The sequence below is a fragment of the Anomaloglossus baeobatrachus genome, chromosome 4 (genome assembly GCF_048569485.1).
Source record: "Anomaloglossus baeobatrachus isolate aAnoBae1 chromosome 4, aAnoBae1.hap1, whole genome shotgun sequence".
In the NCBI taxonomy this organism is placed as follows: domain Eukaryota; kingdom Metazoa; phylum Chordata; class Amphibia; order Anura; family Aromobatidae; genus Anomaloglossus; species Anomaloglossus baeobatrachus.
The window spans coordinates 553937712-554009800 of NC_134356.1; positions in this window are offsets into that span (position 1 = coordinate 553937712).

Sequence of the window (72089 nt, forward strand, 5' to 3'; positions counted from 1 at the left end):
CGCTCGAGCGTCTTCTCGAGTAGCAGAGGCGCGAAGGCCAAAACCTCTCCCCAATAGAGGAGGGGCCGGAAAGAAGCTAAGGGGGACGCGATGGCGGCTGGCTGCATGTGAACGCGGCTATAAAAGCAGGGACGCCAGGACTCTGCAGTCACCCTGTTCCTGGAAGAAGTCACCAGCAGAATGTGGATGCCGTCCCGTAGCACCGTAGCCCCCGCGCCGGGAACCGCGGCGTGGGTGGAGATCCGGACCGCGCAGCTCTATCAAAGGCTGCAGGTCAAAATGCAGCTCCTCATGGAGGAGTGGGAGGCCGACATGGCGGACGTGATAGCGACCGTGCGGAGACGCGAGGAGGAAGCCGAGGAAGGGAGGGTGAGTGACCCACGCCCCGATGCCCTTGAAGGGCCGGTCATCGCGGCTGCGGGACCCGGTCCAAGCCCTCTCGCTCTGTTGCCTCCCTCGCCACCCGTCTCGGAAGCTGTGACCCCGCCACTAGACCCGCTGCCACCGCAACCGGTAGCGATACCCAGCATGCCCGCCCCGGCGGGCCGACCAGTAGCCGGAGCCCATAGTAAATCGGAGGTGCTGCCATGGAAGGCCCCGAAGTCTGCACCGGAGGCGTCCCCTGAGAAGTCCCCCGAGCCGGAGCTGATAACCCGTTCCGAGCCGAAGGCCCAGCCACAGAAAGCCCCTGTGCCCATCCCCCACACCTCGGCTGAGGTGGCGCCGGGTTGTCGCTGCAAGGCGGCGCCCAAGGCCAAGACACCGCGGGACCTGCCGCCCAGATCCCTGACAGTGGGCAACGTCCAGAATGTCCCGCGGGGCCCGACCCGTGTGCCGGAGCTCGCAGCAGCACCGTATTGGGACAGGGAGCCGGTACCGCTGGGTCCGGAGATCGGTGAAAGAGAAAAGAAGAAAGCGGAATTGGTGGCCCGTGCAATCCGGGAGAAGGAGAACCTCCGCCAGGCGACGTTCAGTGTCCGGGGACCGCTGTATGAAGGACAGGTGAGGCGGTTTGATGTCCGCCGGGGCTATGGGTTTATCTATGAACCGGGCCTGGAGGCCGAAGTGTTTATAGCCCGGCGGGATGTGAATGCCCACCTGCCCGAGGAGCACCCCGGCCGTAATCTGATGCCGGGTGACATTGTACAGTATACCCGGCACTGTGGAGAGAGGGGGTGGTTCACCTAGATGCAAAACTGAGGGGCAGCCAGGAGAGCCGAGTGAGTTCTGCACCCCCTCCCTCGGATGAAGCTGAATATCCGGAGTAATGGCAGCGGAGCACCGTTGTCCAGTCCCCGTTGGGACCACCACTGAGTTTTGTTTGCAAGTTTAAAGTGATGATAACAAATGAAACCGAACAGTCATCTGATTAACCGTGATTGGAAAAACCGTCCGTTGCCGGCACCGTTGTCCCCGTGGGGACCGTTTAAAAAGTTTTGCATGGAGAACTTTCCATGGATAAGCCCGTGAACTTGCAGGGCAACCACAAACATTAGTGGCATGTAAATAAGTTGTTTTACCGTTACCGTTTCTGCAGTTGCCGCCTCCGGAGAGGCAGGTTGGAGGGAGGGCACTCAGCAGAGCAGGCTGGGGCCCAGCCACCACAGGAACCGGTGGCTACCCTCTGGAGGGGAAGGACAGATCCCACTCGGGTAACTTGTGCTGGACTGGGGTCAAGGGGTGCTGCCTGGGCTTTAGGGGCAGCATCAGGGCCAGGTTACTTGGGTGGGAGAGAGCGGAGACCGTAACCGTAAACCGTTTGCAACGTTTAAGAACTGAACCTCCCGATGTGGGATGATGTCATAAATTGTTATGTTTACCGTTTTACCCTTTTTATATATTTTCAGAAAATAAAACCGGTGTTGGACGGGCAGCCCGCGGATGGTCTGCATTTTGCTAAGGGGGAATGTGACGCCCTGGGCAAGCCAGGGGTCACAGGTCATAACACCACCACACCCTACACCCCAGTTAGGAACACCTAGGCTAACCAAAAATCCTTGTTGCCTTCCTCCAGGGGCTGATGTTCACGCCAGGGGGTGGGCCAGGCGGTTGGCTCCACCCACCGAGGAGTTCACAGCCCTGGAGGCGGGAGGAACCAGGCAGTTAAGTGAGGGAAGTGAAAGCAGAAGGAAGTGAAGTGGTAGAGGAGCCAAGGAGAGGAGCTTGAGTGAAGGAGTAAAAGTGACAGTTAAGAAAGCCTGAAGCTGGTCCGGGTGTGTGCCCCGGACAGTGACAGCAAGGTCAGCAGACGGCGGTGATAGTCTGCAGGGGGACTGCTCGGAGGTTGCTGGAAGGACCGCGGACGGGTGGTGACCCGGCGGTCTGGAGCAGTATACGAAGAACAGTCAGCACCAGGGCAGGGGCCTTTCGGATCCCGGCAAGGCTACCGTTACGGAGAGACACCGCCACCGCCAGGGCACCAGTTTCTCAGGGCCAGCGCCTGCGGGCAAAGTAGGGCTCCTCCGGCCCATATCCAAGCCGGGGAGCGGGTTACCGGTGGGAACCCATCGCAACCATCATCATCTTAGGTGCAGGAAAAAGGGACCGTCACCTACTGGGGAAAGCAAGTGCAGCCGTCCGTGGGAACCGTCTTTCCAGCCGTGTGTTTTACCGAGAACTGTGTCATCGTCTCAGGCTGAGTGAGTACCACAGTGCCGCAAGGCACAGCGCTGCCCCCGCGTCCCTGCACCCCACCAAGCCCTGCATCACCCACCTCATCACTGGGCCCCGGGAGCACAACAACCCCTACCCACGGAGGGCACATCAACAACTGGCTGCTCCATACCATCACTCCCGGGCTCCCCATACGGAGCAGCGGTGGTGTTAGCAAATCACCACAACCGTGGGTGGCGTCACGGACAATAAACTTTCCCAAATCCCAATCCCCTTTCACTCACGGGCGAGGAGCGCCGCTCGAGTCCCCGGCATCCGGCCCATCGCTCGAGCCACCGAGCAGCGGCAGCAGCAGGCCCCAGCAGCCGCAGCGGCAGCCGGACCCGAGCAGTGGGAGAGCGCGGCGTCCCCTCCTCCGCCCGCGACATCAGCACCCATGAGCAATTATTCTCTCGGCCCCAATCGGACCGAGAAACAATCGCAGCATGCTGCGATTGTAATGCAAGACTCTTTCTCTCGCATCCATTCAAGTCTATGGGGCGAGAGAAAGATCGCACTGCACTCGCAGTACACCGATGTACCGCGAGTGCAGGACGAGAATGGCAATAGTCGGCTACAAAGGCGAGAGGGAGAGAAATCCCTCCCTCTCCTCCTCCGTGCTGGCCCACCCCTCCTCAGCACTGGCCCGCCCCTCCTCAGTGCTGGCCCGCCAACCGCAGCTGTGATCACATGATCGAACCTCAGTCGCAGTGACACTCGCATGACACTCAGGTCCTGCTGTGCTGCCAGCGCGAGCCGCGTGTCATGCAAGGATCGCATTAGTCCTCATGTGGCCACGGCCTAATTTGCTATTTCAATGTAGCCATTATACTGTAGACATAGTAGTAGGTCTCACTGGCGGACACAGACAAAAAAGGGCAACTGTGCAAAAAAATATATGGGCCCTTTTCAGTCTAATAACTCAACAAAATGCACAATTCCACCTGTTTTGGAGTGGGTAATGGCCCCTTAACCTCTTGGGCCCCATGTGCAGCACAATGATATGTCCGCCCTTGGTAGGTCTGAACATGCAGCTAATCATGCCACAAAATTTAAAGAGAACCTGTTGTCACGGGGTCTTACTCTGATACTATACAATCAACAGAGCGAGAGAGGCATGAACAATCCAAATAACATTTATTCCAAGCAAATCAGAAGGTCCACAAAATAATCCACCACACAGAGGGTAAAATAGTCCATGTCACAGGGATAAATGTCCCAGGGGATGAGTCACAATCCTCCAGCAGTCCTTTTCCAGGGAAATCAGGGTTTCTCCAAGACTCTATGGGGTGCTAACCATCAGCTTCTCCCTCAGAGGATGAATCTTGCTCCTTCTCCCTTGTCCTTTTCAGCTAGAATGCATAATCTCCCAGGTAAGCAGAGAGGTTGGGTGGATTCCAAGCCCCCCTCCCCCAGACCTAGGGACAGAAGCACTGCAGGGGGATGATTAACCTGCAGATAGGACAATGTACACACATGGCAACACTCCCAACATCTGAACATGCACAACCCACCATCACAACCTCTCCTCTTTCTGAATGAGTATGCCATGAGTTCTACAGAGAACTCTGGCCGCCTCACTTAATCCCATGTTGCTCAGCTGTGGACAGTCCCTTATATGGCTGTAGGGTTGTAAGGACAAGCTCCAGTCTTGTGTGCTTGTCTGTTAGACATCTGGGTGGAGGGAAGGGTTAGGCTTGAACCCACCAGTAGATCAATTAAGGCCTCTTTAGTCAGTCCCTAGTAATTCAGGCCCAGATCTCTGTCTCTCTCCTGTAGATTGGATGCAGTCCAGTTTCTGTACTCACTCTGTGGGTGGTTATCCATTGGCTGTGCTCTGTTGATCCCACTACTGCCACCAGTTGTCACGGGGTCCTACTCCAATATCACGCAATCAACATAGCAAGAGGGGAGTGAACAATCCAAAGAACATTTATTCCAAGCAAATCAGAAGGTCCACAAATGTCCCAGGGGATGAGTCACAATCCTCCAGCAGTCCTTTATAAGCGAAATCAGGGTTTTTATAAGTCTCTCTAGGGTGCTAACCATCAGCTTCTCCCTCCGATGAAAAATCTTGCTCCTTCTCCCTTGTCCTTCTAAGCCAGAATGAATAATCCCCCAGGTAAGCAGAGAGGTTGGATGGATTCCAGGTCCCCCCTCCCCCAGACTTAGGGAGAGAATTACTGCAGGGGGTGATTAACCTGCAGACAGGACGATGTACATACAAGGCAAAAATCCCAAAATCTGAACATACACAACCCACTCTATCCCACCATCACACCTATCATCATATTTTTCTTAAAAAAGATATAAATACTTTCCAGTTGCATTTAAAAGCCCTTCTGCAACCTCTTCATTAGAGCTCAACCTCCTTGCGTACCTAGGAAGATAACTTTAAGAATTCCATGAAACTTCATGCTAATCAGCACTATCCAGTCGTGGTAATCCCACAATGACCCTCCTCCTGCATTGATTGACGTGGCTGACTTCTCCTTAAATCAACACTCCAGCAATTTTTTTGAGGGGGGGGTTCCAGTGCTGGAGTGGTGCTTTTTACCTTAAATCCGATCTTCTAGTAATAAAATTACCCTTTGGTGTGTTCATCTTTTGTCGCCATTGCTCTGGTTCTGTAGTACAATCTTATGACCACAACTTCTAACTGGCTGCTGGCTGGAAGTCAGCAGTTACATCACAAACTCTCTATGCAAGTCGGTGAGAGTCAGATTGAGGCTCACATAGTGTGGCAATGAAGAGTGACCTCCGGTTTGCTTCATGAAACACTGGATCTGCCAGCAGGTTACAAATCCCCATAGACTGACCGGAGAAGCGGTGGACAGAACGTTGTGATTAGCATACAACAAAGAAGAATTTTAAAAGTTACTTTCTTAGAATTGTAGGTCAGCTGTATTCTTAAAAGGAAGTTGCAGGAGTGCTCCTAAATCTTAAATACAACTGAAAGTTGGAGACTAAAGCTGAAATTTAAATACCTGGCTGGAGCATAGATACGCACTTAGCATGCATGTGCCAAAGAGACATGATAAAGCCCAATGCAAGCGAAGCATGCCTCTGTGGTCCTGCCATTCAGCTGCTGTCAGGAGAAGAAATAAGAGGGAAGCACAGAGAGATTCCCCGAAAAAGCCGAAGAGAATTGCGCAGGGGCAGGATTATATGTGAGATTGCTGGACCAGTCACAGCAATCACTCACAATGTGGTGGGCATGCATAGTTTGAAGAGGACTGTGACTGAACTGAAAAAATGTGCCACCAACTATGACTGAAATAACAGGTCTTCAATGCATTCTAATGTGAAAAAGAAAACATTTTCAGCCTACCTGAAGTGGGTGCCACAGAACTTCAGAGACGGTGCATGAAAAAAAACTCCAGACCTCTCTAGAATCCGCCCCTTTCTCACAATGGAAACGAGAAAAACCCTCACTGTGGCCCTGATCCACTCTCGCCTTGACTACTGTAACTCTCTATTAATTGGTCTCCCCCTAACTAGACTCTCTCCTCTACAGTCCATCCTTAATGCAGCAGCCAGGGTCACCTATCTGGCCAACCGCTACTCGGATGCCTCTGCTCTGTGCCAGTCATTGCACTGGCTGCCCATATATCACAGGATCCAATTCAAACTGCTTGTTCTCACCTTCAAAGCTCTCCACAATGCAGCACCCCTCTACATCTCCACCCTCCTCTCTGTCTATCACCCCACCCGTTCTCTACGCTCTGCAAATGATTTTCGACTAACATCCACACTAATTCGAACCTCCCCCTCCCGAATCCAAGACTTCTTCCGAGCTGCACCAAACCTCTGGAACGCTCTACCCCAAGAAGTTAGGACGAATCACAACTTACTCCTATGCAGACGCACCCTAAAAACGCATCTTTTTAGGGTGGCCTATCACAATCCCTAGCCAAACTAATTTCACCTAATCCCTCCAACTTCTCAGAAACTTACCCCACGTCAAACTCCATGGCACCCAAATGCATCTCAAGGCTCTGGCCAACTGGTCCAGGAAGCCATTATCTATCCCCCATTTTCTTGAGATGGCTGGATTGTCATTGTAAATAAGCACTTGTACCTTGTCCCCCCCCCATCTCATTGTAGATTGTAAGCTCTCACGAGCAGGGTTGTCTTTTTTCCCTTTAAATATTGTATCTTCTATAATTGTTACATGCTTGTATATGATCCTCCTGAATTGTAAAGCGCTGCGGAATATGTTGGCGCTATAGAAATAAAGATTTTTATTATTATTATTCCAGACCAGCCAGGTCTGGTATAGCAATTGAGCAGGAGGAAAAGAGGAAAAATGGATCCAGCAGCAAACGATTATGTAAAAAAAAAGAATTTTTTTTTTGTTAATGAATTACTTTTTAAAAATGCGGCATTTCATAATAAAACGACATCAGGCATACAAGACACCTTACGTGTTTCAGACAAACACATTAAAAACGTCCTTAGTGACTAAGTACGTTTTTAATGTGTTTGTCCGATACATGTAAGGTGTCTTGTATGCCTGATGTCCTTATAATATGAAACGTTGCGTTTTTAAGAATTAGTAAAAAAAAAAGTTTTCTATTTTTATACATAATTGCTTGGTGCTGGATCCATTTTTTCTCTTTTCCTCCTCTTCAATGCATTTTCCTGACCATAAAGAGTGGTTTTTTTATTATAAATTCAGAGAAATATTGTTTGACAAAGCCATGTAAAGAGGGCTTTACACGCTACAACATATCTAACGATGTGTCGGCGGGGGTCACGTCGTAAGTGACGCACATCCGGCATCGTTACTGACATAGTTGCGTGTGACAGCTACGTGCAATTGCGATTGAACGTAAAACCGTTCATCGCACACACTTTATTCATTTGCTAAAAATTGCACGCCGGGTTTTTCAATGTTCCCGAGGCAGCACACATCGCAGTGTGTGACACCCCAGGAATGATGAACAGATCTTACCTGCGTCCAGCCTGCAATGCGGAAGGAAGGAGGTGGGCGGGATGTTTACGTCCCGCTCATCTCCGACCCTCCGCTTCAATTGGCCGGCCGCAATGTCATGTCGCTGTGACGCCAAACGTCCCTCCCACTCCAGGAAGTGGATGTTCGCCACCCACATCGAGGTCGTATGGAAAGGTAAGTACGAGTGATGGCAAATAATCGTTTGTGCGATATGGTCAACAAATTGAACGTGTCGCACATATGATGGAAGCGTGTCACATCGCATACGATATCGTATGCTTAATTGTAAGGTGTAAAGCAAGCTTTAGTGTTGCACATTGCATCACAAACCAGACATTGAGGCAGTTTAATATCGAAAAAGGACGTCACATGTTCACTTTAAGGCTATGTGCCCACAGGGAAAGTGTCCTGTGGATATATCCACAAGGCAATCCACAGGAGCTCCCAGAAAACTGCAGCACAACTTTGTCTGTTTTAATGCTGCGGTTTTACTGCGGATATGCTGCTGTCATTCTGCATTGAGGATACAGTACCATGGCTTTGGCACTGCATCCTCAATGCAGAACAAGTGCTGAGTGATCGGGGAGTTCATACTTACCTCCATCACACAGCACTTCATTTTCTTGCCATGTCTGTCTGCACTTTGCAGGAGAAGGTGGGCGGGCCTGAACTAGCTCCGGCTGTCACATGACTGGAGCTCATGCAGGCCCCACCCACCTCCTACTACCCGCTCCTGGCTCCACTGCACCGGAGGAATTGACTCCAGTGTCTTCTATCAAGGCAGGTAAGTAAAGGATCGCGTGGAAAAATCCGCAGGAATAATTGACATGCTGTAGATTTTTCCGCAGGGAAATCCGCATTATTTCCACTGCGGAAAAAACTGCAGCATGGGCACAGCAGTTCCAAAATGCAATAGAAATGGCTGGGGCCTCGCTGTAGTGCGGATTTTTGAGAAATCCGCAGAATTTCAGAAAAAAAGTTGCGGCACATTCCTTAAATTTTCCGCACCATGGGCACATAGCCTTAAGGATGCTTTATGTGACGCCCTGGGCAAGCCAGGGGTCACAGGTCATGACACTACCACACACCCCACATTCCCTGCAGGCACACCAAGGTCAGAACACAAAATCCTCATTGCCTTCCTCCAGGGGCTTATGTCCACACCAGGGGGTGGGCCAGGCGGTTGGCTCCGCCCACCGAGGAGTTCACAGTCCTAGAGGCGGGAAAACCAGGCAGATGAGTTTGAGAGTTGAAGGAAGTGAGAGGGAAGTGGTAGAGGAGCAAGTGAAAGGAGTTGAAGTGAAGGAGAAGGTGACAGCAACAGAGCCTGAAGTTAGTCGGGGTGTGTGCCCCGGACTGAGACAGCAAGGTTGGCAGACGGCGGTGACCGTCTGCAGGAGTGGCCTATTGGAGTCTACCGCAAGGACCATGGACGGGTGGTGGCCCGGCGGTACCGGACCGGTACACAAAGAGAAGCCAGCACCATTGGCAGGGGCCTTTCGGATCCCGGCAAGGCTTGGAATCGCCATACAATTTGCCAAATCCGTCAGTGAAGGGGACCTCCGGGTCTCCCAACAGCCAAAGTCCCGATTGAAGGCAACCGTCCAACCATATTGGAGAGACACCGCGACCGCCAAGGCACCAGTTTCTCAGGGCCAGCGCCTGCGGGCAAAAGAGGGGCTCCTCCGGCTCATATCCAAGCTGGGGAGCGGGTTACCGGTGGGAATCCATCGCTACCAACAACCGTATTTAGGTGCAGGGAAGAGACAGTCACCGCTAGCTTGCAGGGAACATCAACACCGCAGCCGTCCGAGGGATCCGTCCAACCAGCCGCTTGTTTACCGTGAACTGTGCCATCATCCTTGGGCTGAGTGAGTACCTCCGTGCTGTGCGGCACAGCGCTGCCCCTGCGTGCCTGCACCTCCACAGACCGCATAACTCGCCTGTTAACCATCCTAACTCCCCATCATCGGGCCCCGGGACCACCAACCCCCTACCCACGGAGGGGAGGGCCATCATCTAGCTGCTCCATACCACCACTCCCGGGATCCCCATACAGAGCAGCGGTGGTGTCCACACAATCACCACAACCGTGGGTGGCGTCACGGACAATAAATCCCCAAAACCAATCCCCTTTTCACTCATGAGCGAGGAGTGCCGCTCGAGTCCCCGGGATCCGGCCCATCGCTCGAGCCACCGAGCAGCAGAGGCCGCGGCAGCCGGACTCGAGCAGTGGGGGAGTGCGGCGTCCCCTCCTCCGCCCGCGACAACTTGGCGTCACGAACAGGATCTTACCGCTCTGCCGTCTGGTAGAGGTGCGCCTTGTTACCGCCGGAGGTGTCCGGCCGGAAAATTTCAGAAGCCGCCATCTTTGGCGTGAAAAGTTCCCGCTCGAGCGTCTTCTCGAGTAGTGGAGGCGCGAAGGCCAAAACCCCGCCCTGATAGAGGAGGAGCCGGAAAAAGGCGAAGGGGGACGCGGATGGAGGAATGGCGGCGTCCTCGAATTGGAGCGCGGGAATACCTGCTACCGGGGCATCCAAGCTCTGGGGAAAAAGAGGAGGAGTAGCCTTTGAAGACTGCGGCCCGGGTGAGCTCCCCGCTGGGACGGCTGAGTGGCTGGAGCGGGAATTGGGTCGGTTCTGCTTGAAGGTGAGGGCACAGAGCCTGCAGCAGTTGATGGACTGGAAGGCGGAGATGCGCAGAATGGTTGCCGTAGTGGGGGCCCGTGAGCAAGGGGCCGCTGTGGCCGTGCCGCATCATGATCAGTCCACCCAAACCCCAGAACCGGCCCTGATTGAGTGGGAGACGGACATCAGCGCCGCGGCCGGGGGTCCGGAGAGAATGCCGCTGATGGAGGAAGAGGTCCCAAGTATGCTGCCTCCGCCGCCGTTCCTAACGGCTGTCAGTGGTTCGGGGTTGAATTGCCGATGGAAGGAGAACCCCATGTACCGTTCGGTCCCTGAGTGGGCCGACCCCCTGCGGTGGTAGCCGCCTCAAGGTCAGCGGAGGCCCGCTGCAGTTATCCCCGTTGGGACCAACATGTGTGTTTAAAGTTTTGAGAGTTTTTGAAAAAGAGAAATGATTAACCGAAAAGTCATCTGATTGTCTGCACTTGATTGAAACCGGTCGTTGCCGGCACCGTTGTCCCCGTGGGGACCATCCACATTTTATGCATAGGGAACTCTCTATGAACTAGCCCGTAAACTTGCAGGGCAACCACAAACATTAGTGGCTTGTAAATAAAATGTTTGTTACAGCTGCCACCGTACCACCTCCGGAGAGGCAGATTGGAGGGAGGGCCCGCAGTGGAGCAGGCTGGGGCCCAGCCACCACCGGAACTGGTGGCTACCCTCTGGAGGGGAAGGACAGATCCCGCTCAGGTAACTTGGTTCAGGACTGGGGTCAAGGGGTGCTGCCTGTTTCTTAGGGGCAGCATCAGGGCCAGGTTACTTGGGTGGGAGAGAGCGGCAGCCGCAACCGTTACCGTAACGTTTAAGAAAAGTGCCTCCCGTTGTGGGATGATGTTACTATAATTGTATGTGTTACCGTTTTTCTTATCTTTTCAGAAAAAAAAAAAAGGAAAATAAAACCGGTGTTGGACGGGCAGCCCAAGGACGGTCTGCGTTTTGCTAAGGGGGAATGTGACGCCCTGGGCAAGCCAGGGGTCACAGGTCATGACACCACCACACACCCCACATTCCCTGCAGGCACACCAAGGTCAGAACACAAAATCCTCGTTGCCTTCCTCCAGGGGCTGATGTCCACACCAGGGGGTGGGCCAGGCGGTTGGCTCCGCCCACCGAGGAGTTCACAGTCCTAGAGGCGGGAAAACCAGGCAGATGAGTTTGAGAGTTGAAGGAAGTGAGAGGGAAGTGGTAGAGGAGCAAGTGAAAGGAGTTGAAGTGAAGGAGAAGGTGACACCAACAGAGCCTGAAGTTGGTCCGGGTGTGTGCCCCGGACTGAGACAGCAAGGTTGGCAGATGGCGGTGACTGTCTGCAAGAGTGGCCTATTGGAGTCTACCGTAAGGACCGTGGACGGGTGGTGGCCCGGCGGTACCGGACCGGTACACAAAGAGAAGCCAGCACCATTGGCAGGGGCCTTTCGGATCCCGGCAAGGCTTGTAGTCGTCGTACAATTTGCCAAATCCGTCAGTGAAGGGGACCTCTGGGTCTCCCAACAGCCAAAGTCCCGATTGAAGGCAACCGTCCAACCATATTGGAGAGACACCGCCACCGCCAAGGCACCAGTTTCTCAGGGCCAGCGCCTGCGGGCAAAAGAGGGGCTCCTCCGGCTCATATCCAAGCTGGGGAGCGGGTTACCGGTGGGAATCCATCGCTACCAACAACCGTATTTAGGTGCAGGGAAGAGACAGTCACCGCTAACTTGCAGGGAACATCAACACCGCAGCCATCCGAGGGACCCGTCCAACCAGCCGCTTGTTTACCGTGAACTGTGTCATCATCCTTGGGCTGAGTGAGTACCTCCGTGCCGTGCGGCACAGCGCTGCCCCTGCGTCCCTGCACCTCCACAAGCCCCATAACCCGCCTGTCAACCATCCTAACTCCCCATCATCGGGCCCCGGGACCACCAACCCCCTACCCACGGAGGGGAGGGCCAACATCTAGCTGCTCCATACCACCACTCCCGGGATCCCCATACAGAGCAGCGGTGGTGTCCACACAATCACCACAACCGTGGGTGGCGTCACGGACAATAAATCCCCAAAACAAATCCCCTTTTCACTCAAGGGCGAGGAGCGCCGCTCGAGTCCCCGGGATCCGGCCCATCGCTTGAGCCACCGAGCAGCAAAGGCCGCGGCAGCAGCGGCAGCCGGACCCGAGCAGTGGGGGAGCGCGGCGTCCCCTCCTCCGCCCGCGACACTTTACACGCTGCGACATCGCTAACGATATATCGTCAGAGTCACGGTGTTTTTGATGCACATCCGGCGCCATTAGCGACATTGCAGCGTTTGACACCTATGAGCGACCTTAAACGATCACAAAATAGGCAAAAATCATTGGTCTGTGACACGTCATTCATTTACCAAAAATCGTTGTCTGGTCAGTTGCGAGGTTGTTTGTCGTTCCTGCGGCAGCACACATCGCCATATGTGACACCGCAGGAATGACGAACAACCTCGTACCTGCGGCCGCCCTCAATGAGGAAGGAAGGAGGTGGGCGGCATGTTCCGGCCGCTCATCTCCGTCCCTCCTCTGCTATTGGGCGGCCGCTTAGTGACACTGCAGTGACATCGCTATGACGCCGAACGCACCTCCCCCTTGAAGGAGGGATTGTTCGGCGGTCACAGCGACGTCGCTGAAAAGGTATGTGCGTGTGAGGCTGCTGTAGCGATAAAGTTCGCTACGGCAGCGATCACCAAAAGTTGCACGAACGACGGGGGCAGGTGCTATCGCTCACGACAACGCTAGCTATCGCTAGTGATGTCGCAGCGTGTAAAGCACCCTTTAGTGTTGTTTGACAGACAGAACTGCAACAGAGAGAAAATCCAAGTCATTGTCTCTACTACTTGAAAAGGTTCATTATTAGCAACGGACAGTGAGAAAGTAGGACAGAAGTGAGATACCCAGTGCACTGACGGACACAGACAGAAAGGGGGCCCCTGTGCAAGAACAATATATGGACCTTCTGCAGCCCAAGAGATCATCAAAATGCACAATTCCACCTGGAATTCTTGGGACCCTGTGCAGCTGCACCAATGATATATTCACATTATCTATTAAGCTATTATTATTATTATTATTATTATTATTATTATTATTATACCACTTCCCATGATGCAAAAATCTGGAAGATATTCACCAGAATGAATTGACATTCCAGTTGGTGCACCTGCTTGTGACTTATCATTTCATGTAACCTGTATTTCATGTGGCAATACAGCTGTCGGTTAGGGTGACTTATTTAAATGCCTCCAAATGGCTGTCAGTGTGGCAACCAGCTGAATACATAAAACAGGCTCTCCAAACCCTTTATGGTCTAGGGTCAAAGTAAATGGAATAATAAAATCCAAATGCTTTTGTCTCATTTTCCATCATCCAAACCTTTTGCATAAATCTGCAGCTTTGCACTGACCTTAGTGTTTAGGAGAGGAATGGGGCCACAGGTTTGAGGTACATTTGGTCTGCCACTTGGGTCGTTAAAAGCTTTTTTCAATTAATTTTAACTGGCATCCATAAGGATCAAGCGCTCCTTCTTCCCCCTTCTTTTTTCATTTTACAATCCAAGGAGCAGGAACGTCTGGATTAAACCAACAGGTATCAAAGTAACCAAGGAAATTCAGTGAAAAAAAGGAAACTTCATGTGTAAGGGAAGATATATTTGATTTGAAGATCATCTTCTAACCTGTGATGATGAGGAAGATGATTGAATATTATTAATAAGATTACTATATTTGGTTTATCTATTTTTCATAAAAAATATAGAAATACAATTTTATTTTGGGTTTTTGGAAAAAAAAATGATCTAATAATAAATCATATATAAAAATCAGCTTATGCTTTGTGAGCAGGAAAGTATAACGTAAACATGTCTGTATATGCCCCTTATGTATTGCTAAAATGTATCAGTTTGAGATGTAATTAGGCAAACGGAATGGCATATTGTACAGATACCCTCTGAAGACCCTGCTATTTATCGGGCGCCATCCATCAGTTCTATTGACTTCATGTAGACCAGGGCTGGTATCATGCTTCTCTAATGCTCCACATCATGGATGCCCAAATCAAGTAGTGGAAATTGTTATAATATAGCTAAGTCGTGTACATTAGTCGTGCAGTGACTGAGGGCAAAGCTGGGGGCAGACAGACAACGCAACTCCCCTGTGGGGGGAATGGTTTTTGGGCTTGATTTTCTCTAGCATATCCATACATGCATCTTCTAATTGTTAATTGACAAAGAGGTCTTAAAAGGTTGGTGCAAAACTAAAATTTTGTTTAATCCTAAAAGTCTCTTTAATTTCATAATCTATTTTTTTTTCTAATATACCTTAATTAAACAGTCCCTACTCTAACCGCTTTATTATTTTTTCCTACTTCTTCAATGACTCTTCATTTGAGAATCCCAGTGAATGTGATCATTGCTGCAGCCTCTGCCTTCTGTCTGAAATGAAGAGTCATCAATGTCATCTGTTTCAGAGACTGATGAGCTAGTCCCTGCTCTATTGAGCATGCCTCGGTTGTCAATGCCATCGGATGCTCCGTAGATTCTTGTACCTGTCCAGTGAGGGTGCGCTCGCTCAACGACTTTGATCAGAATTAATGAGCCAGCAAGTGAGCGCTCGGTAAGTGCACATTGTAAGGCCTCCTTCACATGTCCGTGCAAAACAATAATATTTTCCACAGTCTATGGTGAAGGTATGTATGTGTGTGCCCATGTGTGTTTTTTAGATGTGCTATCCCTGTACTATCCATGTGACATCCGAATAGCACACAGACAGCTTGAGCTGGTATACTTATCTGTCTCCTGCTCTGCTGCTACTTCCGGGTCCATGGTGAGTGCAGTGAATATGCATCAGCATAGTGAGAGAGCCTGGAAGTAACAGCAGTGCTGGAAACAGGGAAGTATAAAAATTCTTTATTTCTACAGTACAGACCAAAAGTTTGGACACACCTTCTCATTCAGACAGATTTCTTTATTTTCATGACTCTGAAAATTGTAGATTCACATTGAAGGCATCAAAACTATGAATTAACACATAATGAATGAAATACTTAACAAAAAAGTCTGAAAATATGTCTTATATTCTAGGTTCTTCAAAGTAGTCACCTTTTGCTTTGATTACTGCTTTGCACATGTACTGCCCTGAGAGGGGCCCGGCCGCTTCCTCCGCTTGCTCGTGCACCTCTGGATGTTTGTGTTTTGGCCCCCCTGCCTAAGCAGTGGTAGCCTGCTCCCCGGCGTTGAGCTGCCGGAGGAGCCCTCGGTTGCCCGCAGGCGCTGGCTCGTCGGGTGTTTGGCCCTTCGCGGTGGCGCTCACCCGGTCTCGGTGGGCTTTTGCCTTCTTTCGGGACTTTGGTTGTGGATAAACCCCTGAGGTCCAGCCAGCAATCAGTCAATTTGCCTATACTCAGTGGCTTCTAAGCTAGGACGGGGTCTGAGTACCCTTCTGTTGGTGCTCCGGTACACGATTGACTCCCCGGTTCGGGACCGGCGGGCTCCAATCCAAGCCCGGTCCGTACGGTTCCGCCGGTTGCTGTACCGGTACTCCTGCAGACGGCCACCACCGCCTGCCTGACTTTTCCAAGGGGCCAAGGCTCCTACCCGGGTCCCTGACAGTCTCTCTCCTTCTTCCACCTCCTGTCACTGTCAACTCTAAACTTCTTCTGTTTTAACTTCCTGCCCCAGGACAGTAGTCTCCTCGGTGGGCGTGTCTTTCCACCTGACTCCGCCCACCTGGTATGCTCTACTTGCCCTGGGGGAGGCATCAGGTCTCGCAATCGGGTGACATGTGTGTGACCTCACGGGGGATGGGGGTGTGTGTTTATGTGGCTGATGTAATTACCTGTGACTCCTGGGGTCCAGGGCGTCACACACACGCTTGGCATTCTCTTGATGAGCTTCAAGAGGTAGTCACCGGAAATGGTTCTCGCTTCACAGATGTGTCCTGTCAGGTTTAATAAGTGGGATTTCTTGCCTTATAAATGGGGTTGGGACCATCAGTTGTGATGTGCAGAAGTCTGGTAGTCCTACTGAATAGACTGTTAAAATTTGCATTATGGCAAGAAAAAAGCAGCTAAGTAAAGAAAAATGAGTGGCCATCATTACTTTAAGAAATGAAGGTCAGTCAGTCTGAAAAATTGGGAAAACTTTGAAAGTGTCCCCAAGTGCAGTGGCAAAAACCATCAAACACTACAAAGAAATTGGCTCACATGAGGAGCGCCCCAGGAAAGGAAGACCAAGAGTCACCTCTGCTGTGGAGGATAAGTTTATCCGAGTCACCAGCCTCAGAAATCGCAAGTTAACAGCAGCTCAGATTAGAGACCAGGTCAATGCCACACAGAGTTCTAGCAGCAGACACATCTCTAGAAAAACTGTTAAGAGGAGACTTTGTGCAGCAGGCCTTCATGGTAAAATATCTGCTAGGAAACCACTGCTAAGGACAGGCAACAAGCAAAAGAGACTTGTTTGGGCTAAAGAACACAAGGAATGGACATTAGACCAGTGGAAATCTGTGCTTTGGTCTGAGGAGTCCTAATTTGAGATCTTTGGATCCAACCACTGTGTCTTTGTGCAATGCAGAAAAGGTGAACGGATGGACTCTACATGCCTGGTTCCCACCATGAAGCATGGAGGAGGAGGTGTGATGGTGTGGGGGTGCTTTGCTGGTGACACTGTTGGGGATTTATTCAAAATTGAAGACATACTGAACCAGCATGGCTACCACAGCATCTTGCAGAGGCATGCTAGTCCATCTGTTTTGCGTTTAATTAGACCATCATTAATTTTTCAACAGGACAATGACCCCAAACACACCTCCAGGCTGTGTAAGGGCTATTTGACTAAGAAGGAGAGTAATGGGGTGCTACGCCAGATGACCTGGCCTCCACAGTCACTAGACCTTAACCCAATCGAGATGGTTTGGGGTGAGCTGGACCGCAGAGTGAAGGAAAAAAAGCCAACAAGTGCTAAGCATCTCTGGGAACTCCTTCAAGACTGTTGGAAGACCATTTGCGGTGACTACCTCTTGAAGCTCATCAAGAGAATGCCAAGAGTGTGCAAAGCAGTAATCAAAGCAAAAGATGGCTACTTTGAAGAACCTAGAATATAAGACATATTTTCAGTTGCTTCACACTTTTTTGTTAAGTATTTCTTTACACATGTGTTAATTCATAGTTTTGATGCCTTCAATGTGAATCTACAATTTTCTGAGTCATGAAAATAAAGAAAACTCATTGAATGAGAAGGTGTATCTAAAATTTTGGTCTGTACTATATGTCACCTGTGTTTTCTCCAATGCATGTCATACTGATGTTACGCGGATCACATAAGTATGCGGTCCGTGTGATGCTCGTGCTGTTGGCAGAAAACAGACATATTGCTGTGTTGAGCACATGGACATGCGTATGCTCCTCACAGACACGACGTCCATGTCAAAACACGGACGTGTGCGCTGACAAATTGATTTTAATGTGTCTTCATGTGTCCATGTCTCCAGTTCGTTTCAAAATGGACGTCACACATCCGTGAGACACGGATGTGTGAAAAGGGCCTAACAAGAATAGCCGGGATGCAGGAAAGGGGGTGACAGAAAACTTAAATAAGTAAAATGAACAGCAAAAAACATGGTAGGTAAATTACATTACATACACATACAGTATAATACAATAAACTTTGGCTGACTTAATCTAATATCTGGGACTTTTAAAAAAATGTGTTGAATCACTAACAAGCAGGTAGTTATTACCTACCTGCCTGTTGTGCCCAATGTTGTTGTTCACCGGCACAGAGTGGTCACAGACTGCTCCTGCTGGAGATTCAGCTGCTTCCGCTGAAATAGCGTCAACAGAGTGGCGGCTTCACTGCTCTGTAGACAGCACAGGACTGCCAACATCATGCTGATTGACAGCAGTTCAGCAATGTCGGCTGTCCTGCCCCATCTACAAAGAAGCCTCCGCTCTACTGATGAAGCCACTGTATTGCCGGCAGGAGTGGTCTGCGGTCTGTAACCTTTCTGTGCCGGCAAAGAACAGTGCTGTGCACAACAGGCAGATAAGAGGCAACTACCTTTCTATCAGCGTTTGGGCACATTTTTTTGGTGTTTAAAGTCCGAATATACCCGTTACGCTTTTTAAAACTATGTAGTTGGATAAAGTTAATTATTTCTTTTTTAAATTTTATCTCTTTTGTTTGAAATTTCATTTGTGCTGGACAGAGGCGAGTAAAGTAATAGACTTTAATATTTTCCCCACAAGGGAATTATAAGAAATTCTTGTCAGGCTTGGCGAGTGAGGGAGCTGAATAAGTTGCTAGTATCAAGAAACGGTATCTTGGCATATTAGCTATAGACGTTGCCTTCTCTGTTCTGACCTTTATATTAATGTTAATAGCTTTGGAGAAATAAAATGTAAATTTCCCTCTAAATGGATCAGTGCAAGCTGGGGACCTAAGTGTTGCTTGAAGCATTTGTGTTAAAATTAAAACATTTATGTTTCACCACTTAATTTTATTAGTTTCTCTCTGGAGTTGGCTGAATAGATACTACAATATGTTTCTCAAGTAAATTTTCACAGTCATGAGATTGAATCTATAGAAAACCCTATTGTATTAATCTAACAACCTTATAATTCTATCACCCAAACTTGCAATAAACAGGAAACACTATTTTATGTTGTCTAAGTGGATAAATCTTATAACAGGTATTTAATTTTATGACATGATAAAGATGTGTACCTTTTTACAGCCCATGCTGAGAATTCCTAATAGCAATCTAACCACCTATTCTTTGAAGTGATAGTTATTGTAATAAGCTAACTGATAGGCAACTAAGTACGTAATATTGATTTAGTTGGCTGCTACCAATCTAAAATGAGATGAGATATACTGGCCAAAGACATACTTAGTGCCAAATTGTTTTTTTGGCACCTGGCCAGTCTCTAACTTTCTTTTTTAGATTACAATTCAGATATGTGTCATTTATAGATAAGCAACCTTTACAGGTGTTATAAAGTGGAGCCTTCTGCCAAAGGAAAATGTGGGGATGAAGTATTTTCTGTAACATATTAAGAGTGCATGGAAAGACTTACACTCTGAATAGAAATGAGATAGTTAACACGCTTACTTTATGCTTGCTTCTAGTTGGGTATGTTCTCAGCCCTAGAGTGAGCATGAAAAAAATGAGAGTTGATAGATATAAGGGTTTGCCAACCATCTAAGATTGACAAAAGACTGACGGTACATGCCATAACCGAACATGACATACAATGACAAAATAAGAAAGTTGCACTCTGAAATGCTAAAGCATGCAAACCATCAATGCAAAAATATAAACATGCATTACTGCTAAAGGAAATCTAAGAAAAAATTGAAATATTTAGCATACAAAAATGGCCTCTTCTATATCTGCCCAGTAGCCACGTCAAGGCAATCTCAAATGACTAGGTACCTACTCTGACCTGAAGCCTCTCTCTCGGTCTTCCATGTGTATGGGCATATAGGAACCTGCTACTAAAGAATAAAATCACCTGTGGCTAATGTGGGAGGGGTGCACAGGTGATTTTATTTTATATCATGTTCTGTTATGCACCTGTTTACACTGCATGTTAGGGAGTGCCGTCAGTCTTTTTGTCTAGATTATGGGATCATACCTTCTAACTGTACACTCCTCCCTCATTAGCCACAGGTGATTTTATTCTTTAGTAGCAGGTTCCTACTTGCCCATACACAGGAGGTTTTTAAATCCAGAGAAAGGCTTCAGTTCAGAGTAGGTATCCAGTAATATAATATTGCCTTGATGTGTTTACTAGGCAGGTATAGAAATGGCCATTTTTGTAATATTTCAGTAATGCATGGCTATATTCTTACATTTTTGGTTTGCATGTAACCATCTAAGGCCCATTTCACACATCAGTGAAAAACACAGACATTCTTCACTGACGTGTAAAACACGCACATGTCCCTCCGTGTTCCGTGATTCACGGCACACGTGGGTTGTCTATGTGCAATCCGTGATCCGTGATCTGTGATTGCATATGGACATTACTCACCTGCCTTCGCTCCTGCTGTCCATGGTGCTGAACTCCTCAGCTCTGCAGCGTCCGCCCACCGCTCTCAGCAGCTACTTCCTGGTCGGGTTTTCCTGCTCTCATGAATTTTCATGAGCCAGGCAGGAGCTGCCGAGAGCGGAGGCTCCAGAGCGAATCGCAGGCAAGGTAAGTTGAAAATTTTTAATATTTAATATGTCCGTGATTTTCTGGTACGTGTTTCACTGATCACACATGGATCACACCATAGTGTCGTCCGTGGGTCATCAGTGATGACAGAAAAAAACTGATTTGTCTCCGTGCAGAACCACGGCCACGCATGCACGCTGCATGGAGACATGTTCAGTGAAAAATCACTGTTGTGTGAGCAGACCCATTGATTATAATGGGTCTGCGTATGTCAGTGATTCTGGTACGTTTTAAAAAAAGTACAAACGTACCAGAATCACTGACGTGTGAAAGGGGCCTAAGATTGATATAAAATGTCATGTATACAGTAATCTGTCCCCACATATTTCTTCGAATCAATCACATGCTACTACAGTTTATACGAATAGATTCACAGGACCCAGTAGATCAGCCTTATCACTAATCTGTGGTCGCTGGACAGGAGCAATGAGAACCACCTCTTACCTGAAGATATCGCTGGTTCTGTAGCTCCTCTGAGAACCTCAGGGTATTACAGGGAATTGCATCCTCTTGGGGATGCAGGACCTACCCGCTGGCAATAGGAGTACCACTGCCGATTCCACCAACACAGATCTAAATCCTAGGTCTCCTCTCCACACTGGGCATAGTGGGTTAACCATCTAAGGGATGGTCGCCATGGGAACAGGTCCCTGGGAATAGCCAGCCTTGCCATGGGAACGAGTCCTTGGGTATAGCCAGCTTGAGAGTCAGTCTAAGTCAGAGGAGAGTGAAGCACACAGGAGAGGTGTGCGGACGTGCCTGAGCTGGGTCCATGTAACGGTGACCCGAGGGCACAGGTGAGAGGTCGCCAGGACGGGTACCGAGATACCGCTGGGGCCGCAGCACACGCAGGGCACAGGGCCCTAGGTCAAGTGCAAGTTTTAGACTGTTTGGCAAATACCTGCATGGTGAGGACACCTTCACGGACTTCATCAAACCAAATAATCCGGGGGCATCAGCAGTGAACTAGTATCAGGGTTCGGACACTTACCTCCCCGCAGGGTCCGCACTGCCCGCCGTACGGAGAAGGAGACTGTACCCCAAAAGGGACAGTCGGGGTTCCAAAACGCTCCACGCTACAGGGATTCAATCTACACAGAATGCCGAGGACAGAGAAACCTGGGCCACTATATTGGCACTGGTCCTCCTGGGACCTGAACCAGCAATCCGAGGGTCCATGTGAGTAGAGACTGTTAAAGTTAACCTGGTGTGGTCTCCATCATTATACACCATACATCTCCCAGGCACAGCCCTTCCTGCGGAGGGCCTACCATCACAGCTGCCACTACCACCATCCCTGGGAGTACCCACGTTGAGCTGCTGTGGTTCCCCATTCTTAACCACAACCCGCAGGTAGCGTCACGAACATTAACTCTATTATCCCGTGTAAATACCCCATTTCATTAAGCGTCCTCAGGGCATGGGACAGGCCAACGGCCACCCGAATTGACATTCCTGTTTGCAACCGCCCGGGACTGAGTACCCCCTTCCCTGGGCGACTCAGTTTAAATTAGGATTTAGGACTACAAAGGATTAATTAATTTAGGATTAATTTAGGATACAGACAAGGCCCATTAACACGGGTGACGTGTGCCTTAAGAACTGTATTTAATGGACTGTTTGTGTAAAGACTGTTGCCATCTTAAATGCTGAAAAAGTTTCTGCGCCATCACTGTGCCCAAGAGAGCGCGAAAAGCCGACCCTGCCCCCTGGGAGTGGTAACATGCAAAAGTGAAACTGGCTGCAAGAGGCTGGAAGGGGGCCTTGCCTGGGCGACTAAGTTCTACTTTTGATAATCCACATCAGCTAATCAAAAAAAAAGCTGCTTATCAGGCTTATCAAGGGGCTGTTCTCCCGTCCAGCAACCACAAATTACTGATCTAGCTGATGTATTAGGCTAAGGCGGGCTTTGCACGTTGCGACATCGCAAGCCGATGCTGCGATGTCGCACGCGATAGTCCCCGCCCCCGTCGCAGGTACAATATCTTGTGAAAGCTGGCGTAGCGAAAATTATCGCTACGCCAGCTTCACATGCACTCATGTGCCCTGCGACCGTCGCTCTGGCTGGCGACCCGCCTCCTTATTAAGGGGGCGGGTCGTGCGGCGTCACTGCGGCGTCACACGGCAGGCGACCAATAGGAGCGGAGGGGCGGAGATGAGCAGGATGTAAACATCCCGCCCACCTCCTTCCTTCCGCATAACCTACGGAAGCCGCGGTGACGCTGGTAGGAGATGTTCCTCGCTCCTGCGACTTCACACACAGTGATGTGTGCTGCCGCAGGAGCGAGGAACAACATCGGACCGTCGCGTCAGCGTAATTATGGATTACGCCGACGCTGCACCGATGATACGATTATGACGCTTTTGCACTCGTTAATTGTATCATCTAGGCTTTACACACTGCGATGTCGCATGCGATGCCGGATGTGCGTCACTTTCAATTTGACCCCACCGACATCGCACCTGCGATGTCGTAGTGTGCAAAGCCCGCCTAATTCTCAGCAGTTGATCAGTTGCTCTCCTTGTTGCCTCCTACTTGTATTCTCAGATCCTAACAAGATCCCCATCTTTGTTCTCCTCTTGTCTGTTCATCACACAATCATCTCCAGGATATCACAAATTCACGCAATACTTTGGAACTTATCTCAGCGCATAAGATTGTCCTCCACAACTCAAACTGTACCAGTCTGTCATCATTAGCTAAGGTTAATTGTATTTGGTTTATTTCATGTGTGCAAACCCTTAAACATGTACCACAAGCAGGAATTATTGCCACTTTTAAACAATTATTATTATTATTATTATTATTATTATTATTATTTTCTACTTCCTATAAGCAGCTGGAGGATGTGTTTTTGTTTTCTGTAATTTAAAGGACTTATTACTTGAAAATATGGCTTCTTCCTCTAGGACATTATAATATAATTATGAGTGATGTGTCCTATAAAGTAGCAGAAGGTTTGTTCTTTGAGAGTATAGTTCTTGACTTCAAAGAAGTGTCCACATCTCTTCTTTTTAAAGTGAACTTTTCAGGTGCAATATGCACTCAGAACCACGGGCTGTTCTGGGTGGATATTGCTAATCCCTGCCTAACTGTCCCTGTATGTAGTAGCATAAAGAGATCTTTAGAAAAAGTATTTGTAAACATTTTTTATCATATCCTAATGAGCACGGGGACTAGTCACAAGGGCATTAGTTCCCCCGACTAGTCCACCTTCTTAACATGGTAGCACGCCCACAGGGGAGTACTAACATGCTATTCAATGCAGCATCACCAGTGGTGACGAATGTGATGCCCTGGCCTATCAAGTCGTCACAGGGTATTGTGCAATCTGGCCTTCTGCACAGTATCCACTCCTCCTTGGTTACGGATCCCGGTCCTTTGGTGTTGCTAACAGCTTAGCCAGTCAAAATCCTAGAAACACTTTACACCGAACCCACCAGACACACCATTGGGGGCCTGAAGGGAATAGGGCCGCCCATATGGGGGGTTGGTAGGGGAAAGTGGAAAAAGTAACAGAGAAGTGAAACAGGAGTGAAAGGAGTAGAAGGTGGAAAGTGACTCTCCGAGAGGGAGAGGTCACTGGTCCGGAGCAGGGCTTCTGGAGTTACTAGGTGGCAGACGTTGGTCTGGGCCTGGTAGGAGCTGGAACCCCGGTCGCAGGGGATTGCGTCAAGGGGCACGGACTGCCGAGGAGGGCAGCCGACGGCCTTGAGCCATCACCGGGCAGGGGCCAGGGCACGACGGGTTACGTGGACCCCAGGCCGGGAAGTAGCTTCACGCGTTCCGGCAATTTACCAGACGGGGGTGAAGACTTCACGATTCATCCCCAACCCGCTCCAAAATCGGGGTACTAGCGCACCGATGGAATAGGACTTTCCCACATACAGTCCAAAGAAATCCTATCCGTGAACCCTGAGAGCAAGCTCACTCCGTTACTCATTTCGGTAAGCGGGACCCGAAAAGTTTCAAGCTTGAGGGTCCAACTAGTGAGAAAGTGCCACGGAAAAGGCCACAGGCTAACAGCAACACCAGAGGCACGGATCTTAGCGTGCTCCCTCCAGGCTGCAGTGGTGCTCAGAATTCTGGTTTACAAGCTGTCAGTGTCATTATTCCTGGACTGAGTGAGTACAGTGGAAGCCCCTTTTCCACTTCCCAATGGCACCGCAAACACCATCACCTAACAGGCCCCGGGGCACAAACCCTCTACCCACGGAGGGGTTAAAAATCCTGCTGCTATACCATCACCACCATCGCCACCGGGCCCCCTCAACAGCAGCGGTGGTCTCCCACATTACCACACACTGTGAGTGGAGTCACGAACTTTAAACCACCTTGCAAATATCCCCCTCTTTTTCTGAGTGGCCGCACGACCCCCGGGTCCGGAGATCCCTTGAGCCACCGCGGATCCGGATCCGAGCAACCAAGATGCTGGCATGGGGGTAGCACATGTGCATACCTGTTTCCGCTGTGACTGCTATTCAGATGTCCATGGCACTTCCGGTCATGCGCACTAGAGAAGGCAGACTAGTCAGGGGAAGTAATGCCCTTGAAACTAGTCTTTGATGTGGTCTGTGGTCATAAGTAAACTGAAGGAGCTCAGAAAAAGAGCTTCAAACTTTCCTGCCAGACCATCAAAATGAACTGACTGATTCTCAGTTATCTCATTCGGCAGCCAGAAACTGACAGTACAGCAAAGAAGCTATAGAAAGTGAGCTCTATAAAATCTTTAATAAAGCACAATTGCAAAAATTATTTTAACCCCAATTGCATGCACTTGTTTAAGTGGATTTGCTTATTTGTGGGTTTAGATGAGTAGCTCACACCAGAGACATTTATGCAGGCAGCAGAGATGGCAAGCCAGGCGGCATATCAAATAGTGTGGACCAGAAGGGCTGCATATGATGGATGGGATGAGGATCAGTAGAGCTGGAAATATGGGCATGCATTATGGAACAGTCAAATGTGATGACAGCATCTTGGATCATTAGAGAGGAGTAAGCAGGCAGGTACCTTGGAGTGGCAGAGCAGAGCATGTGGATTGCACCTACTGACAGCAGAGCAGAGATGGCAGTCAAGCACCTAAAACTACCATGTTTTTCCAAAAATAAGACCTCCCCCAAAAATAAGCCCTAGTAGGGATTTTCAGCATTTTCGGAGCAAGGCTTAAATATAAGCCCTCCCCTGAAATTAAGCCCTAGCCGCAGTTCAATAATGAAGTGTCCACGCAGACAAATAAGTGCAGGACACTTTATTATAGAAAGCGGGCACCCCGCAATCACACTCACCAGATGCCAAGCAAAGGACCTGCAGTGATCGCACCCCCTCACCCAGCAGATGTCACACACAAAAATCAGATCACACACACTCAAACATCGGATCACACGCACAATCAGATCACACACACACACCACAACTAAAAACACCGATTTCTTCTCACCAATAGAATCCTGAGAGGCAGTGCAGTGGAGCGCAAGGACCTGCAAGTGCAATGCATTCTTACAGGACCTGCGACACATGACTTCCTCCCATCATTCTCTGCAGCCGGAGGGATTCTTTACCGCTGGATGTGGTGAGTGTGGTGAGTGTGTGTGTGTGTGTGTGTGTGTGTGTGTGTGTGATCTGACGTTTGTGATCTGATGTGTGTGGTCTGTGTGTGTGTGATATGATGTATGAGTGTTGGCCAGAAGCAGGGGTGGACAGCGTGCCGCACAGCTGCAGGGAGGACAAGCCAGACATCACAGGAGGACCTGGGAGCCATACAGCTATTCGGGGTCTGATAAGTATGAGTCTTCTGGGAAGGGGGAGTCTGCTTTTTTGGGGGAAAACTTTCCCTCAACCATGTTTCTCCAAGAATAAGACCTACTCCAAAAATTAACCCTAGCGCATTTTTGGGGGGCAAAACAAGTACAAGACAGTGTATTTTTTTTGGAAAAACACCGTAGCAGAAGTAAATTTGTGAGCAGCACGAGAAACAGCAGAGCATAGTCAGCAGTCAGGCACTTTAAACTAATGTAAATGAGTGTGCAGACAGCATGCAGGAACAGCAGAGCTGAGTTAGCAGTCAGGTATCTTGGAGTAGTAAATCTAAATATGCAGTCTGCCGCAGGAACAGCAGAGCTGATGTGGCAGTCAAGCACCCGGATGTAGCAGAGCTTTAACATGAGAGCTAAGACAACCATCAGGTATTTAGTTATAGCAGATCTGGATGTGTACACAGAGCTTAAAACAAGAGAGCCGAGACAGCAGTTAGGCACCTGGTTGTGACAGATTTGGATTTGGGTACATCACATTGAGAAGAAGAACTGAGCTGACAGTAAAGCATACATGGATGAAGTAAAGGAATGTTTGTCAGGAGGCATCTTTTATAGCTGCAGGAGAGCACAGCAATAGAGCAATAACAGATCTGGGTTAGATAGGTGACAAACTACCTGGAAGAATATGGCAATGTCATGTGCATACACTACCTTAGTACTCAGGTGGTGGGAACTTACAAAAGTAGTCCTTAAGTGACCAAGAAAGATAACATCAGAGGTGCCTTGCAAGATTATTATAGCAACGTGATGTTCTTAAGACCAGTGGCAAAGGTAAAATGCAATGGCAGGTACTGGAAAGGTAAAAGGTGAGTAATATACAGTATAGACACCATAAGTGTAAATAAAAGCCCCCATACACAAAATAAAAGCGTACCTATCCAAACAATTTTGGTGAGACTCAGCAATTATTTATCTTTGTGAGGGGTCCATACCAATTCTCCCTAGACAGATGATGTTAGAAGAGAGAAGGATTAGGCAGATTGAATTTGAACACTGGATCCTTTTACTTCCCCCCTAGAATTGCTACCTTTCTATTATTATTATTATTATTATTATTATTATTTATTATTATAACACCATTTATTCCATGGCGCTTTACAAGTGAGAGAGGGTATATGTACAACAATCATTAACACTACAAGACAGACTGGTATAGGAGGAGAGAGGACCCTGCCCGCGAGGGCTCACAGTCTACAGGGAATGGGTGATGGTACAATAGGTCAGGACAGAGCTGGTTGTGCAGTGGTGTACTGGACTGAGGGCTATTGTAGGTTGTAGGCTTGTTGGAAGAGGTGGGTCTTGAGGTTCCTCTTGAAGCTTTCCACGGTAGTGGAGAGTCAGATGTGCTGAGGTAGAGCGTTCCAGAGTATGGGGGAGGCACGGGAGAAATCTTGTACGCGATTGTGGGAAGAGGAGATAAGAGAGGAGCAGAGAAGGAGATCTTGTGAGGATCTGAGGTTGCGTGCAGGTAGGTACCGGGAGACTAGGTCACAGATGTAGGGAGGAGACAGGTTGTGCATGGCTTTGTATGTCATGGTTAATGTTTTGAACTGGAGTCGTTGGGCGATGGGAAGCCAGTGAAGGGATTGGCAGAGTGGTGAGGCTGGGGAATAGTGAGGGGAGAGGTGGATTAAGCGGGCCGCAGAGTTTAGGATAGATTGGAGGGGTGCAAGAGTGTTGGAAGGGAGGCCAGAGAGCAGGAGGTTGCAGTAGTCGAGGCGAGTCGAGGCTTTCATTGAAAATACATACTGCTCAGCTAATTTCAGTTAGGACTAATTGGAAAAGCTGGTTATATCTTTAAGCATGGGTCCCTAATTCCAGTTCTCAAGGGCCGCCAACAGTGCATGTTTTCAGGATTTCCTTAGTATTGCACATGTGATAATTTAATCACCTGCACAGTTGATGATTCCAACACCCATGCAATGCTAAGGAAATCCTGAAAACATGCACTGTTGGCGGCCCTCGAGGACTGGAGTTGGGGAACCCTGTCTTAAAGGGTTATTCCTATCTTTATGAATGAGTATTGCTTGGAAATCCAAATAATTGTGCAATTTGCTACTCATTAAAACTGTTATCCATTCTTCAGATATTAACTTTTGTTTACAGGTCGTTGCCTTGGAGACTGACCACTGCTGCTACAACATGTGTAATGTTTACCAGCTTTTTTCTATTGCACTTGTAAGCACTGCATTGAAGCTGGTCAGGATCACAGGAGCACACTATTACATTCTTATCTCAAACACTTTCAGCGCAGTGTTTAGAACTTAGCATGATAGCGGCAATGATCATACTCATAGGCAACGAGCTATAAACAAAGCAAAAGTGTTATCTGAAGAACACTTAAAAATTCTGTTATGTAGGGAAATAATAGAAGGAACTGGGCCCACCAAGCTGACCCTACGTCTGCAGACCCTGCGCTGTCCCTTATCCTGATGGTAGACATGGAAGTAGTCAAGGTCAAGCCACCAGCATAGCCCTATCTCCTGTCCAGGCCCTAACAACTAAGTCCCCACCACCAAGAGAATTGACCCAGACAAGGCCCAACAATCCACCAACAAACAAAGGGGGGTAAACCAAAACCTATACACACCAATAAACTGCACCAGCGAACACCAAGGAGTAAGGGTAAGGTAAGGGTATAACAAAAAGGAGGTAGAAGAAACCACTTACTACAATAACAGAATAACAGCAACAGAAAAAGAAATGTCTACTCTGCTCCCTGGCTAGGATCCAAATGAATGAATAACCAGCAACTAGTCCAGGAAGCAAAGGGCTTATATCCTGGTCGGCAAGTGCTTAACTGCCGCCAGCTGAAGCAATCTGCTGCTGCAAAGGAAGGTGCATTAACCCCACCTGTGCCAAAAGGAAAAAGTACATTTAAAGAGCATGGTCTAGGTGGTAAGGTGACAACTGGCCCTGAATCTGTTCCCTATGCATGTGACAAATTCTAATAAGCAGAACATTGGAAAAATATTGTGTCTTTAAAAGAACTCTCCAATAATATCCATCTATGAAGATGGGAATAATAACCCTTTAAGGGTTGAGGATAGACTAAAGCTAATATTAGTGAGACAATGAGAATCCATGGAGCTGACCTTCCTTACCATTCCGCTTTCCTTAAGATAATTTGAGATGAATGTACATGGTAACATGATATCTACCTTTGAATATTAAATATTTGTACATTTTTTTATCACACTATAAAGCTATCTAAATAGAAATTATATTTCTACATTTTAAGCTAAAATATACAATATATTATATATTTCTTTCTGAAGTGGACAAATTTACTAAATATATATATACTCATGCGGAAAATATCTGTTACTCTGGCATATGAAATGGTCCAGAGTGGAAGTTTATGGTCTAGAAAATACAGGTATTTACTTTTTAATATATATACCTGGTTTTAATAAACACAAGGGAATGGGAAGTGTTTTCTCCTCCATTTGTGGCACTCTTGATAAACGACCAAGGCAATACTTACATAAATGCTTTTTACATTGACAAATAATCCAGACTTGAAAAATGTATGAAAGAAAATGAAAGAGAAAATACCCTGAACCTATTAATAAACTGCAGAAAAAAAGACCTGTTTGGAGTAAGACATATTAAGTGCTTGTTAGAACTTATTTCCCGCAGAAGGCACATCGATGTATGAATAAGCGATGCATTAGCACCTATAGATGTGATTGTTATTGATAACACAAGATTGTGCCGGTGATAGGAAAAAAAGAGAGGAGGAAATCGGGAAAGGAAGCGGCCGTGTGGCTATTTACAGAACCACATTAGTCAAAGTATTGCATTTTAAAACCCCTTAAGTTGCTATGCATCATCATATAAGTCAACGAGAAATAGAAAGCAGAAATTCTTAAGAATTATGTTGACGTGTAAATTGTCAGCAGAACTGGTTAGAAAATTTACATGTTGCCATAGATCTGCCGTCACATCCCCGGCATAAAATTAACATATTATAACTCTAATATTTTAACGTAATGCCTTCCTCATGAGAATGCCATATTTATCTGATTAATATCATCTGCGTAAAAACTGTTCAATTACAGTATCAGTCGGTGTGTGATTAATATGGCTGCTTAGCGTACAAATCTGCTATAAAGGCAACTTTAGGAATAATGTTTAAATTAGAACCATACCCATGAGTGTCAGAATACCAGCAAGAGACTGTAAATAATTGGGAGTTGTAAATATTCAGCCTTTTGTGTGAGAACACAGTGAAGAATTTCATTGTCATATCTTCGTGCTTGGCAGGAGAGTACATCAATTTTTTTTTTCATATGTGTCCATTTATTTCTGTTAATATTGTATAATTCATACAAATTGTTTTTATAAGATCTTTCCGAGACATGACCCTATTATTCTAACATGTAAGGGGATGTGAGCTTTACTTCAATACTTTACATCTATGGAAGAAACACGATTCTGTTCATGTTTTCAAACTTTTAGGAATGATATTCTAGCAAAATGAACATAAGGAATTGAAAAATTCACAAATTGAATGGTTGATTCAATGTAAGCTTAATTTTACTAGATCCAGGAAGCTGTGATTTAGGATACTGTTTGATAGGATGCTTGTGAGTGTAGAATGGGTAGAAATGGGATATTGGGGTTAACTATAGTCACAACTGATTGGGAAGACTTCTGAAGATTTTTAACTAACTGACCTAATGTTAACTACAAGGTTAAAGTTACAGGGAACCTGTCAGGTGCAATATACACCCAGAACCACGAGCAGTTCTGGGTGCAGATTGCTAATCCTTGCCTAACTGTCCCTGTATCTAGTAGCATACAGAAGAGATCTTTAGAAAAATCATTTCTAAAAATCCTTTATTATATGATAATGAGGCCAGCGAATAGTCGCAAGGGCGTTACTTCCGTTACTCCCTTGGCTAGTCAGCCCCCTTAGCATGTAAGCCCGACCTTTATTGCCCCATGATGTAACTGACAACATTTCGGTCCAAACAGAACCTTTTTCAAGCAGTGAATGTATGTGAGCAGGAAGTATATATAGTGAACCAATCTCATTATACAATTCATATACAATTAGTACAAATATTAATTTATAAGATACAGTGCAAACATGCTAATATATTGTAATAGTTATGCAACACATTTGCATTACTGCATATAATATATGACCCAATAAAGAGTACAGTGCAAGACTGCCCTTGGAAGAAGCTGAAGTGAAACGTAAGTCGGGCATTTGATAAGGTACTATATGGTGTCATAGCATTACATTTCATTTTGGTTTTTTAATCCTTTTTTCTGATTTACATTCACTTTTTCAGTAATAGGATTAAGTTACCTGCTTTACACTATGAACACCATTATTATTTAATCTCATATGAGGGTTTCATCTAGTTACTGCTGTTTCTACTGCAGTGTATATTTTACACTTATTTAAATATTCACACCATATTATGTCACACATTTTTATTTAATGTGTAGTGGTCAAATATGCTTATGGTTTCAACATAGGAAAAAAAAAAATTGAGGATTTTTTTTCCTATTCACAATTTATTTTATGTTGATCATGTTGTATAATATACTGTTTAGTGCATTCAGTCTTTTTGTCTTCATCCATTCCCTTTTTATTGTTTACATGAAATTGTGTATCATTTTTTATGTTTGAATAAAGACTCTGTGATACTGAGATGTTTGGGTATTACATTTGGCTAGTTTTTGACCACTAAGTTCACTACTGTTCTCGTCTGGCCCCTATGGTTTGCCACCATAAATATATAGGTTTATACTTTTTAAAAAGTTGCAAGTATAGAATCAGGTAAAAACATCGCTAGACTGTCCGCAAAACATGAAAAAAAGAAAAAAAATGATTACATATCACATAGATTTAAAGGGTGAAAATAGAATAATTGAAATAAAACTAAAAAAAAGCACAAAACTAGACGAAAAACAGGTGTAAAGGCAGTGATGTATCTGTGTCTATGTATCCTATAAACAATATGCATCTGCTAATCTAAACCAATAAAATAACGTGTAATGTAGTCATTTAAAGAATTATTAAAATTGTATATGCAGTTTGAGTAAAATTAAATCACTAAAATGAAACAGCAGGGTATTATTTAAAAGGCTTGTGGTAGAAACGTACGTTGCTTACAAGTGTGCTCAGCAGACATAAGGAGGTCATAAATACAGCCTGCATAAGTCTCCAGGTCAGATACAAAACCAATTGCTGAAAGCTGGTGAAAAACTCAGGCTGCTAAAAGGCAAAGAGGAAATGAGAGAAGCTGTCAGTAAGCAGAGTGAGATAACTTGCATGTGGACACAATATAGCCAGGTCTAGAAAGCAATTTAATAAACGTCTTGAAAGGTTCCATTTGTGATTTTTTAAGGTGGACTTGTGAAATTCCAGATTTTGAACTAGTTAAACCTCCTCAGTTAAACTAAGCTGGTTTACTTGAAGTTTGATCTGAGCCAATTTCCTGTAGTGGCTTCCCAATATTATTTTACAATCGCTATATTTTATGGCTTTGAGAGATTAAGGGTATTAAGCTTCTGTGTGCCAGGAACAGAATAATCAGCATCTAGTTAATGGCAAATATAAAAGAAAAATCTCATAACAGAGTACTACAAAATAATTTATTTTAGAGCTGGTCATCACATGCCACACTGTTTAGAGGCAATCTGTCAGCAGGTTTTTGCTATTTAATCTGAGAGCACCAGAGACAGGGACCAGAGTCCCTGATTACAGCAATGTGTCATTTTTGCCATTTCAATACTTTAAGTGTTTTATTAGCAGGATATGATCACAACAGGACAACTGGCCTAGTACCTCCTAGTCCAATCTCACCGCAGCACTGATTAGCAGCTCTCAGTCACTATACAGTGTACAAAGAAAGCGGTGAAAGTGGTGTAGGCAAGGATATACAGAGATCAACAATTGAGCTCTGCTCAATATTCAGCTAAGAAAACTGTGACTCTATTGCAACGGCTGCACCCAGTAAACTAAGTGATATATATCAGGAATCAGATTATCTACCTCTTTGTGCTGTCAGGTTACATAGCAAAAACCTGCTGATAGATTCCCTTTAAGATATGTCAAGCTAAGATAAAAAGTAAGGTAGAACACATCTGTATTTAGTTACAATTGTGCATATCAACACTGTTAAATAATAGTGATGAGCGAGTACAAAAGTGCTTGGGTGCTTGATACTTGAATAGAACAAGTCAAAATGCTTGAGTGCTCAACTCAACTACCTAGCACAGTAGGAGTCAATGGGGAACTTGAGTATATTTTTTTTTAATTGAGTCCCCCATTCTCTTACCTGCCCTGGGCTCAACTACCGGCCACCACAGTCCCCACAGCAGCAAAATCACCCGGCAACCTGCATTCTGTCTTCTTGGCCCCCCTCAGTCTCTATCATCCAGTGTGCAGCTGGCTTCGCTGGAAACCTCTGTTCTATGTGCACTGTCCAAATGTTCCCGCCTAAGTAACTGTGTGGTTAGTTCTGCTCTGGGATCTGGTCCATATCTGGGTCATCTAAAGGGGGACAACACATTGCTAAGTTGGTGACATCCTTTTCCTCATAAGCTTGTACCCTGTTGATGTGGTAGGTCCATTCACAACCACCTACTCAATCCAGTGCCACGGTGTAGCCAGTATTCCCACATTTCCTGCTAATGGAGAATTGACCCGCCCACATGACATGCACCTTGGTTTCTGCATATCAATACTAGTATTAGAACCTTTTAGTTCTTGCAGTCAGGCAGTATGGTTGTAACATCGATGTAGCCTAAGGCCATGAGTTACCTTATCTTTTCCTTAAAATTTTTGACATAATCCAGAATGGAAATCCCTTCTGTGGTGAACATGCCCTCCCAACTCTCTTGTATCAGCTCTAAAGTCCCTCATATTTTTTGGCCCTTCGAAGGTGGAGAACTCTATATAACCTATAGAATCCTATGGCACCTCTGAATAGGGGAAGAGGAGCTGCTGCAGATTTCTCTCCCAGTATGTCCCTCCGACTCCACATGCCAGCTAATGAGCTGTTTGAACATTCCATTGAAATTCTCATATAACCTATTAGTTTCAGGGTAGTACGGGTTTAGTGTGAATGTTTCTCCCAGAGGGTCTGAATCAGCTCATTTTAGAACTGAGCCTGCTGGTCAGTCAATTTCTTCTGCAGACAACCTACTCACATAAAGATGTCCAGTAGAGAACCTGTGCTCCACATACTGTATATGTATGACAGTGCAATAGCCTCCAAGTAGTGGGTGGCAAAGTCAACCAGGGTGAGGATGAACCTTTCTTGCTGCAGCTGGGGATGGCTTTGGGACCTACTAATTCAATGGCAACGCTCTGGGATGGTTCTCTTGTTAAGGGCATTGACTGAAGTGGGGCACGATAGGGGTCTTCCTCCCCATCCGTTGACACACCGGACAAGAAATTCAGTATTTCTGCACTTTGTGAGTGACCCTTGGCCAAAAAAAATCTACACAGCAGGTAGCCCAGGGTCTTTTTTACTCCCTTGTGCCTGGCTGCAGGAACATCATGGGCACAGGAGTTGGAGTCTTTACTGCTGGGGCTCCACAAGCTGATGGACAAATGTCCAGGGCTTCTTTGGGCAGTATAAATACTTTATATAATAGCCCCTTCTCCCATATATACACGTCCCCCTGATTTATTTTCCCAGTTGGGCAGCCACACTTCAGACAAGTTCAAAAGTGGAGTCCGTGAGTTGGGTTTCAATAAACACCTTACGATTTAATTCTCTCAACAATGGCCACAGTCCGGTCAGGTATACATTCTGTTGCTGGGTCAGAGAAGAATGATGGAGGCCTGAAAAATGAGTTATCTGCAAAAGGGATGGCAGGAGGATCCTCACCAGGGTGCTGCTTGGCTTGGTTGCAAGTGCTGACTATGACAAACTGACTGGACAGCACTTAGGTCATTCCCCAAAATAACAGATGTGTGGAGGCTGTGCATGAGCACGACTTCGACCTCCGCCTGGTCTGTCCCCCAGTCCAACTGCACACATGCCAGAGGCATGCGCGAGTATTGACTCACCAAAAAGAGCCAATACAGATGACGTATGCACACACAGAATGTTGTAAGTCTTCCTCATATAGATGGCTGCAGCTCAGGTGCAAGATGCTGATGATACAGCCACACAACCTCCACACTAGAGGGGAGGGGTGGCTGCTTAGCATAAGACATGCACACTCATAAGGCTTGCACTGGGAGACCATCATATAATGAGTGAAATGTAATGAGTGAAACTATAGGTTATAGTTCAGACACTGTGCATTTCACTCATTATATGATGGGCTCCCAGTGCAAGCCTTATAAGTGTGCATGTATTATGCTAAGCAGTTACCCCTCTCCTCTAGTGTGGAGGTTTGAGTGGCTGCATCATCAGCATCTTGCACCTGGGCTGCAGACATCTTTATGAGGAAGGCTCATCACATTCTGTGTGTGCATACATCATCTGTCTTGGCTCTTTTTAGTGAGTTGTTTTTATATAGTTCTATGTGGTTTTTATTCCGAGCATTGACTCCCAGCCAGGAAGATGGTCACTTAGCGCATGATAAATGGTAGCCAACCACCGTAGTGAGTAGAAAGGTTATATCACTTCCTCCTCTGCTGATGTATCCTGGGGGCAGCATCCCTCACAACCTGATGACTCTTCACGGCAGATGTTGACTGGTTCGGCCGACAGATTAGCTCCAAGCATGAGGTCCCGGCCTTGAAGACAATCTTTGGCTATGTATCCAAGGTGCTTGCACATATAACAATATAACAACGCCATGGGTTGGGCTCTGTTTGTAAACCTGGTGGGGCTTCTGCTGGGTAGCAGGATAGTCCTGCTCAAGTAACTTGTGGCTGCTCAAGTTCCTGGTTGAGGTGTCTCCTGGGATTGGTGGGCATATTGGGTTTCCAGCTGGGTTGACTGGCTGTTAACCCGTCGGCTAATTAGGCTACTTGCTCTAGGGTGGCGGGCTTCCAACCAGCCACCCACTCTCGTATTTCTGGTGCCAGCTTCTAAACAAGTTGCTGAAGCATGATCACATTCTAGAGGCAAGCAGCGTAGTGGTCATACCAACCATTAAGCCAGCGGTTGCAGTGCCATTGGAGTCAACTGTCGAATTATAGATAGAAGGCCCCCTGGAGAGACAAACTTGGTGCAAAATCTCTCGAGGATTATATTAAAAAGGGCCAACAGGGGTCTTTAATAATCTCATAGTCCACCCATTGATCGGACAGCATACCGGTCCCAGCCAGTCAAACTAGTCAAACTAGTCCCAAGGTATCTGGCCCATTCACTGTGGGCACTTGGCGCATCAGCGTAAGGGTCTCAAAGCGGCAGGTGTTCATCAACCTCAGTGATAGACTTATTAAATGCTGGCCCTTTCCTGTAGATGAGATGATTTACGGGGTGATGGATAATCATGGAGGTAGGGGCCGGAGATGGTGGTAGGGTAACTCCCAAAACCGATTTCACAACACATGCCCTCTTCCCACTTCAGGCCCAAATGCAGCCAACAACTCTTGGCTTCCAGCTGCTTTGGACTGGGTTGTAGATTCCAGACTGCCACTGGAACCTTGATCTGGCACGTTAATTCCTCTAGGTAAACCTCGGCGGGGTTTTCATCATCCTACACAACTTTTTGGGCATCTAGAGGAACCACTTCCTGGATTAAGTCCGGCCAAGTGTCAAAGCTGGCACAGCTCCTGTAATTGCCATTTTTTGTTGCGACTGTATAACCACTTTGGTCCTCTGCCCAAGGCCGAGCTCGAAGGGTTAGACATGGTGGTGTATTGAGTCTTAGAGGACTGGAAGGGACACAATCATGGCTGTTCCCTCAATTAAACTACATATTTGTCTTCCAAGTACAAACCCGTATACCGCAGGTTGCTGGTGCAATCTGTAATAAGCATACGTTCCACAAATTAACATACAGGAAGAGCCAATAAACACTTTGAAACAATGTTTAAAGTCTCTTGATTTACTGAACAAAGGAATAGTAATTCATTTAAGTAAAGGGCGCTTTACACGCTACAATATATCTTACGATGTGTCGGCGGGGTCACGTCGTAAGTGACGCACATCCGGCATTGTAAGTTACATTGTAGCATGTAACAGCTACGTGTGATTGCGATTGAATGGTAAAGTGTTCATCGCATGCACGTCGTTCAATTCCAAAAAATTGAACGTCAGGTCGTTCATCGTACCCAGGGTAGCACACATCGCAGTGTGTGACACCCCGGGAACGATGAACAGATCTTACCTATGTCCTGCGGCTCCCGCCGGCAATGCGGAAGGAAGGAAGTGGGCGGGATGTTTATGTCCCGCTCATATCCGCCCCTCCGCTTCTATTGGCCAGGCGCCACGTGACGTTGATGTGACGCCGATCGTCCCTCCACTCCAGGAAGTGGATGTTCGCCGCCCACATCGAGGTCGTATGGACGGGTAAGTACATGCGACGGGGGGTTATTCGTTTGTGCGACACGTTCAACAAATTGAACGTGCCGCACATACAATGGGGGCGGGTACGATCGCACACGATATCATATGCTGGATCGTATGGTGTAAAGCAGGCTTAAGTCTCACATAATTAAGAATAGTACACCCCCACAAAAATCATCAGCTATTCCTCATTGAAGCTGAATCCTCACAGTTGGTATCAAGATAGTCCAACTAATTTGTAAAGAAAACAATTGTTTCAAGAAGTTTTTAAAAAAAATAAATGGTTCAAAAAAGAGTCAGCTCTGTTATTAACTTTACATGGACCCTCAGTTTTAACATATTTATTTAAAATTCAAACAATTTATTAGGAAAAAAATGTGGGAAAGTTTTTACAGCCCTAAAGGGAAACAGAAGTTATCCTCTGCAAGCAACACTTGTGTCAATGAGGAATTCAAGGTGAGTGACACATTGTAATCACTCCTTTGTTTCTGGGACAGGCCTTCTCATTATTTTTGGCAGACTGCTCATTAGAATCCGCGTGTAATTCATAAATCTGCTATTTTGACAGCTAACAAAGTAGACTTACATTCTGATGCCAGTACAGTTCATACAACTATGTAGTGAAAATAATAAAAGACGTAGATATTATTTTACCATGCAATAAGTCCAGCAGCCATTTTCACAGATAGTGCAGGGGTATCTAAAGTAATGTATTAGCTTTTATTTCCTTATAAAATGTGAAATTTGTTTATGGCAAGCCATCAGTCTGGCTGTGACTATGTGCAAAAGCAAGGACTGGCCTATATCATTAAACTGCTGTAAACCCACTTGTAAATTCTGTTACAGACACCGGCCAATGTTGGTATATTTCTGTAGCTCCCAATGAGTTCAAATGAAGCAAAAGTGCACATTATCAATAACTAGGGATGAGCGAGCCCAAACGGTAATGTTCGAGGTTCAAACCGGGTTCATGGCTCGAACCCGATCATGGACTTTTAAATAAGTGTGTGTCTGAGTTCAATGTTCGGGTACTGTTCATATGTTAAAACAGCATTGGATCCACCCTATAGATATAACCAGGCAAGGTAAAGAGGACAGCAGGGGCCTGGTATCATCAGGGTGGGAATGGATCTTCCCAGCCTAAAATAAGCATATTGCAACTATCTCAGAAATGGCCCATCCATTAGATGCCTTGGTGCAGTGGCAATTGGGGCAATACTTTTGGAGTTGATGTCAGCTGTGAATTGACATCTGGCAACAAGCATAGAAGTTAGTAATGGGTGGGCATCTATCAGACACCACCATTACTAATTTGGTAAGTATAGAGTAAAAAAGAACACACACATAGGAAAAAAAAAGTTTATTTCACTAAACACTCCAACATATGCCCTCATTTACCAATATACTAATAAAAAAATCCTGGAAGTTCCAACGTAATCGAATTGGGGAATAAACACTACCCCACACTCCCTCAATCATCAGTTTATTGATAAAAACAAATCCTGGAAATTCTAACTTAATTCCATGGTGTAATGTCCCACGACATCCATTGATTACTATAAAGCTGAGTTCTGAGAGCTTTCTCAGAACGCAGCTCCATAGTTCACTGCCAGTTAGCGGCAGCCCAGAATTTCTCACATTCATGAGAAATTTCATACCTACTGCTAACGAGCAGTAACCCCTATGCAGCCTCGTTCTGAGAATGTTCTCAGAACGAGACTCTATAGGCTACTGCTGATCAGCAGTAGCCCAGAATTTCTCACAATGGTTGCAGCCCACAGCTGCTGCTTTTCACGTGCTGCTTATCAGAAATTGTTGGGACCCTATGTTTTTTTTGTTTCATTCATTTCCTATCTGCATTTGTGTGCAGGGCAATTGCTCCCATTTTTCTTCCATTTGCAGCCACCTAACCCTTACTATGACCATTTACCAGCCATTTTACAGGTCTCCTTTCACTTATATGGGGTACGGCATCCTAGATCAAGTTCAGGTCAAGTCCGGGTGTCAAACCAAAATTTTATTTAATGTCAGGCTCAACTTGGCAGACCCAAACTTCCACTGGTCCGCTCATCTCTATCAATAACTTTCCATAGAAAGTCTAGATGGAGAATTCAGGAACTTACTACTAGTGATCAATTAAGCTACACTTCTCTTCTATAATGTGATACTTTGTTGTACATTAAAATACTATACATAGCTTTTGTAAAGATGGCATTTCTAAAGCTGAAGATAAACTTTACATAGTTGTCAGTAAATGATTTTTCTCTTGACAGCTCTGTCCCAAAATCTTTACATGAATGCTTGTCTATACTGAGCATTCATATGTTTTTAAACCCTTCACAACCAAGGACGTACTAGTATGTCCTTGGTCATCTCCCATTCGTTACCGCGGGCTTTGGCAGTAAGCCCACGGTAATCCCCTCAAATGCCTGCTGATCTGATCAGCAGACATGTGGCTAATAGACACAGGTGGATTGATGATCCACCCATGCCTGTTAACTAGTTAGGTTGCGCTGTCAAATACTGATAGTTGCGCTGTTAAATACTGATAGCGCAAATTAAATGGCCGCAGCTGGGATCATATCATTCCCCGCCACCATTAGCAGCCCCATGACATGCTTATGGGGCGCCAATGTGTCGTGATCTTAGCGCGAGATCAGCTGATGACCCTTGACACTGCCATGACTCAAATCATGTGAGAGGCGACAGAGCGCCTGCACTCACGGGAGCTGAGCATTTCTGCTGATCAGAGCGATGCTGCTCTGATCAGCAGAAGTGCACAGGTGATCAAATATTGCAGACATAAAGTCCCCTAGGCGAACTAGTAAAATCAATAAAAAATGGAAAAAGTAAAAAAAAAACTGAATCCAATCACCCCTCTTTCGCCCCATTGAAAATAAAAAAGTTAAAAAATACACATATTTGGTATCGCCGCATTCAGAAATGCCTAATCTATCAAAATATAAAATCAATTATTCTGATCAGTGTTATTATTATTATTATTATTATTATTATTATTATCGGTACACTGAATGGCGAGAAAAAAAAAATCCAGATGCCAAAATTGTTTTTTGGTTACCGCAACATTTCTTTAAAATACAATAACAGGCAATCAAAACATTGCATCTACATAAAAATTATTTAATTAAAAACATCAGCTCAAGACTAGAGATGAGCGAACCGGTCGCGGTTCGGCTCGAGGTGGTTCGCCGAACGGAGGTCCCGTTCGAGTTCGGCTCGTCGAACATTCGACGAACCGAACTCGAACGTATAGGCTAGAATGGGAGGCAATCACAAACACATAAAAATGCATTATAAATGTACACAAACAGTTAATAAACATTGCCATAACACTTACCGGTCCTCGCGATCCCTTCTGCACTCTGTCTCCTGCCGCTATTCCATCCGATGATCGCTGAATCCTCCCGGTGACCTGCACTGCCAGCAGAGAAGCAGGACCTATCGTGACGTCAAAATAGCCATGTGACCAGTCACGTGGCTATTATCTCATTGGCTACAGACTGGTCACATGACTATGACACGTCATGTAGGACCTGCGAGTGCATCTCTCCGGTACACGGTGCACATATGTGTATCGCCGTGTACCGGAGACATGCTCTAGCACACGGTCGACTCCCCGTTCCGTTAGGGACCGGCTGACACAGCCGATCATTAACGGAGATCACCGTTGCCATAGCAACGCAGTTAGCGGTGACGTCACAGCTAACCGCGGCTCCGAGAGCACCGTTGCTATGGTAACGCGTCTGTCAGCGTTACCGCTAGCGGCCAGCACTGATCTTTCACGGAGTGAAGGCTGCACGCTGCTTCCCGATTGTAGTGAGCATTGTAGTGAGGATGGAGGTTCCCCAGCCCATGATGAGCTGGTGAATCTCATCCTTGCTCACTACAATCGTCACTACTACTACACTAGAAAGAAAGAAGACAGAAGAGCAGGATCGTGGAGGGCTGACAGGGGGTAATAAAGATGGAGTCTCTAATGTGTCTGTGTATTTATTTCTATTAAAGTATTTTTTCTCTGTGTGGTGTCTTTTTTTTAACCCTTTATTGGAGATTCTTAATGGCCGGGTCAAACGTGCCTGACATTAAGAATCTCTGGCTTAATACTGGCTGGTAAAACAAAGCCAGTATTAACTCATGATTACCCAACAAGCCACCCGGCTCCAGGGCTGTTGGAAGAGTTGGATACAGCGTCAGATGATGGCGCTTCTATGAGAGCGCCATTTTCTGGGACGGCTGCGGACTGAAATCCGCAGCAGAGGCGCCCACAAACCTCGGGCTAACCTGTGCTGCGGATTCCAATCCCCAGCTGCCTAGTTGTACCCGGCTGGACACAAAAATAGGGCGAAGCCCACGTCATTTGTTTTTTAATTATTTCATGAAATAAGTGAAATAATTAAAAAAAACGGGCTTCCCTATATTTTTGGTTCCCAGCCGGGTACAAATAGGCAACTGGGGGTTGGAGGCAGCCCGTGGCTGCCAGCTGTACCTGGCTAGCATACAAAAATATGGCGAAGCCCACGTCATTTTTTTGGTGGGCAAAATACCTCTACATACAGTCCTGGATGGAGTATGCTGAGCCTTGTAGTTCTGCAGCTGCTGTCTGCTCTTCTCCATACAGACAGACAGCAGCTGCAGAACTACAAGGCTCAGCATACTCCATCCAGGACTGTATGCAGAAGTTTTTTGCCCCCTGAAAAAATTATGTGGGCTTCGCCATATTTTTGTATGCTAGCCAGGTACAACAGGCAGGTACGGCTGCCCCCAACCCCCAGTTGCCTATTTGTACCCGGCTGGGAACCAAAAATAAAGGGAAGCCCTTTTTTTATTATTTCATGAATTTCATGAAATAATTAGAAAACAAATGACGTAGGCTTTGCCCCATTTTTGTGTCCAGCCAGGTACAACTAGGCAGCTGGGGATTGGAATCCGCACCACCGGTTGGCCTGAGCTTTCTGGGCCCCACTGCTGCGAATTGCAGTCTGCAGCCACCTCAGAAAATGGCATTTTCATAGAAGCGCCATCTTCTGGCGCTGTATCCAACTCTTCCAGCACCTGCCTGCTATACCTGGCTAGCATACAAAAATATGGCGAAGCTCACGTCCTTTTTTTGTAGTTTTTTGGCAAAAAAAATAAAAAATGCTTCCCTGGATTTTCCATTGCCAGTGAAGGTAACACCAAGCAGTGGGGGTTAGCAGCCAGTAGCTGCTTGGATTACCCTTAGCTAGCAATACTAAAAATGCAGCGGGAGCCCATATATATTTCTTTTAATTATTTATTTAAATAACTAAAAATAAAATGGGCTTCCCTGTATTTTGATTGCTGGACATCACAGTGCTGGAAAAATAAATCTTTAAAAAAATGACGTAGCGCTCCGCGGTATTTTTGATTCTCAGCGCAGATAAAGCAGACAGCTATAGGTTGCCACCCCCATCTGCCTGCCGTTACCTTGGTTGGCAATCAAAATACAGGGAAGCCCATTAATTTTTTCTATTTAAAAAATAGTTAAAAAAAAAAAATTACGTTGGGTCCCCCCATTTTTGATAGCCAGCTAGGGTAAAGCAGACGGCTGTAGCCTGAAAACCACAGCTGGCAGCTTTACCGTGGTTGGGGATCCAATGTGGAGGTCCCCTCAGGCTCTTTTTTATAATTATTTTATAAATATTAATAATTACACAATAAAAGTAGGGTCCCCCCCAAATTGGATCACCAGCCAAGGTAAAGCGGACAGCTGTGGTCTGGTATTCTCAGGGTGGGAAGGTCCATAGTTATTGGGCCTTCACAGCCTAAAAATAGCAGGCCGCAGGCACCCCAGACGTGGCGCATCCACTAGATGCGCCAATCCTGGCGCTTCACCCCAGCTCATCCCGTGCCCTGGTGCAGTGGCAAACGGGGTAATAAATCGGGTTGATACTAGCTGTAAAGTCACCTGAGATCAAGCCCAGCAGTTTGTGATGTCATGGCGTCTATTAGATTGCCAACATCATAAACTGTCAGTACTAACAAAAACAAAAAATCTACAAAAGAAATTTATTTGAAAAAACAGTCCCCAAAACATTTCCTCTTTCACCAATTTATTGTAAGAAAAAAAATAAAGGGGTCCCACGACGACTCTGGACCGTCTAGAATATGGGGGGGAGACACTCAGGGAATGTATCCCCCATTTTCTAGGAGTGCGGACCCTTCATGTGAGGAGTGTGGGTGCAATGAATCTGCACTCACTCTCCCCGGGTCCACAGCAGCAGAGTCCATGTCGTAATGGTTGCTACCAAAGCTGCAATGCCCTGCTCATGAGGTAAGGGCATGCCTAATCAGGAGAACTACTGTAGAGGAAGCTCTGCTCACTGGTATATAGGTGCTCAGAGGTAATAATAGATAAAATTAGTGAGTAACCTCGGCACTCTATATCTCCCAGACTAAGTCAGTAAGTCACAATGGATAGTAATGCAAAATCACTCTTTATTGGTCCGTATTAAGAAATTTTTTTTTTCATAAGCATATATGTTTTTGTCCAAAACAAGTTACAAATGACATTTCGGCCCGAGCCTTCGTCAGATTGGACTTATCTGCATGTAATCATGAAAAATGACAATAATCAGTATCACATAAGAGTGAGAGAACAATAACATAAACTCGAACAATGTAGAGGTACAATTGGGATGCAGCAAAAAAATTGCAACACAGCAAGAAATGAAACACATGATACAAATGTCATAATACAGTACAAGGACAATATAGTAATGACAAATATGGGGTCAGAGTAGGCTTAGACAGCTCTGGTACGAAAGAGATGTCAATCATAAAGTAACATGTGCAGTAGGTGTAGAGCTACAGTATGCATGGCAGAGCTAATGGGTAGACCGACCATAGAAAAAGAACGGAGAAAAAGTGGAGAAAAAGTGGAGCATAAGAGGAGAAAAAGTGGAGAAAAAGTGGAGAAAAAGTGGAGAAAAAGTGGAGCATAAGAGGAGAAAAAGTGGAGAAAAAAGTGGAGAAAAAGTGGAGAAAAAGTGGAGAAAAAGTGGAGAAAAAGTGGAGCATAAGAGGAGAAAAAGTGGAGAAAAAAATGGAGAAAAAGTGGAGAAAAAGTGGAGAAAAAGTGGAGAAAAAGTGGAGAAAAAGTGGAGCATAAGAGGAGAAAAAGTGGAGAAAAAAATGGAGAAAAAGTGGAGAAAAAGTGGAGAAAAAGTGGAGAAAAAGTGGAGCATAAGAGGAGAAAAAGTGGAGAAAAAGTGGAGCATAAGAGGAGAAAAAGTGAAGAAAAAAGTGGAGAAAAAGTGGAGAAAAAGTGGAGCATAAGAGTAGATTAAGAGGAGAAAAAGTGGAGAAAAAGTGGAGCATAAGAGGAGAAAAAGTGGAGAAAAAGTGGAGAAAAAGTGGAGCATAAGAGGAGAAAAAGTGGAGATTAAGAGGAGAAAAAGTGGAGAAAAAGTGGAGCATAAGAGGAGAAAAAGTGGAGAAAAAGTGGAGAAAAAGTGGAGCATAAGAGGAGAAAAAGTGGAGATTAAGAGGAGAAAAAGTGGAGAAAAAGTGGAGCATAAGAGGAGAAAAAGTGGAGAAAAAGTGGAGCATAAGAGGAGAAAAAGTGGAGAAAAAGTGGAGAAAAAGTGGAGAAAAAGTGGAGAAAAAGTGGAGCATAAGAGGAGAAAAAGTGGAGAAAAAGTGGAGAAAAAAGTGGAGAAAAAGTGGAGAAAAAGTGGAGAAAAAGTGGAGCATAAGAGGAGAAAAAGTGGAGAAAAAGTGGAGCATAAGAGGAGAAAAAGTGGAGAAAAAGTGGAGAAAAAGTGGAGAAAAAGTGGAGAAAAAGTGGAGCATAAGAGGAGAAAAAGTGGAGAAAAAAGTGGAGAAAAAGTGGAGAAAAAGTGGAGCATAAGAGGAGAAAAAGTGGAGATTAAGAGGAGAAAAAGTGGAGAAAAAGTGGAGCATAAGAGGAGAAAAAGTGGAGAAAAAGTGGAGAAAAAGTGGAGCATAAGAGGAGAAAAAGTGGAGAAAAAAGTGGAGAAAAAGTGAAAAAAAAGTGGAGAAAAAGTGGAGAAAAAGTGGAGCATAAGAGGAGAAAAAGTGGAGAAAAAGTGGAGAAAAAAGTGGAGAAAAAGTGGAGAAAAAGTGGAGAAAAAGTGGAGCATAAGAGGAGAAAAAGTGGAGAAAAAGTGGAGCATAAGAGGAGAAAAAGTGGAGAAAAAGTGGAGAAAAAGTGGAGAAAAAGTGGAGAAAAAGTGGAGCATAAGAGGAGAAAAAGTGGAGAAAAAAGTGGAGAAAAAGTGGAGAAAAAGTGGAGCATAAGAGGAGAAAAAGTGGAGATTAAGAGGAGAAAAAGTGGAGAAAAAGTGGAGCATAAGAGGAGAAAAAGTGGAGAAAAAGTGGAGAAAAAGTGGAGCATAAGAGGAGAAAAAGTGGAGAAAAAAGTGGAGAAAAAGTGAAAAAAAAGTGGAGAAAAAGTGGAGAAAAAGTGGAGAAAAAGTGGAGCATAAGAGGAGAAAAAGTGGAGAAAAAGTGGAGAAAAAAATGGAGAAAAAGTGGAGAAAAAGTGGAGAAAAAGTGGAGAAAAAGTGGAGAAAAAGTGGAGCATAAGAGGAGAAAAAGTGGAGAAAAAGTGGAGAAAAAAATGGAGAAAAAGTGGAGAAAAAGTGGAGAGAAAGTGGAGAAAAAGTGGAGCATAAGAGGAGAAAAAGTGGAGAAAAAGTGGAGAAAAAGTGGAGCATAAGAGGAGAAGAAGTGGAGAAAAAGTGGAGAAAAAGTGGAGAAAAAGTGGAGCATAAGAGGAGAAAAAGTGGAGAAAAAAGTGGAGAAAAAGTGGAGAAAAAGTGGAGCATAAGAGGAGAAAAAGTGGAGATTAAGAGGAGAAAAAGTGGAGAAAAAATGGAGCATAAGAGGAGAAAAAGTGGAGAAAAAGTGGAGAAAAAGTGGAGCATAAGAGGAGAAAAAGTGGAGATTAAGAGGAGAAAAAGTGGAGAAAAAGTGGAGCATAAGAGGAGAAAAAGTGGAGAAAAAGTGGAGAAAAAGTGGAGCATAAGAGGAGAAAAAGTGGAGAAAAAGTGGAGAAAAAGTGGAGAAAAAGTGGAGAAAAAGTGGAGCATAAGAGGAGAAAAAGTGGAGAAAAAGTGGAGAAAAAGTGGAGCATCAGAGGAGAAAAAGTGGAGAAAAAAGTGGAGAAAAAGTGGAGAAAAAGTGGAGCATAAGAGGAGAAAAAGTGGAGATTAAGAGGAGAAAAAGTGGAGAAAAAGTGGAGAAAAAGTGGAGAAAAAGTGGAGAAAAAGTGGAGCATAAGATGAGAAAAAGTGGAGAAAAAGTGGAGAAAAAGTGGAGATTAAGAGGAGAAAAAGTGGAGAAAAAGTGGAGCATAAGAGGAGAAAAAGTGGATAAAAAAGTGTAGCAAAAGTGTTGAAAAAAATGGAGAAAAAGTGGAGAAAAAGTGGACAATAAGAGGAGAAAAAGTGGAGAAAAAGTGGAGAAAAAGTGGAGAATAAGAGGAGAAAAAGTGGAGAATAAGTGGAGAAAAAAATAAAGAAAAAGTGGAGAAAAAGTGGAGAAAAAGTGGAGAAAAAAATGGAGAAAAAGTGGAATACCCTTTGGTACCTTTCATGTGGCACTAAGGGGTGCTTAGCTTTGTATTTAGCCAAAAAAATGAAAAAAAAATGACGTAGGGTTCCCCCTAGTTTTGTAGCCAGCTAGGGTAAAGCAGACGGCTGCAGCCTGCAGACCACAGCTGGCAACCTCAACTTGGCTGGTAATCCAAAACTGAGGGCACCCCACGCTGTTATTTTAAATTAAATAAATAATTAAAAAAAACAACACGTAAGGGTCCCCCAAAATTGGATCACCAGCCAAGGTAAAGCAGACAGCTGGGGCCTGATATTCTCAGACTAGGGAGGTCCATGGTTATTGGAATCTCCCCAGCCTAAAAATACCAGGACGCAGCCGCCCCAGAAGTGGCGCATCCATTAGATGCGCCAATCCTGGTGCTTCGCCCCAGCTCATCCCGCACCCTGGTGCGGTGGCAAACGGGGTAATATATGGGGTTAATACCAGATGTGTAATGTCACCTGGCATCAAGCCCTGGGGTTGGTGAGGTCAGGCGTCTATCAGATACCCGACATCACCAACCCAGTCAGTAATAAAAAAAAATAGACGACAAACATTTTTATTTGAAAAAACACTCCCCAAAACATTCCCTCTTTAACCAATTTATTAGATTGAAAAACAAATCCAGGTCTGGTGTAATCCAAGGGGTTGCCATGACGATCCACACTGTCCCAGTCAATGAAGAGCAGGATGTTCCCCATTGGCTGGGAGAGCAGTGCAGTGACCTGAGCTAACATCAATGGGTCAGCCCAGGTCACTGCAGGGCATGACAAGTGCTGCTGTCAGCGAGGTACATTACCTGCGCTGATCTCCAGCACTGCCGACAGCCCCTGTCACTGAGTTCAGTGACCGGCGCCTTCCCCTCAAGTATCGCGAGAGGTCCGTGACGTCACCGCTAGTCAGTCTCGGGTCGGAAGCGAGAGGTGATGTGACAAGCGGCGGCCATGGAAGACAGTGACAGCGCTGAGGTCGGGATGGCGGGACTTCATCACCGCAGGTAAGCCGAGCGGGGGGGGGGATGTGTGTGTATGTGTATGCATGTGTACATGTGTGTGTGTGTGTGTGTGTGTGTGTGTGTGTGTGTGTGTATATGTGTACATGCCGCGGGCAGGAGGGGGCGGAGCGAGCTGAGCGGGAAAGTGTGTGCTTCCACGTAACTAAGATAAACATCGGGTTACTAACCAAAGCGCTTTGCTTGGATACCCGATGTTTATCTTGGTTACCAGCTTCTGGCAGGCTGCCAGCGATGGCTCCTGCTCACTCTAGCTGTAAAAAGCCCTGCTTTTTGCTGCTAGAACCGTTCTCGAACGTTTCTAGAACTATCGAGCTTTTGCAAAAAGCTCGAGTTCTAGTTCGATCTAGAACATGCCCCAAAATCACTCGAGCCGCGAACTGGAGAACCACGAACCACGAACCGCGCTCAACTCTACTCAAGACACAAAAAATAGCACAGCACTTGATCCCTAGATCCTGAAAAATGAGAACGTAACAGGTCTCGGAAAATTGCGACAAAAGAGCTATTCTTTTTTGGACAAACTTCTGAATTTTTTTTCATCTCTTAGATAAAAGTAAAAGAATACATGTTTGGCATCTACAAACTCAAATCAACCTGAGGAATAATACTGACATGTCAGTTTTACCATATGGTGAACATGGTTAAAAAAAATCTCCCCAAAACAAACTAACTTTTTTCACTCTTCAACCTTGGAATTGTTTTTCAATTTTTCAGTACACTATATGGTAAAACTAATGGTTTCATTCAAAAGTACAACTCGTCCCATAAAAACTAAGCCCTTATATGTCTTATATTGATGGAAAAAAAAAGTTATGGCTCTCGGAAATTACAAAAAAAAGAGGAGGAAATTACAAAAATGAAAAACAGAAAACTGCCCGGGGGTGAAGGGGTTAAGGGGTAGAAGGTAAAAACCACTGCAACCTCTTTCTGAAGTTATCTCCAGAGAGAACAAAAGCACCAGACAGTAAATTTAAAATGTCCCTATCCTTCTCACCCTACTACCATCTAGTATCATCTGTTGGTGGAAGGAGTCCTTCATACATATTAGCCCGTTGGACATCTTTCATACATTGTGTATGGTGGCTGAAATTGTCCTGCATTCCTTTATGAGTCGAAACTGTTTAGTGCTTTCCTGGGGAATTTAAATTCTTAAAGGGAACCTGTCACCAAATGTTCATAATACTTACCTAACGGTTGGTGCGGAGCAGATGGGTTGGATGGGCGTCTCCTTTCTCCGGGTCCCGCGCCTCCTCTTTTGGCCATCTTTGTCCTCCTTCTGAAGCTAATGTGGATGACGTCTTCTACGTCATCTACACTAGCCGACAGTGAGGTCCGGCACATTTTGATCTGCCCTGAGAAAGGAGGCGCGGGACCCGGAGAAAGAAGATGCCCATCCAACCCGTCTGCTCCGCACCGACCGTTAGGTAAGTATTATGAACATTCGGTAAGAATTTAAATTCCCCAGGAAAGCACTAAACAGTTTGTACTCAAAGGAATACGGGGGGATATCAGCTCTGGATATAATACGTGTTGTAACTCAAGATCAAAATGAGAGAAATAAAAAATTGTGCAGATAAATTCTATTTATGAAATGCAAAATTATATCTGTAGGTAGATTGTTTCTGTTAGAGAACTTAAATATTTTATATGTACAAATAAGAAGCTTGTATGTGTGTCAAGAAGCTTCGATAGCTCCGTACTCCTTAATGGTATAAATGGCAACAAGAGAATGAGTTAGAAATATCAATGTTCTAGACAATACTGAGGTTTTACTTTTTTTGGCTTGACATGCACTTTAATAAGTAAAAAAAATTGGAATGGTAACAGAAAACGAGGTAAAAATCAATATTGCACATTCTGGTGGAAATGGAAATGTTAAAAAGTAACAGTCATTTAACTTTTCTTCGATAAATTAATAGTACAAATGAAATTAAGCAACTTTGTATTATATCTTATCAAATTCGCTCCTTTATTTGCCAGAATTGATCAGTGATTATCAAAATTCTCAATTCTGAGGTAAAATCTGTATTCAGTGAAGAATTTCCCATTACTGAGATTATTATTATTATTTATTATTATTATTATAGCGTCATCTATTCCATGGCGTTTTCCATGTGAAAGGGGTATACATAATAGGGACAAGTACAATAATCATGAACAATACAAGGCACAGACTGGTATAGAAGGAGAGAGGATCCTGCTCGCGAGGGCTCACATTCTACAAGGGATAGGTGAGGATGCAGTAGGTTAGGGTAGAGCTGGTTGTGCGGCACTGTATCAGACTGAGGGTTATGGCAGGTTGTAGGCTTGTCGGAAGAGGTGGGTCTTCAGGTTCCATTTGAAGCTTGTCAAGGTAGATGAGAGTCTGATATGTTGTGGCAGAGCATTCCAGAGTATGGGGGAGGCACGGGAGAAATTTTGGATGCGATGGTGGGAAAAGGAGATGAGAGGGGAGTAGAGAAGGAGATCTTGTGAGGATCGAAAGTTACATGCAGGTAAGTACTGGGAGACTAGGTCACAGATGTAGGGAGGAGACAGATTGTGGATGGCTTTGTATGTCATGGTTAGTTTTTTGACTTGGAGTCGTTGGGCAATGGGAAGCCAGTGAAGGTATTGGCAGAGAGGAGAGGTCGGGGAGTAGCGGGGGGACAGGTGCATTAGCCGGGCATCATAGTTTAGAATAGATTGTAGGAGTGCGAGACTGTTAGAAGGGAGGCCACAGAGCAGGAGGTTGGAATAATCCAGGCGGGAGATAATAAGGGCATGTACTAGGGTTTTTGCAGCTATTGGAGATAGCAGTACTGATTAGATTCTATATAGATAGAAGATCAGTGGTGAAGCTCTGTATCTAGCTCCTCCTTCTGATTCTAGATCCTCCCACTGCCTCTTGTTTCTCCCTTTGCCTTTTGCTCCTCCCTCTTCTATCTGCATAGAATTTCATCAGCACCATCTGCCATCTCTTATCTCAGTAATGGGAAAATCTTCACTGAATACAGATTTTTCCTCAGTATTGAGAATTTTGTTAATGACTGATCAATTCTGGCAGAGAAAAAAGCAGATTTTTCAGATAAGAAATATTACAAATTGCTTATTTTCATATGTACTATTGATTAATGAAATGAAAGAGTCGTTTTCATTTTTTAATTTAATTATTTTTTGTTCATAAAATTTATGATTTAAAATATAATTTATTTACTCTAGAAAATGTAATCATAATGAAATGAGAACAGAACCAAAATTGTTTACATTTTGGCTCTACGAGGGGCTGCTGATAAGTCTTTAGCTTTGTGATCTTTTTTTGTTTCTATGGTAACGAATGTTACATCAAATTAAAGCCTTATGTGTCTAATATATGTTTACAAAATTTTGTGTTTGTTGCTTATGACAACAGTGGTGTACGCATGCGGGAAAACAAAATGGCGGAGTCTAATGCGATATTCACAGCAACTGAGAGCAGAGGAGTGATAAAATTCTTGTTTCTGTAAGGAAAGTCCGTGAAGGATATTCATGGTGATATGTCGCAGACATTGGGGGATCACTGACCTTCATATTCTAAAGTTAAGAACTGGGTTGCCAAATTTAAAAAGGGCCACTTCAGCACCAATGATGAGGAACGTCCTGGACGACTGAGAGTGGTTGTTGTTCCAGAGATCATCGATGCTGTGCACAGCCTCATGCTGGAAAATCCACGAATTTCAGCTAAAGCAATATCAGACGTGAATAATATATGAACGTGTTCAATATATGATATGATATATGATATGATATAATATATGATATGATATCATAATATATGAACGTGTTCAATATATGAAGGTGTTGTGTCATTATCCATGAACATTTAGACATGAGGAAGCTATCTGCAAAGTGGGTCCCTAAATGTTTGACAGCAGATCAGAGAAGTATGCGAGTGAAAACTTCCCGGTCTATTTGTCAGTATTTCTGGACTGATAAGAAATTCCTGGATCAACTGGTCACTTTGGATGAGACCTGGATTTATTTGTATGATCTTGAAAACAAGGAGCAGTCAAAAGAGTGGAAGCACAGTGGTTCTCCTTGTCCAAAGAAGTTCAGGGTTCAAAAATCAGCCACTAGGTGATGGCATCTGTGTTCTGGGATAAGGAGGGCAGGCTGCTAGTGGACTACCTTCAAAAGGGTTCCACCATCAATGCAAGGTATTACATTGAACTTTTGGGCCAATTGAAGGCAGCTCTGAAGGCGAAAAAGCGCGGCAAGCTGTTCAATGCCATGTTGTTCCTGCAAGACAACGCCTCCGCTCACACTGCACAAGCGACCATGGTAAAACTGGCAGAGCTGGGCTTCCAGCTGATTAACCACCCACCTTATTCCCGAGATCTAGCTCACTCAGACTATGATCTCTTTCCAAACCTGAAGAAATACCTCAAGTGTACCAAATTTCACATAATTTCTGATGCCATGGTTCGATGTACAACCGAAATCCTTCTTTTTGCTAGGCTTACAGAACTTGGAAAACCGATGTAAGAAATGTGTTGTGATCAGTGGAGAGTAGGTGGAATAAATGTAAAGTTTCATCATCCTATCTCGTTTCTTTTTGGGTAAAGCCAAAGACTTATCAGCAACCCTTGTGCAATGGTTATACAGAGAATCTTAAAGTCAGTGGTACTCACAGTAAGACGAGCCACAAGCTTTATTGGAAATACTCTTTAAATTTACACAATTTTCAGTATTTTTAGTTTATTTAGGAAAACAACTTCCTTTCCATGTTTTCCAAAAGATGAGCAGAGAACTGATCAATCACACAACCGTTTTATTCCATGCATTATTTCTTACTGGAACCTATCTGTTCTTTTTCTCATTAATGTTTAACAAATAAGAGGAAACAGGGGATCTAGCTTTGAATGGCTGGAAATGGGGTGGAGGAGTGGTGCAGGTGAAAGCTGTGAAAATGCCATATGTGGAGGACACATAAAATGTGCAGCTCTTGACAAACCCTAAAAATGTTGTAAATATAGTGTGTACTGCAAGAATAAAGCTGGACGCCTCACACCAATGGCAGCTAGACTTCTTTCTTCACACCCTGCAATAAGATACTGATGAATCCAAACTTGGAACCTCTCCAGAAAGCATTCCTCTTGGCTTTGCAAATGGACTGAAAATACCAAGTCAGCAACCATGACGCAAAAGAGAGAAAAGACATTTGCAAATACGAATGAGTGGCTTATGCATTTATTTTTAGCTGCCTCGGATACTAAGTTTGTTCATTACAATACATTGTACAGCACCCGGCTAACCCGGAACGTTCTAGTTCACCCACGCTGAGAAACTAGGAAGTAACAATCAAATAATCCTTTCCATATGGAAGACGGATTATACCAATTGCTTCCATAACACCTGTAGCTTCTTTACCATTAAAGCAAACAATAAATAAAATGCACACCGTGTACTCCAAATCACTAATGTGTTTCACAATTAAATTAGGGTTAATGGCACTATTATTATCTGCATCTGTTCAAATATCAGGTTGCTATAAAATAGCTAGTTAGCTAATGTGGGCTTTTCAGCTACGGTGCAGTAAATTATACCTTAAATTATGTATGTGTATAAATGTGTATAATGCCTTCATAGTAATGAGGAGAAGAATAGGTCATTGTAAAAGTAATATCTGTGAAATACAGTAGAATATGGTCATCATTCACATCAAATAATAGTGATAATTTATGCTGGCTCTGCAGCATTCAGCAGAGCCTCAGTTTATATATATATATATATATATATATATATATATATATATATTACATTTAGATATCTATATATATGGATACTTTATATTGTACAAATATATATATATATATATATATATATATAGATAGATATAGCGAGATATACTGTATTTGTACTATATAGCATCTCCATATATGTAAATATATATAACCATTTAGATATATATACGTATATGTAAATATATATGTATATACAGTGTATGTAAATGTATATATACTCATATATATTTACATATATGGATATGTTATATAGTACAATATATATAACATATGTATATATTTGTACAATATAAAGTATCCATATATATATATAAATATATTTATTTTTATATATCCATATACATATATATATATATATATATAGATAGATATAGATATACATATATATATATGTATATATATGTATATATAAAAATAAATATATTTATATATATGGATACTTTATATTGTACAAATATATACATATATATATATATATATATATATATATAGTACTATATAACATATCCATATATGTAAATATATATAGTATATAAGATATATATATATATATATATATATATATATATATATATACATGTACTATACACAGTATCTATCAATGTATATATATATTTTATTTATAGGGTTCATGTGAAATTAAACAAAAAAAAAGCTGAGTTCATGTGATAATGGGACAATATGTTCCTAATTTCTTTTTTTCTGTGTTGTATGTAAAGTGGCAATATATTCGGCAGCGCTTCATAGACATGCTTGCTTCACTTACTGCCCACAGTGGGGCTCAGAATTTCATTTCCCCAACTATACTGTAAGTCTTTAGAGTGTGGATGAAAGTTCACAATGTAGAAAAGACTATGTAACCTCCATGAAGATATTGTCCTTAGTTGGAATTGATCCCATTGACCCCAATAATCAATAATTCTTTTATCAGTCCACCTGGAAAGAAAATATTATTTAGAGGTGCTAAAGATACAAAAACTGAATTTGGCCACAGGATTAATGGCTATAATGAAAAAAAACCGTGTGACATTAAGACTTCTTAGGTTATGTGTACACAATGTATTTTAGATGGCGCAAATCCGGCAAGTTTGTTAGAAAGCAGTTGTTTGCCCTTAAGTGTCTTTTTTGGCTTCCCTTTGGTAATTTATTTCAACTTCTTTGGAAGCTGAAATTAAAGAACAAAAAATAACTTACGGTGAATAAACAAGTGAGCATCTTCCAAGCGTGAGACACCTTCTGAATTATCGGGTCTCTTCTATTTATCGCTTTTCATCTTTGGCAACTTGAAGCAGTTAAAAAGGCTCAAACGTTTGAACATGTGAAAAGAATGTTGTTTTTACATTTCAGTGTGTATGTTTGGGGGGGGGGTTAGCATTTATGTAGTGCCTTTTTAGATGGGTTACAGAGCATAAAGGGCGCTTTACACGCTACAATACATCTTACGATGTGTCGGCGGGGTCACGTCGTAAGTGACGCACATCCGGCATCGTAAGGTACATTGCAGTGTGTAACAGCTACGTGCGATTGCGATTGAACAGTAAAACATTCATCGCATGCACGTCGTTCATTTCCTAAAAATTGAACGTCAGGTTGTTCATCGTACCCGGGGTAGCACACATCGCAATGTATGACACCCTGGGAATAATGAACAGATCTTACCAACGTCCTGCGGCTCCCGCCGGCAATGCGGGAAGAAGGAGGTGGGCGGGTTGTTTACGTCCCGCTCATCTCCGCCCCTTCGCTTCTATTGGCCGGCTGCCGCATGACGTCGATGTGACGCCGAACGTCCCTCCCACTCCAGGAAGTGGACGTTCGCCGCCCACATCGAGGTCGTATGGAAGGTAAGTACGTGTGACGGGGGTTATTCGTTTTTGCGACACGTTCAACAAATTGAACATGCCGCACATACAATGGGGGCGGGTACGATCGCATACGATATCGTATGCTTAATTGCAAGGTGTAAAGCAGGCTTAACTTTCTGAAAAATAAATAATGTGCACATAGAGAACTAGATTTTCCTACAGAATTGAGAGGGCTTTGCTTTGCCTATAGATTTTACCATACGGTGATTTTTTTTTCCCGCAGATTCTGTGAGAGCAAGAAGTGTTTCCAAGTTTCTATAAAATTTGTGGTTATACATAATTGCATCATCACTGAAATTAGATTATCAGATATGTAGACACTTGGGAAGGCTTTATATTTATTATATGCATAACTTGTTCATTATACAAGAACTAAAGTTGGTACTATAGTTGGGAAAGCAAATATAATTATAAAAATTAAAAATGAGCAGATGGATCTGTGGAGGATCAAGAAAGGCTATGTTCACATACTGCATCTTTTACTGCATTTTTGGTGCGTTTTTGAGGTCACAAAGATGCACCCATATGCATGCATTTCCTTCTCCCAGCAAAGTCTATGAGATATTTATTTTGCTGTCCACACTGGGCATCTCTTGTTGGCTGCATCTTGGCTGCGTTTTTCAAGATGCAGCATGTCAATTCTTTTTGCGTTTTTAATGCATTTTTGAGCCCTCCAGTCAATAGATTTGACTTAAAAAAAAATGCATTGGGCAATGCGGTAAAAACGCATTGCGTTTTTGATGGGTTTTTGCTGCAGTGCGTTTTTGGTGCATTTTAAGATACATTCAAGGTGCACTCAAGATGCAATGACAAAAAAAATGCCGCGTGTGAACATAGACTTAGAGTCCGATTTTTTGAAATTTGTAGTTTCACGCAAATCTGAGCATTTTTAAGATTCCATTTACAATGTGCAAAGAAACCAATTTTGCATACTGCAAAAATATCAGTCTAACATCAATTAGAGCAGTCTAACATCATTTTATGTTGTTCTACAGGACTTTCCATAATGCCCTACCGCTATGACATTTTCCGGGTTATCTTACCTTGTACAGTGGTTGTCAGATCACCGATCAGCGGCTCCCAGTGCAGCACAGTTTGCATAGCAGAGGTGTTTTCCATCTCCAGAGTCACTAGATAAGTCTCTCTCTCCTGTAGAGTGTAAGCTCTTATGGTCAGTAGGGTCCTCTCTCTATCTCACCTGTAAAGTGTAAGCGCTTATGGTCAGTGGGGTCCTCTCTCTAACTCACCTGTAAAGTGTAAGCTCTTATGGTCAGTGGGGTTCTCTCAGTATCTCACATGTAAAGTGTAAGCTGTTATGGTCAGGGAGGTCCTCTCTCTATCTCACCTGTAAAGTGTAAGCTCTTATGGTCAGTGGGGTCCTCTATCTCACCTGTGTAGCACTTGGTCCCACCAGACCCCGTGGGGGGCGCGCTCCCTCACATGTGCCCAGTCCCAGCATGGCTCCCACTTGCACTCCCAGTCATATCCCCAGGCAGCGACGGCCTTCCTCTTACCGGTCTCATGACTCTGCTCCTGCTCACTCCCGGGTCAGACATCATGCTCCTGGGGCTGCTTCAGCCTCTTCCTGTCTGCAGAGCACACACAGTTCTGCAGTGTCTGATTCTAGGCTGTGCGCGAGGCCACACCCCCTTTCTTAAAGTAATAGCGCCAAATTACCTGGAAGTGACCTCAGAGGTCACCTGTTGCCATATGGTATTTAAGTTCACCTCCCCTGGCAGCAGGCGCCCGAGCAACGCCTCTATTAGTGCATTGCCAGTGTCCAGAGCCATTTGTGCTATTATTTGATATCCGTGCATTTGATACCTGGTTCTAATCCTTTGTCTCACCGTTGTCCCATCTATACCATTCCGGCTGGGGACGTCACCGCTTATACCTACCGTGGACGTCACCGTGCCATACCTGCCACAGACACTATCTATACATACCCGCAGTGGACGTCACCGGCCATACCCGCAGTGGACGTCACCGCTCATACCTACAGTGGACGTCACCGGGTTCTACCTGCCGTGGACATTATCTGTACCGTACCTGCTGTGGACGTCACCTGCTGTGAACATCTCCGGTGCCGTTTCCGTGTTCTGCCGGCTGTGGACGTCACAACCTTGCTACACCTGGCCCTACAGAGACTCCTACTACCGGTTCCTGGCTGCCGTGCACTTAGGCCTTCTGGGGAGGCGCCGCACAGTCCCTGTATAGGGGTTCGCTGCTGGTCGCCTTCTCGGGGGAGTCCGGTGCACGGTCCAGTGGGTCCACCTCCGGACACTCGCCGCTCCTCGGTGAGCGTAACAACCTGTAAAGTGTAGGCTCTTATGGTCAGTGGGGTTCTCTCTGTATCTCACATGTAAAGTGTAAGCTCTTATGGTCAGGGGGGTCCTCTATCTCACCTGTAAAGTGTAGGCTCTTATGGTCAGTGGGGTTCTCTCTGTATCTCACATGTAAAGTGTAAGCTCTTATGGTCAGTGGGGTCCTCTATCTCACCTGTAAAGTGTAAGCTCTTATGGTCAGTGGGGTCCTCTATCTCACCTGTAAAGTGTAGGCTCTTATGGTCAGTGGGGTCCTCTATCTCACCTGTAAAGTGTAGGCCCTTATGGTCAGTGGGGTTCTCTCTGTATCTCACATGTAAAGTGTAAGCTCTTATGGTCAGTGGGGCTGTCACAGTCTCTCTCTCCTTTTCCCCCGCATGTATTTTAGAGCAATTACAAGCTTTCTAGTATTGAGATTCAAGCAAATTTATTCACTGCAAATCAAACACTTTTGGAAATTTTGAAGCTGCTGAATTTAAATTTCAAAAGATCCACTCTTCACTAACAAAAAAATATGTACATGACATTATTATGTGACCTCCTTTATGGTATTATTATACACCCCCTTCACATGTCCATGTTTCCAATGTGGTGTTAGTTTTCAAACGTGCTGGAGACAGGTTCATGCGCACACTAATTATAATCTTTGTTCATCTTCACACCTCAGTGTTTTCACCTGAACCATGTGTCCCTGTGAAACACAGGTGTGACATGTGAACCTCACAGAGACATGTCTATTTTTTCCTGGAAACACTGATGAAAAGGACTAATAGATGTATATGGATCTGTAAAAAAAACTCGTACGTCACATGGATGACATCCGTGTGACATCCTTGTGCCGTATGTGTGACATAAAACTGAATTAAATGCATTCAAGAAATTAATGATTTTAAGGTGTTAAAAATTTGCAAAGAAGAGAGAGAGAGATAGATGGAAACATAGATGATAGATAGATAATAGATTTTAAAGCTATAAATCATATTTAAAAAAAAAAAGAAAAGAGAAAAAGAACATGGTGTCCCCCCTTTTTTAATAACCAGCAAAGGTAAAGCAAACAGCTGAGGGCTGATGTTATCAGGCTGAGAAAGGCCCTGGTTATTGGTCCCTTCCCAGCCAAAAAATAGCAGCCCGCGGTCACCCCAGAAGTGGAACATGACACTAGATGCACCAATTCTGTCGCTTCGCCTCAGCTTTTCCCAAGTGCTCTAATGCATTGGTAATCAGGGTAATGGTTTATGGGGTTGATGTCAGCTGTGTAGTGTAAACTGGCATCAAGCTTTGGTGTTAGTAATGGAGAGAGGTCTATCAGACTCCCCCATTAATAGCCAGTAATAAAAAAGATACACAGAACGAAAGAATTTCTTTCAATAAACACTCCCTGAAACCTTCCCTTGCTTACCATTTTATAAAAAAAAAGCATGCAAGCCTGCTGTAGTCTAGGGAATCTACCATAGTCCACAGAATTTGTGGTAGTTGAAAAAATCTGCCAAAAAAACTCAAACACAGAGAATCCAAAGAAGGCACTATAAATTCCCACGCTGGTCCCACGTAGTCCAGGGATTTTGTCAAACAAAGTCTACGTAGCAGTATTCTGACACTCCATAGACTTTGCTTACAGGTAATTCCGGGTCACACTGCGCTTCATGAGACCTGGCACCTCTGAAGAGCGGTAACATTAGTAACTTACCACTGTTAAGGGTCATTGGGTCATTGGGTCACTAGGACACATCAGGTGCATAACTCGGCAACTCTGATGAGCAATAATGTTACTAATCTCAACACTCTTCAGAGGTTCGGAGTGACACTGCTCTGTTCATGACTCGACCACTATGAAGAAGAGTAAGGTTACTGATATCACCACTCATCAGAGGCACTGTCTTGCATAGCGCAGCATGGCCATCAATTGCCTGTAAGCAAAGTCTATGGAGTGTCAGAACGATGTGGTGTATATATATATATATAGGTGGTAATGTCAAAAATGCAAAATGCTTTATATTGTATATTTGCACGTTATATTCTTCACTTTTTTGGGGCAGTTTGTGACTTATATAATTTTTCACAGTTATGTGTATAACTAATGTGTTATCGTACCCAAACATGGCAAAAGAAATGATAGCACTCTTCCCCTAAATAACTTAGGGAAACTTATACACATCCATGGCACAAAAACACAAATTGCTCAGATTCTTGTAGTTTCTTGCTTTGCTTTGTAAACTACAACCATTGTCCAATTTTCTGCTGAGCTATGGAACATTTGGCATACAGCTCTACATTTCCTCTGGAAAACAGCACTGTCCTCTCAATACCACATTCTCACGTGTCTTTCTCATCATACCTGAGCAAATTAAGGAAAAAAGCAGGTGTAATTTTAATCACGTTCAACCTACAGTTGTTTTATTGTATCTGAGTATTAACTTAGGGTTGTGAACGTTTTCTCTCCAAGCACTGGGAGAGTCTCATGCTGAGATTTTAATAACCGTCCACTCTTGTCGTAAATTGGTAGCACCTGCAACATATGGAGGACAGAACCCACACAAAGAATGTCCACTGTTTTGTTCTTCGCAAAAATAATTAAGGAACGTATTGCTATTAAAAAGGTGGCAAATTGATAGTACTTTACTCCTTCAACATGCAACATGGGTTTTTGATAGCTTCCCAACAGTGCTATTCATTCCCAAAGCTCTTGAATGTGTTTCTACCACCTTATGTTTGGAAATCCCATTTCCCCAAGATGACTATATAGTATTTGGAATGCATCTGAGGTCAAATGGTAGTACCCTCATCTTGGAAATCTACAAATTGTTTCATTTTGAGACACTAGTGCATTGTTGTTCTGTCTAAATTAGACATAAATGAGGTATTGTTTCTATTCCTTAACAATGTGCTAAGGAATTCAATGTTAAAATTGTCAAAAATTGAAAATGTGTTGGCCCAGCTGTGTACAGGTCCAACTGGGTGAAATATTTCATAGACTGCTTCAGCCATCATTTTAAGAAATTAGAAAACTAAAATTTGAACATTTCTACATTTTTCATTTGTTAAAGGGAAGCTGATAGCTAATACTTTCTGTCTGATCCAATGGCAACATGTATTAGACATTGCCTATGGCTGAATAATTTCAGCCAAATATCACTGAAAAGCTGCAGCATTTCAGGGAAAAACATAGTAAAGAAGTCGTCAGTGAGCAAAGCAGATGGGTGACTAGTCAGACAGGCGAGTCCCCAGCAACTTCTTGCCACCAACTCCCTTTTAATGATAGGCCTCTGCCTATACACACATGCAGGGAGAGACCCGTCAATCAGGGGAAGTGGGTGACATAAGCCGCCTGGAACTAGTCTGTCCAACCCATGGCATTCAAATATGTTTCTCCCTGAAACACTATTGCTTTTCAGAGTAAAATGTGTATATATATTTTTTTATATATATAATTTTATTCATTTATATAGCGCTATTAATTTCACAGTGCTTTACATACAGTAGCAACACTGTCCCCATTGGGGCTCACAATCTAGAGTCCCTATCTGTATGTTTTTGGAGTGTGGGAGGAAACCGGAGAACCCGGAGGAAACCCACACAAACATGGGGAGAACATACAAACTCCTTGCAGATGGTGCCCTTGGTGGGATTTGAACCCAGGACCCCAGCGCTGCAAGGCTGCAGTGCTAACCACTGAGCCACCGTGCCACCGTATATATTTATACTTATTTATATCTACACAGCATATATATATATATATATATATTGCTCAAAAAGTAAAGGGAACACCAAAATACAAGATATATATAAATATATATGCTGTCTATATATACATTTTATGTATATCTAAAATCTCATAACTTGCAATATTGTTTTAAAGTGTATACACATTATATTCTTGTTAAAAGACAACTACAGAAACCCTTTCATTTCCTAAATTTTATCTAAGTTATCTCTGCTTAAAAAATGCATTCTGTTCATCAAAGAGAAGCCATGTCCTTCACCCACTTCTCTCATCGCTTTTGAAAATTGTCGATAAAAGTGTAAAAAGCAAACATTGCGCATATTAGTGCAAATGCGGAGATGTTATGCACACAAGAAAATCAATCTACCTATTTATCCTAATAATGAGTGTTATCGCCTATTTAGTCAAGTTAATATTCAGCAAATGAGTGTTCATATCCAACTATCAGTCTCCCTTACTATTGGCCGGCAAACACCTGACAAATCTATAAATCATAATTATCATTAGCTCATCATCCTGCATAAACAGGTGACATGATGCTGATTACTAGTGATGAGCAGACTCGCAGATAACTGGAACCGGCAGACCTAACCAGATAATTGGTACTTCATTAAACTCAGTGACCCTACCTGAGGTGAGGTCACTGACTTTACTGAGGTCACCTGAGGTCAGGTTACCTATGGTCACAGGTGGATGGCCGTGTAAACCTCCAGCTGTGACTGCAACTTACCTGACTGACATCACCACTGATCACGCAGCTCACTCAGTCTCTGCATGAAGCTCACAGTGGACGGTCATGTTCTATGGTATTCGCTGTGAGCTTCAGATGTAGCAGAGCTGGAATCATCGTGGAACCTCGTATGGATTACGTCGGACCTGCAAGGGTGTTTTGGGGGTTAATAAAGTGGTGAAAGAGGGTGTTTTACAGTCCGGGTCCCACCATCACTACAAATTACATGATATTGTAGGTCATACTAACGATCACTTTACATGAACGAATGTGACCAACAAATAATTAGTCTTAGGGCTCATACACAGGAGCAAATAAATTGGACAAGCGCAATCCGATAAAAGAAGGTATTGCACTCCGACTAATGTTAATCAATGAGGAAGCACAGGTCTGCATTTTATTTCTTAGTTTTATTTGGCGCAAGAAAAAAAATCGCATCATTTGACTCCAAAATCGGTAAAGTGCTAGAAAAAAATCAGATGCCATACATTACAACACTGTAAGATGGGAAACTGTAAATGGTCCTGTAAAAGATTAATATCTCCTGAGTAAAATTGTCTGACTTTTCTGGATGAGAATGGGACCAACTTCATATACTTTACGCTCGTGTGACCCCAGCCTTACAAATAGATTTGATTTGATTGGGTATTACAAGGTTGGCCATTTATTGATATGAATAGCAGGCATATTATACTTCATAAGAACCTACAACCAACAATTCAGGTCCACAAGAAATTAATGAAGAGAAAATGTATTATATATTGTGCAAAATGCCTCCTGGCAAAACCGGAAGTGCGGTGAAACGCGCATCGAGGTGGGAGTGGCGCTTGGGGTTGTAGCTATTGATGCACACATGGTTTCAGGTACTGGTATATACATATGCTCTCACTGGCAATAGATATGTTATATAATTGTTTTATGTGGATACACTTATTATCAGGGGCATATATTGTTATCTCTTGAGAGGCTATTTATAGGTTGTATATTATACTTCATATTCCCGACAGATGTGTAAGGAAAAAGTTAGATGAGAGAAGTATTTTAAGCTTAATATTTTTTTTGCAAAGCTTTTATGTGGCTTTTTGTACAGTTGTTTTTTTCATGCATTTTTTACCATAGACCAATTATTAAAAAATACACATAGAAAAATGCCGCATGTAAAACACCAAATTGCCACATATTGGGAAAAAAATGTAAAAGAGGCAAATAAGCACCAAAGCGTAAGAAAAAATAAAAATCACAAAAAATGATGTGTTTGTAGTGTATTTTATATTTTCCTATTGACTCACGGCCAACATTTATAATAAAAAAAATTCTGTTTCTAAAACAAAATAGAAATTCCCAAATAACTTGTGTAGATAAAAATCCCCTACCTTTTGTTAGCTGCAGGATTTCAATTATACGCATACAATGAATCAAAGAATGTAAATTCCCTCCTCTGTCCTGTAAATCTGCCAGAAGTCCCTAAACACCTGTGTTTGTATTATCAAAGTTACTTCCTTTAGCAGAAAGAACATCCAATAATGGCATTATATTAGGGGGTGGTTATTTATGCAATTCCGTAAACTATTTATGTAGGGTCAGCGAGGATGAATTTACAATGTACCGCTAATTCGTAAAACTTAGTAAACACCATTCTGTCATATTCCTTATGTATTACTGAAAAAATGACGGTAAAAAAGAGCACACACTTGTGTAAACTCGCCATAAAATAGGAAGGGGACTGCAGATCATAAAGAAGAATTACACCGAAAGAATCATTTTCATGGATATATGGAAACTGTGCTCTGTAACGTCGGATAAAAACAATTTAATTAGAAGGAAACACAGGGCATACTGAGTAGCACTTTTATTTAAAGCATGATATATGTGCATTCTTGTTACTATTCATATGGGATAAATAGATTTCACTTAGAATAGCTTTGGATGGAGAGTCAAGATTAATGGCCTATATGAATTAATTAACAACAGCCATTACACTCTCCTTGTCTTTTTCATCCTCTCCCCTTGTCTGCAACCTCTGATTTCATTTAGAACATTTACAAATACCAGTCAGCAGCATTTCCCACAAGATTTACTATAAAACCTCCAGTGAATTTATAACCTTTCTGCATCTGCCTCTCTCATCTCTACTTTTTTAATCCTTTCCTTGCCGCACAAAACTGGATGATATGGAAATATTAGAACACTGGTTGTATATTTCTAAAGCTGTCTGCACACATTAAAGTCAGTTGAATGTGCCGCTTACAGCCGGACCGGCCAACAATCCAATATGTAGGGGTTTGCAGACTTTCCGCCATTAGCAGATGTCAATTTAAAGGGGTTGCACAGGTTTGGTACAATGCAGTCACATAGAGTGTAAATCTCCACAACGTGCACAGTACATACTGTCAGGATTCTCCGGGAGCAGGTCATGTGACTGCAAGTATGCGCTATCCTACATTCCAACTAGACGTGCACTCATATTGAGCAAGACCGTTCTCTTCTAATCAGCATGAGGCCGGGAATATGCACATCACATACTTACAACCACATGTCCTTCTGTTTCCGTCACCAGTATTGGAGAAGAATAACAGTGCACACTGTGATAAAAAATTGTTTAAAAGAACTGAAGTCCTCAGTGGTTGGTACCTTTTAATGGCTAACTGAAAAGATGGTAATAGCAAGCTTTCCAGACTACTCAGATCTCTTCATCAGGTATGGTATATGGTATGATGAAGAGATCTGAGTAGTCTTGAAAGCTTGCCATTATAACCATCTTTTCGGTTAGCCATTAAAAGGTATCAACCACTGAGGACTTCAGTTCTTTTAAACAATTTTTTATCTCTACTGGCTAACACGGTACAAAGATATATTTTACCAGTGTACACTGTGAGAATTCATACGTTTGAAGTCACAAAGAGCAGACTTCCGTGCCAAACCTTGATAACCCATTTAAAGAAGGAATTCAATGTGTCCAATCCATTTGTTCTTGGAGGAAATAAGCCTCTAACAGAAGTGTCTGGAAGTGATTTACTACCCTCTACCCTGCAGAATACATGCATGCTCAAGTGAGCCAAACATGCATGTGCATGGAGATGTAGAAGGAATAACTATTGGCTGAAAGAGTATTAGAAGAGAGCTATGTAATTACAGGATTAGGGCAGTGATAGAAGCAGGGTGAGTGACTGCAGTGGTGCCCCACAGCTTCTATCACCACCCAGAAAGGAATCGTCACCCTGGTGTGGGAGCAGCATCACTCACCCTGCTTCTGTCACTGCCCCCTGATGACATCCTGTTTCAGAGAAATAAGCTGTGGGCCAGCGGTGACAGAAGATGTTTCCCTGTGCTTCACTATCCTCTCCCACAGCCTCCATTTTCATGGTTGTTTCCAGATGTCATCAAAGGGACGCAATGAATGAAACTGTGATAATTGCCCCATGATGATGTCTTGTTCCTAGAAAAGTGATAGAAAGGAGAAGTGACTGAAGGGCAATAACAATTCATGTGAGACTCCCCTCAAACAAAATGCCAAAGCAAAAAGCAGGATTACTTGTATAGTGAGAAGTGTAGAGTGTATAATATAAAGCAAATTACAAATGCGGTTTGGAGAAAAAAAAGAAATTTATAAAAGGCATTTTAGGTATTGGATAACCCCTCTAATGTACCCCATATATAATCACAATAATCATTTGACCTTCAGTTATTTTTTTTCCATGTCCCATTCCTGTATATAAGTATGACTTTAAAAATATTCCACTCTTTTGAATTTCCAGACATCTTGATATATCAGCCACAAGCCACACATTCAAGCCCTCTTCCCCTCCTACCGCCTGCAACTCAAAAATATTTCTCGGATTCATACATTCCTTTCCAAAGAAGCTGCAAAAACACTAGTGCATGCCCTTATTAACTTCTGCCTTGACTATTGCAACTCTCTACTCTGTGGCCTTCCTTCGAACACCCCTACAAACTATTCTAAACTAATGCTGCCCTACTAATCCACCTGTCCTCCCGCTACTCCCCAACCTCTCCTCCCTGCCAATCCCTTCATTGGCTTCCCATTGCCCAACGACTCCAGTTAAAAACCCTAACCATGACATCAGGGGCGTAACTACCGCGGTCGCAGCGGTCGCCATTGCGACCGGGCCCGGGAGTTTAGGGGCCCGGCGGCCGCCCGGAATTTCAGCAGCCAGCTCCTCTCAGTGAGAGAGGAGCTGCGCTGATCTGTCACAGACCACGTGGCCGCTATATGACCCGGTTCGGCCACCGACACTGGGTCCCCCTGCCTGGTGTCAGTGGCTGCGGCGGGTCCCCCATCACCATGCACAGTAATGATGAAGCATAGAGCGGCCGGTGCCGCACTATGCATCATCATTCTCCCCCTGTGCCTGCGCGGTGACTGCTGTGCTGAGTGCACAGAGCGCAGGATGGGAGGACACCGACCGGAGCACTGGGAGAACAAGGAGAGGGGAGGACGAGCAGCGGTGGAAGAGGAAAGTGGTGAGGACAGAGCAGTGGCTGGGGAACGAGGAGCGGTGAGGACAGAGTAGTGGTGGTGGAATGAGGAGCGGTGAGGACAGCAGCGGTGGAACGAGGAGACGTGAAGACAGAGCAGTGGTGGAAGGAAGAGAGAGGGTGAGTACTTGTTTTTTTTTTTAATATAAATTAGTGAGTACACGGTGGCCAGAGGCCTGGAGAGGCTGCATTATTATACATGGAGGCCTGGGGAGGCTGCATTATTATACATGGAGGACTGGAGAGGCTGCATTATACATGGAGGCCTGGAGAGGCTGCATTATACATGGAAGCCTGGAGAGGCTGCATTATACATGGAGGCCTGGGGAGGCTGCATTATTATACATGGAGGACTGGGGAGGCTGCATTATTATACATGGAGGCCTGGGGAGGCTGCATTATTATACATAGATGCCTGGAGAGGCTGCATTATTATGCATGGAGGCCTGGAGAGGCTGCATTATACATGGATGCCTGGAGAGGCTGCATTATTCATGGAGGCCTGGGGAGGCTGCATTATACATGGAGGCCTGGGGAGGCTGCATTATACATGGAGGCCTGGGGAGGCTGGCTGCTATATTATACATGGAGGCCTGGAGAGGCTGGCTGCTATATTAAACATTGAGGCCTGGAGAGGCTGGGTGCTATATTATACATGGAGGCATGGAGAGGCTGCATTATACATTGAGGCCTGGGGAGGCTGCATTATTATACATGGAGGCCTGGGGAGGCTGGCTGCTATATTATACATGAATGTAGGAAAGAACTCCGGCACTCTTAGTAACCCCAATAAGAGACTTTAAGCAGTAGTGATGTTCAAATAGAGTTTTTTTATTCAGAGAAAAAGTCCATAAATAAATAAACGTTTTCGACCTAATTCGGTCTTCCTCAGAAAGGACTTATCTATGGAGAGGTATCCTCTTTTGTTCAGTATTGTCCAATTCAACCTCATTTAAGGTCTGTTCTGAAGCGGTGGATCCATAAAGGAGGATCTTACAAAGGAAGATCATAATTTTACCCTGCATCTCCATAGATAAGTCCTTTCTGAGGAAGACCGAATTAGGTCGAAAACGTTTATTTATTTATGGACTTTTTCTCTGAATAAAAAAACTCTATTTGAACATCACTACTGCTTAAAGTCTCTTATTGGGGTTACTAAGAGTGCCGGAGTTCTTTCCTACATATATATATATTTTTCTCCAGAGCACCTAATTGGTGAAGCAGGGTCCTAACCTACTTGATATTATACATGAAGGCCTGGAGAGGCTGACTGCATTATTATACATGGAGGACTGGGTGCATTATTATACATGGAGCACTGGGGAGGCTAGCTGCATTATTATACATGGAGGCCTGGGGAGGCTGGCTGCTATATTATACATGGAGGCCTGCAGAGGCTGGCTGCTATTTTATACATGGACGCCTGGGGAGGCTGGCTGTATTATTATACATGGAGGCCTGGAGAGGCTGTATTATACATGGAGGCCTGGGGAGGCTGGTGGCTATATTATACATGAAGGCCTGGAGAGGCTGGCTGCCTTATTATACATGGAGCACTGGGGAGGCTGGCTGCATTATTATAGATGGAGGTCTGGAGAGGCTGGCTGCATTATTATACATGGAGGCCTGGAGAGGCTGGCTGCGTTATTATACATAGAGGACTAGGGAGGCTGGATGCATTATTATATATGGAGGTCTGGGGGGGCTGCATAATACAAAATGAAGGACACCTTATACATGGAATTTAGGGGCGCATTATGCATGGAGGAGTATGGGGCTGCATAATACAATACGAAGTTTTTTGGGGTTGCATTATAATATACATAGGACTATATAATATTAATAATAATAATAATAATAATAATAATAAAGTTTTATTTCTATAGCGCCAACATATTCCGCAGCGCTTTACAATTCAGAGGGGACATGTACAGACAATTGGGGGCTACATTATCATATATGGAGGACTATGGAGCCTACCTTATACATGGACTATGGGGGTGCATTATAAAACATAGAGGACTATGTGGTGCATTATAATATATGGAGTACTATGGAGTGAATTATAATATACGGAGAACTATGAGAAACTCATTATAATAATTGGAGGGCTACTTTATACATGGAGGACTATAGGGCTGCAGTATAATATATGGAGGACTATGGGGTGAATTATAATACATGGATAACTATGGGAAATGCATTATAATACATGGAGGACTATGAAAGTGTATTCTAATATATGAAGGGTTATGTGGGGCCCTATACTATATGGAAGTATGATACTATATGGAAGGCTATGTGGAGGCCATTATTGTATTTGGAGAACTATATACAAGGGGGGACAAAGATACAATCAGGTAATGGGAACTTTTGTGCTGAGGGAAAAAGGCTCTTTCCCTCAGCACCCAGCTTTCCCATGCTCTGCTATACATCTTCTCTCAGCACCCAGCTTTCCCATGCTCTGATATGGGAAAGCTGTGTGCTGAGGGAAAGATGTATAGCAGAGTATGGGGAAGCTGGGTGCCGAGGACAAAATGGATATCAGAACATAAGAAAGCTGGGTGCTGATAGAGGGATTTCAGATCATGGGAAATCTGGGTGCTGTGGGTAAGAGTCAAGTGTCAGCATTATTATCCTGTACCCCGAGTGTCAGTGTCATTATCCCGTACCAAAAGTGTCGGTGCATGTGGAGGGGGGGCCAAGGTCTGAACTTTGCACCTGGGCCCATCAAACTCTAGTTTCGCCACTGCATGACATACAAAGCCATCCACAACCCGTCTCCTCCTTACATCTGTGACCTCATCTCCCGGTACTTACCTGCTTGTAACCTACGATCCTCACAAGATCTCCTTCTCTGCTCCCCTTGTATCTCCTTTTCCCACAATCACATTCAACAATGAAGAGTTCTCCTGTGCATGCCCCACACTCTGGAACTCTGCACAACATATCAGACTCTCGCCTACCGTGAAATCTTAAATCTTCAAAAGGAAAGACCCACCTCTTCCGACAAGCCTACAACCTGCACTAACCTTCAGTCTGCTATAGCGTTGCCTGACCATCTCCACCCTCCCCTACTATATCCTCATCCATCCCTTGTAGACTGTGAGCCCTCGTGGGCAGGGTCCTCTCTCCTCCTGTACATATCTGCGCCTTGTTACGTTTAGGATTATTGTACTTGTCCCTATTATGTGTACCCCTTTTCACATGTAAAGTGCCATGGAATAAAAGGCACTATAACAATAAATGCTAATAATATCAATCTTGTTCCCATAAAGACTGTTCTATAGTAAATGTTTTATAATAATTGACTATATCAGTTATAAATATAGTTAAAGAAGTCAACCTATACAATAATAAACTACTCTTAAGGCCACGTCTCACTAAGCGACATCACTAGCAAAATCGCTGCTGAGTCACGTTTTTTGTGTGTGACATCCAGCAACGCCCTGGCCCCTGCTGTGAGGTCGCCGGTCGTTGCTGAATGTCCTGGATCATTTTTTGGTTGTTGCTCTCCCGCTGTGAAGCACACATCGCTGTGTTTGACATCGAGAGAGCGACGATCTGAATGTGCAGAGAGCAGGGAGCCGGCTTCTGCGGACGCTGGTAATCAAGGTACACATCGGGTGACCAAGCAAAGCGCTTTGCTTGGTTACCCGATATTTACCTTGGTTACCAGCGTCCGCAGCTTCTAGAAGCTAGCTCCCTGTTCCCTGCACACGTAGCCAAGGTACACATCGGGTAACTATAAGCAAAGCGCTTTGCTTAGTAACTCGATGTGTACTATGGTTACCAAGCATAGCGCCATTACATGGGTCGCTGGTGGCTGGTGGCTGATCTCTGATCGCTGTGGAGATCTGCCTGATTGACAGCTCACCAGTGACCATGTAGCGATGCTCCAGTGATCCCTGCCAGGTGAGATCGCTGGTGGCATCACTGGAGCGTCGCTATGTGTGACGGTACCTTTAGGATAGCCCATCAATGATTGTTGGGTAAAGGTCCAACCTATAGGACCTTGGCATACCAACAGAATTAGGGTTTATGATTTTTTTTTTATTGTTTACACTGACGTAAGTGTAAATCTGTACTGGTGGCGGGGCGTGGTGCGATAAATCAGCCCCACTGAAGAGAATGATATTAAGGGCTCATGCAGATGAACATATAAATTAAATGTGTGCTGTACCATTATAAATCCGATAGCACATTGACCCATGTTACTCAACAGTGCTGTTCCCAGTTTTGATTATTGGCCATCCCTGTATCCATATTGGACATCCTTTTAACATCCATGTGATGTCAGAGGGACATCCGTCTGTGATCTTTTTTCATACAGAGTTCCATTTTCATACAACTACATTAAAAAATACATATGATCAAATACAGTTCCCTAGGTTTATAACAGAAATGTATCTGGAAATATCAGATGCCACTTGGATACTCTATGTGGGATGGGATCCATTTTCTTTGTTTTACGCACCCATAAGCGGGCTTTGCACGCTGCGATATCGTTAATGAATTATCGTCGGGGTCACGTTGTTTGTGACGCACATCCGGCGTCATTAACGATATCGCAGTGTGTGACATGTTCGAGCGACCTTAAACAATCGCAAAAGCGGGCAAAATCGTTTGCCGCAGAGAGATCATCCTGAAACAAAAAATCGTTCTCTGCATGTTAGCGATGTTGTTCGTAGTTCCTGCGGCACCACACATCGCTGTGTGTGACACCGCAGGAGCAACGAACATCTCCTTACCTGCCTCCACCGGCAATGCGGAACGAAGGAGGTGGGCGGGATGTT